Raw genomic sequence first — 60,948 nt, 5'->3', positions numbered from 1 at the left:
AGTAATTAAGTACATTTATTCAAGTACTGTACTGAATAAGTTTGAAGTGAAGGCTGCATTTTATGATACGTAATCCTTCCATTTAGAGTGAAACTTTCTGCACCACATTCTGATACACATGATCTGATAGTTACACTTTGCAGAATCAGATTTTACATACAAAACCTGATCTGCTTAACCAAAATATGATGCTCATTATAATAATCAAATTATGACAATAATATACCATTCTGCATCATAAGTACTTTTATATTTGGTATATTTTGCTTATAATACCTTTAATAATACAAGACTTAATACTGATTTACTGTAATGTGATTTTTACTCAACTGTAGAGGAAGTTTTCTTTTAGTTAGTAGAGGTGGCAATACAACAATGTAAAAACAATCTATTACAAAAAAGTACTGTATTGAAACTCTTACATATGTATGCATGTATGTTGTATTAAAGTATTACGAGCAACAGTTGTTTAAAGCATCAAAATTAAAAGTACTTACATTATGAGGATGTTTTATTATAAATTGATATAATTCAATTTTTATTACTGATGTAGTTGTAATTTAATGTTGTAGCTGGCTGCGGCGGTGCTGTTTGGAACAGTGTTGGAAAGTAAGTACATTTACTCAACTACTGTACTTAGAGAGAAATATAGAACAGTAGTATAGAAGTATAGTACCACAAACATACTTCAAACAGCTGTACCTGAGTAACTTAAATGTACTGAGTTACTTTTGCACCCTTGAAGGATCTGAATATTTCTTCACAACAGCCATCAACTGTTTTAAACACTTGGGGAAAGTTTGCAGGACTTAATTCATTGGATTTGGCTTATTTTCAAATTGTTAAAGTTGATGTCATAAAATTTGAAAATATGATTTGTAGTTAAGTGAATCCTACCTGTACTTGGCACAGTTTGATTCTTTGAAAGTGTAAAAGACCTTGGGCTTATTTCTATGGCTTTATCTCAGAGCAAAAACCGGCTAACAGTCACCCTTCTTGCCAAAAGTTGTGGCAGAGACTAGTGTGCCTCTGATTGGCCAGTACAAGTTGCCTAGGGAAAGGAAGTCGGGGTAAGCCAATCAGAGGCAGAATGGGGCGGGTCATTTTAGGAAAAAAATGTCGCTAGCTTAGCTTATACTGACACCTCTCCATAAACTTGCTAGGTATCTGTCTCAAATTTGTTAAGAGGTGAAAAACCAAAGATAAACCCGACCAAAAAGCAGTTTAAGCGGCGGAAATTATTTTGATAAACAGAAATATCCACTGTGAAAACCACATTTGAGGTCACAGCTGCTCTAGTTAATCGCCTCCTCACCTGACAAAGGTTAGTGTCGGTTTTGTATCGGGAACCCCATTTATCCGAAAGATCTCGCAAGAGTGATCATTTTAAGTTCATTTAAGTTTTTTTGTCCCTATATCAAAGCATATCTTAACCACCCATGCTGTCACGTTATAAATCATAATTAGTTGGTACAACGGGCACGACGAAGAAGTAATGCATACAAACCTCGCGAGAGTTTCCTCTGGACCCGTTGATGACGATTCTCCTGCTAGGGATAATTAATCAGCTGTCTCAAATATGTAAAGAAGTGGGAAAAAACAAAGTTACAAGCGAGCAAAAAGTAGTTTAAGTAGCGGGATAAGTTTTTACAGATACACATACCACGATTAAATACACATTTTAATTCACACCAGCTCAACTTATTTAATTAGAGTCACCTCCTCTCCTTTTTTGCGGTCGATGCCAGAAAGACTTCAATACCCACAATGCCTCACGGCTTTGTATAAGTCATGTGATTTAACTTATGACAGAGGGAGCAAGCTCCGTCAACAAACATCATTTTCTTGTATTGTGGATATCTTTAGGATAAAACAAACCTAATTGCGGCGTTGCTTACCTGTAACATGTATTTTCTAACGACACATTGAGATATTATAACAGTTCTGCTCGGATACAGCTGATAACAATGGCGGAAGTGGAGGAGCAGGTAAGCACTGCATGCTAACGTTAGCAGGCTAATGTTGATGTTTTATACGCATGTACATCAAAATAAATACGACTTATGATCAGTGAACACTGTCAGCTGCCTTTTGATCTGGTTTAGCTTCTTATGTAACCGTTTCTGACACGTGGCAAGCGTACATTTGTGATGTGGTAGCACCTTTACGTTGATTTGATTTGATGTGTTGCTTTTTGTAAATACAAATATCGTTGCTGTACTAATGATCTCCACAGACTGTGTGAGATAAATCGTGTTCTAATGCACACAAGCTTTACATGTGGCACTACTGTGTGCTTTTAATATATTACATTTTAAAGACAGACTGTTGAACTCACTTCAAATTGTCTCCTCATTCAGGGAAGAAAGCCAAGTGAGGAATTCACGGATGAGTCTGAGGTAAGAAACACATTAACATCACTTTGTGCTGCTCTCTCTTTCTCCTACAAAAAAAAAACAACTAACAGAGTGAAAGAGAAATTTATATATACATAAAAGAGTCAGGGAAAAAAATACCTAAAAATGTCATGCAGTTACAACAGTGTGTCGATTTAGAAATGCATCAACTGCAACATATTGTCGATGACAGGGGTTGCATACTTCTGACAAGGATGGGTGATTTTTGAACTCTCATAAATCTTGCTGCCTACTGAAAGGACTATAATACATAGCCAGCCTTTATCAACCCAGCTTGATCCCAGAAGGATCTTTGTCAGGTTTTGAGAGGTGTCAAACACTCATGAATTACAGATAGCTTTCCAGATCCATCAATATCATGACTGAGCTTGGGCATGTTACAGTACACTTGTTCTACTGAGAATCACACGTAGGCTAAATAAAATATAGCTTTACACATCAGCCTGGCAGGGAGGAAGGAAGTTTGACTTTATAGGAAACAGAGAATAGAATGAAATATCAGGGCAAGGCTGCACCTCTCAGAAGAAAACAGTTAAGATTGAGTGAAAGGAAAAGGGGGAATTTTCAGACTTGTAATGAGAAAGTGCTCCTGCATCCTGTTTCTGTCTGTGCACAATGTGTTCGGTACTGTAGGACACAAACACTCACAGGGAAACAAGCACCAGGGACTGTGAGATTGTGTCTCTCCTCCAAGTGGCTGCAAGCAGCTGATTATTTGCTTAGAATGCTGCAATATAATGTAGCCTGCCTTGTGTCTGTTGCTGCTGTTACCTGGTTGACAGCAGCCTCACTGGATAAAGGCAGCGAGGGCCTGTGTGCTCTACTCTCTGCTGTTCACAGAAGAAAGGAGCAGGATAACAATTTGTCTCGAAAGTCAGAAGCATGCTCTTTACTACCTTTGTAATTTGGCCAGACCAGTCTGATTTGACATAATGACACAATGCAGTAATAAGCCTGGTTGTGAGTGTTTTTGCTTGGTCTTGTTCTGATTGTTTTGTTTTGAAGTGAATAGGTTTTATTTTAGTACAGTGGATCAAACCCTTAGCAGCAGATGACACATGATAATATTATTGTGACACACTTATTGTACATCTTCTTTCTCACTTTAGAACTGAAACATGAATGAATGAATCATCGGCCAGTAAGGAAGTACCTGACAGATTTCCAGAATCCTAATCAGAGGATTTTTTACCCAGTCAAATTATTCACAATATTGACAATATGTCAAGTGGTTTCTTCTGTTTTTTTTCATGGCAGTGTTTTAGATTTAAAACTGAAAGGTGTGGGATGCCCCAAGGAAGTTGTCTTGGGCTATCCCTGCACACCATTTTCATGTTTTTGTTGTTTATATTTTTTGCCAGCAATGTGATGAATATACAGGCATAAATCTCATTTTATTTTATTTATTTTAATTTCTAGGTACAGTCTTTCACTCCACCATAGGTCCTCCTACAAGTTTGAAAGGGGAGAATGAGCTGAGGTGTTTTGCGATCTGCAAGCTCACCACTAGATGCCACTAAATCTCCCACACTGGTCCTTTAAGATGAGTAATTAAATCCGTAGTGTTGAAAGAATGTGATTTGACTGATCCTCGCATGACAGATCCTGAGGAATCATTGCAAAGAGTAGTTGCTAAAAGCCTCCACATCACAGGCATACTCATGTCATGTGCACATATTAAGACCAATAATAAGACAATAAGACCGATAAAGAGATTTTATTTTAAAGTCTTTGTCAGCCAGTGATGTGCTGATATGCATCCTTTGGTTTAAGTGTTTGAGTCAGAAAAACATGCTATGGTGGACAGAGGAGTATAGTCATTACTTTCTTAATATTTAGACAAGTATGTCCTCCTGATTAAACTCAGTCAATACAGAATCTTATGGAAAAAAGGAATGGTTCATCCTGCCAAAAGGCTAAAAATATGGGGGGGGGGGGGGGGGGGGGGGGGCAGGTCAGTCATTGACAAAACAAAAAGCAAATTGCAAGACATTTAGTCTCAAAATATGCTTTATCTAATAACTATGATCATGTGTTGAGAAATGGCTTCGGTGAGATCCCTATATAACATATCTCCCCAGATCTCTCATAAGTATGTATGATGGTTAATAAAAAGTGACTATCACATTTTCACTGAAACATTCAGTGTGAAAATACCCACATTTGTTAACTTTCTTCACTCATTTATTCAGATTTTTCCTTTTATTTGTCACCACCAGTCTGTACATTTTGCTTGAGACAGAAATAAGTGGAGGTTTGGGAGGCAGGGTGGTTGAGTTTTTTTAATATTAAAAAGAACATGTCCTCTGTGTGTGTTTGAAAGGAGAATGTTGTCCTTGTGATGGACAGAGGACTTGGTCCAGCTTGTTTGTGTTAACTGTCAATAAGCAGAGTATGGTGAAAATGCTTCTCACACAAAGACAAGCTCAATAGTTGACAAAACAGAAGGGAACTTACAAGAGATGGCAAAAGTTTGAAAATGGGTAGTTTCTCTCTGGGGATGAAGTTTGCCTTTGTTGTTTGATACACCTTTGAAACCCGTGACAAATGCCCTCGCATCAGAAATCTCACAACCAGAATACACAGGAAATAGCCTAGATATGGCGTTGTTGAGTGGGAAAGGATTGTTTTTGAAAATAACATTTTTTCCACGCTATTGTCCCCCACCTCCAACCCAGTAGCACATAATGGCAGACAATGTTTTGAGTTGATGCACCCTCTGGGCAGCCACAGACTGTGCAGCATTGGTTATAAACTGAATTATGAGTAATATTCAGGCTGTGACTGGCCGCAAATGTTGGCTCACGCTGGAAAGTGTAACACAGTAGAATACCTTAAGTTTGCTTTATGAAATGACTAAATTCATGTATGTCACCTGGGATGAACGAGCTCATGAAAAGATAACTTCATGCCGCATTTCATGCAAGGTAATGGAAATTTGTCTTTGTGCATAAATCTCCTGATACATTCCTGCAAGACAGATGGATTTCTTTGAGGAGGACAGAATACATGTAGGATTGGCCATTAGTGTTTTCCTGCTGGGTTCAGGCAGGAATTCTACTGCCAACTATGAAAGATCCCTGTTTATTAGCTTTTTATATGACAGTATTATATCTATATATAGATATAGTTTCAGGTTCTCAGATATGAAGATTTTATGTTTTCCTTTGTCATTTATGATAGTTAACAAAATATATTTGGATTTAGAATATAAGACATTTGACAGTAAAGCTGCAACCATTAATTGATTATTAATCTACTAGTAAATTAATCAGTATCTACTTTGATAATCAAATTGTTTTGAGTCATTTTTTTAATAAAACATTCTCTGATTTCAGCTTCTTAGATGTGAATATTTGCTGGTCTCTTAAGTCCTCTGTGACAGTAAACTCAAAATCTTGGACAAAAAAACAAGACTGACGGTTTTTAACCCTTTTCCGACACTGATGGACCAAACAACTATTAATCAATTAAATGAGGAAATAATTGATTAATCGATGATGGAAATAATAGTTAGTTGCAGCTCTATTCGTCATGTTGGGTTCAGGAAAGTTATGATGGGCACAATAATGGGCTGACACTTTATGGACAAAATGATCAATCAAGAAAATAATGAGTAGATAATCAATAATAAAAATCATTTAGTTGCAGCTTTTGATGAATTTTGTTTTTCTAGTTCCAGTTAAATTGAGATAAATGTGATCCAACATTTGGCTTTCTGATCAGATTTAGCAAAAATTTGAATTTGTAAGATTTCACTTTTCCAAGAATTAATTGAAGAAGGGAAATTCAGAATTCTGAGCAAAATGTAGTGAAATACCAGTAATTTGTATTGTCTTTTTCTTTCTCATGTGAAAAGCTTTGCCTGATGTATAGAAAAATATAATTCATTAAATTGAAGTCAGTTTAAATCATTTAATGTGATTGTGCTTACATTTTGCACAGCATGATTTATTTTTGAATTGGAAAAATTCTTAGTAACGTTCTGATGTTACTTTCTGACTAAGATTTCTGGTTAAGTTCTGATGTGGCGAACATTAACTCACATGACTAATCAGTTGCTTCTGCTGCTCGTTGCTCCCATGACTCTACAAGACATAAATCATGGCACCCGCATCCTCACGTCAAAACGTTGCTCCATGTTTTTTTTGATCCACTAGTGGTCAAAAACTCCACAGGGTGCCTTTAAGTTGAGTTGCAACACCTCATTTGTTTAAAAAAAAGCTCATACTTTAATACAGAGCACACGATTTAAATGATTTTAAGTGGACATTTTTAATATTTCAGTTCACAACATGAAGAGTTTTGTTAATGGCTTTCAGATAACATTGTGGACAGTAACGTTTGTGAGGACACTGTGCTGTTGTAATGAATACCTTTCAGAAAATGTTATAGTGAAGTCTACTTTCTCGAGCAGGAGGAGGACAGCGAGGAGGAGCCCAAGCTGAAGTATGAGAGGCTCTCCAATGGGGTGACAGAAATCCTCCAGAAGGATGCAGCCAGCTGCATGACCGTCCATGACAAGGTAGAGGTTATAATCCACCACCCACAAGGGCATTTCAGTCTGGAGTCCACCCATCTCAAGTACAGATTTCACATTGTTTATGTATTTGAGAGATGTCCTCTTCAAAGTTGGTTTTCATCCCCTCTGTTCAATCTGTAAAGGCAGCCCATCCTTTTCTCACCTTCCCCTGCTTTTCCTCTCAGGGAGGCACATCAAAGACACCAGGCGCCATTGTCTTCTCCTCTTTTTATTCCCACTCTTACATATTTTCTCGCTCCTCTCCTCTGTTTGTCGAATGTTGATATTTTTAAGAGGGCCACTCTCGGCGAGATGGTTAATCGTTGTGGCACCGGCAGCACACATGCACGCCTGAGCAGAGCAAAAGTCACGACCAGTTATGTCTCCTCACCTGATGTTTTATTAACCGCTATTGATTTTCATTTATTTATTTTTACTTTAAGGATTCAGTCTCCCCACGTTTTTTTTTTAACCTCAAAATAGCAACCGTGCCACAGCGAGAGACGTTGCTTTGCTGAAATTCTAAATTTGATCTGACTGTCTTTCTTCCTGGGATTTCTGTGCTCGTGTACCTTCAGCTACCTGTGTGGTCACACCAGCCCCCCACTCCACCGTGGCAAACTCCCACAACCTTAAAGCCACCGACAGCACATATTGCCTTATGTTGCCTCATATTTTAAGTGTCTGAATCGGAATTTCATTTGAACAATTCCATTCTGATAAATCCCTTTAAAAGTCGCTCCGCCTCACAAGGTTGAACCCTTTATTTATTTATTTTTGGTTATTTTATTTGGGGAGATTGCAGGGGCTCTGTCTGACATGCTCAGCTGTGCCTGTAAATATAAGCATTTCATTATAGACTGCACTGAAGCATGGTGGGCTCGCCGCACATCCACATGCTGGTCGAGAAGGGAGGGGGATTAGGAGGAGGGCATGGAGCAGGGGCTGGGGTGGAAGAACACACACTTAATCTAATGCCAAAAGCCCCCAGTTTCTATAATTTTTTTGTCCCAGTGGACTCACATACACACACATTCACACATGCATGTGTTGAAGCACAAAACACAGAAACCAGTTGCTGCTCAGCAGAAATAATGGCTCTGTGCTGGGCAGGGAGGTGATTGGGTTGCATGGGGAGCATGGGAAGAAGTCAGATGTACAGTGCATTTATTATGCTTAAGCATTTTAATTTGAGAAAAAAAAATGCCATTTCACACTGTATGCTTTAATAAATAGGGCTTTTCCACCCCCTGCAATTTCACAGTTTTGCCTCCAAGCCCACCCAATCCCCACTCTGCCCATGTCGCTCCAGCTCCACAAACTATTTTTTTTTTTTATCCTCTTCCACAGCCTTCCTTCATCAGCACAAGATTTTCTCCCAAAATCTTTGAATTTGTTTCAAGTGTCTTCAGGTTTAATTTACATTACATTTGTCCCTCTCCAGTTTCTTGCCCTAGGTACCCATTTTGGAAAGGTCTTCCTGCTGGACATCCAAGGAAATGTAACTCAGAAGTTTGAAATTGTGAGTACATTAACAAGTACATGTGATTGAATGATAACCTCAGCTGCACTTTGTGTTTAATCCTAATTATTGAATGTTAGCATTTTAACACGCTCAACTAAGATGGTGAACATGGTAAACATTATACCTGTTTAATAATGCCAGCACACTGTCAATGCAAGCTTGTTTATTTAGCCTTTTTTGTCTTTTGCAGGGACCGAGCACAATTAAAAGTAATTGTTCCAGAGTTAGCTAGCTAGCTTAATTTACCACTGTTGTCCCTGGGCAGGTAGACAAAAAATAAAAACCTCAGAACAGTAAATACGTTAAACAGCACAATACATAAGCGTCCATCAGTGTGAAACAATAAACAGAATTAATATGATAAATACAATGAATACAAGCCGATCATTATTGGTGGCTGTTTTTTAACACTGCAAAGCTTCCTGAGTCCCTGATATTTTTATGCTATTTATATGTTTATAAGTTAATGTGTCCCTGTAAATTTTCTGGACTCATATAGGCCTTATGTAAGTAAGCAAAGTTTATTTGTATGGCATCAAAATCACAAAGTGTGATAAAAGAAATGGGCAATTAAAAAACAATATAAAAATGGGAAGACAAATAACAGCACAGAGCTGACAGTTAAAATACACAGCAGCAACAAACGACTGGGAACAGAGTCACAGAGATGTAGTATCAGAATTGATCAATGTTCCTGACTCTCTAACAGTAAGCATCAGTATGAAATTAATAGTTTGACATTTTGGGAAATGCACACTCACTGTCTTAGTTAGCTTAGAATTAAAAATTGAAAGTCAATGATATTTATAGAAACAGTGATCTTGCATATCTGATTTAGTCCCACTACATCCTTCATACATGTCTGCTCTCTTGACCTGAAGGGAATGATTTCTGAATAATAATTGAATTTTCAAGTTAAAAAATTCAGTAATCAGAGCTGATTTGGCTGCCAACAGCGCCGGTTTTACGTTAACATACCTGCACAGAGACTTTTAACTGTAGAGTCCCTGCTGAGCACATTGATTCAAGTGCTGCTCACCTTAACCTGCAGCCAGTTATCAGTCATTGCCTGGAAAAAACAAAGACAGAAGGGTTTCTCTGAATAGACGAGACACCGCTGAGTTTCATAATGAACAGATCAGAATTCAGTGAAAAGCATAAAAGGATTTAAATTGATAGTTAGGATTATTCAAAGCGGGGTTATATGAGGTGTTTACTGATAGTGTCTAATCTACACTAGATGGAGGTCAGCATGCCTTCAGTTTGAAGAAGCAGCAGGATTACCGGTGTAGGAAACTGAGATATATGCTGCTGTGGACAGGGTCAGCAGAAAAATATGTTTTAGCCACTTAATACAAGTCTACCTAAAAAAAATCAATATTAGTTTACATCTAGAGCCGTCTAGTCCATCCAAGGACAAGTAGTTATCAACTGTTTTGATAAATGATTAATCATTTCAGTCATTTTTCAGGTGAAACACAACATGGCAGACATTTTCTGGTCCCAGTTTCTTAAATTTAAAGATTTATTACTTTTCTATGCCATTTATGAAAAAGAGTCTTTAGTTTTTTTTATAACTCTTTCTTGGACAAAAGATGCAATTTGAAGACATCACTTTGGGCTCTGGAAAATTGTGATGAGCTTTTTTTTTTTTTTTTTTAACAATTTTGTGACATTTTATAGACTAAACGATTAATCGTGAAAATAATCAGCAGATTAATCGATAGTCAGACATTCAGACCTATTGAAGTGTAAGCTGTATTTAGAATATTTTACCTTGTAATCAGATGATCCTTTCTGATGGGAAACTACTGTCATAAAAGCCAAATATCGCTCTCTCCAAAGCAACCAAAGTCCTTTAGCAAAATCAGTCATTTTACCTCGCAGTAGAATACGGTCATTGCTTGTTTTGATTGGTTAGTTTGTCTGTATTATTGTGTGACTTGTGTGAATCTGAATTATCCTTGTAACACACCAAACACACACAATAATGCAAACAAACTAACAGATCGAGGCAGCGACAGACCAGCATTTTCTTGTGTTCTCTGAGTTAAAATGACTGTTTTTGTCAAGGGAGTGTGGTTTCTGTTTTGCTGCTGACTCCGTCCACAGCAGCTCGCTGCTCAGCTTCCGTGCTGGTGCTCCGCTCTGCTTCTCCAAACTGGGGCCTTTTCAAAGTGTAAATATATGTTAAGCAGAAAACTTTTAGGCACCGTGAACTCTTCAGGGATGGTTTTTAAGTAACATTTTTCTCTAATTTATGCCATTTGGTTGATCCTTTTATCTAAAGAGCCCTGTAGTGTCATGAAAGCCTCAGGAGTGAATTGGCTCCCCGCTAACCTTCACTGTGTTAATGCCACGCTCTGTGCATCGACACATATGGGACTATGCATCCATTACATACTCAAATTTTTTTTTTGCCTCTCGCTTTTTCTGGCATTTCACTTAGTGGGGTAAAATGTCAGCCAGCCAACATTTGGCCGGCCGCGAAGATATTCGCCCGCCTCTAAAAAAAGATGCCTTGATATTGTGTCTCTGCAGAGTTCAGTGAAGATCAACCAGATCAGTCTGGATGAAAGTGGAGAGCATGTGGGCATCTGCTCCGAGGATGGGAAGGTGAGATCTCTCTACTCATCAGCACCGGTTACTGATCCCTGGGCCTGCAGCAGGAAAAAATAACCAATCAGTGTTTTTCATCTTTTCATAATTCATCCTCAGATTCATATAAAACTCATCTTATCAGTGTTCAACTCTATGCTAATGATGTGGAACTTGAGGTGTTTGGTAGTGAATTTTTAGAAGGCAGTTCTTCCACAGTTGGAGCATTAAGCTGAAGTTTTATCATCCCCATATCTACACATAAACCCATATTTTTTTTTATGATGCGGGAATTTATAAAAAGCTTGTACCAATTTTGAAGAGTAGGGGAAAAGGCTTGCACTCAGATCCGTTGAGCTGTCAGTCAGCCATCACCCATCTATGGATACCCTCTCCATGTTCTCCACCTTTCTGTTATCTTGTCTCTTCTCATCATTACCACCATCCTTCATGGATTTCGCAGTCAAGATATGCTCTCTGATATCACCCTCCCCCTGCTTCCAGCACTCTGGTGGCAAAAACAAGATCTTGTCGCACAAAAAGTGGAGCAGACAATTAAAATCAATGCTACAGCAATTGTTTGCCCTCAACCAATTCAGTTGGCTGTTAATCCTTTGAAAATCTAACTTAATCCTTAATCGCTGGTGCGGTTCCCAAAAAGGAGATTGCATCAGAGTTTTATATTATTCCCCTACTTTTAAAAAAATGCTGTCTTTTTCTGGGCCTGAGCGTCGTGGACTCTAATGGTACATTAGGGTTTGTTGTAGCCGACTGAGGCTGTGGTCAGGTCCAGGATGAGGACTCCTGTTTCTAAACCCTGCAGGGTTCAAAGAATCAACCTGTCCACTAATTGGTGACCCAGCGGAGAAATAGGGAGCCAATCAAAGTCTTTTCTCGCCACAATTCCCCCCGCTGGCCTTGGATAGTTGCAGAGGCAGCAATTAAAGAAGAAATTTTGAGTTATTCACCTTTGCTTGTCGCTCCTGCCGTCTCGTCTCTGTTTCAGGTTCAAGTGTTCGGTCTCTATACAAGAGAGGGCTTCCACGAGAACTTTGACTGTCCCATCAAAGTAAGTTGACATCAAATTTTCTGGAAACTTCAAGTGATAGTTCAGATTATTTGAAGTGGTTTTATATGAGGTTTGTATTGATAGTCAGTGTGTTACCTACAGTAGATGATGAAGCAGGAGGAGTAGTGGTGCCAAAAGCTAAGCAATGTACTGCTGTGGACAGGTTCAGCATCAAAGCTTATCTTAGCCATGCCAGCATAAAATAAAGCGAATAAAAAAGATTCAAAAGAATATTTCACTGCAGTACCTTGCCATCAGACAGCCTTTACTAATGAGAAACTGCTGTTATATAAGCCAAATATTTCTCTCGCCAAAGCAGCCATACTCCTTCGGCAAAAACGGTAATTTTATCTCACAGAACACAGAAGTCGCTGGTCTACCACTGCCAAGGCCGCTTATTTTGTTTGTGTTGACTTTCGTGACTCTGAACTAGCTCTTTAAAACACTGAAAGTCACACAGTAGCACAAACAAACTAACCCATCAAGGCAGCAATAGACCAGCAACGTCCGTGCTCTGCAAAGTAAAATGACTGATTTTGCCAATGGAGTTTGGTTGGTTGGGCGAGAACGATATTTGGCTTATGTAACAGTGGTTTTCCTTTGGAAAAGGCTGTCTGACATCAAGGTAAGGCGGTGAAAATATTCTAAACATAGCATTCACTTAAACTGGTATTAATGTTTTATGTGGGCCTTTTTTCCAAGTGGCTAAAATATCTGAAATTGCTGCTTCTCCAAACTGGGGGCCTATGGATAAGTACCTCATACAGTCCTACTTCAAATAATCTGAACTATCCCTTTAAGTGGCTGGCATGCTATTGCCATACTATTATAATGTCTATAACATAATACAAATTCTGATTTTGATCCTCCAAAATAACTAGACCAGACTCTAATCTGCCCGTCATGTGTTGTTTTGCAGGTGGTGGCATTACACCCTCAGTTCACCAGATCAAACTACAAACAGTTTGTCACTGGGGGCAACAAGGTAGGTTTGAGTCGTACTTTTTTTTACCTGTGCAGTCATTATGTACAGTTTTAGACATTTCCTGCCACAATAATTCATCCTGATTGTGTCCGGGTGAAACCTGATTCTGCAAACCTCCTCACTTTGGCTCGGCTGAAGGCGATGCACAGGCCTTTGTCTGGTGTGAAAGGCTCTTACTTTCCTGTCTCTTTGCTGGAGTGCTCTCGGGAGAGCTGCCCATTTTCACAAAGTGCTGTTCGCTCAACAGTGTTTGAAAGGCAATGCTTCACAAGCACAGCAAGTAGATGTCATTATCAAGAGGGTACATAGTCTTAGGATTTCCGGGCGCATACAGTGATCTCTATCCTGAAAGTTGAAGGTATGTCACTGCGGAAAGTGAAAAGTTAGACATTAGATTTGTCATTTTCTGTTTTTGGAAGTAAAACCACCTACCTATTACCACATGCCAATTACTCTACACATCTATAAACTGCTCGGAAGTAGAATCATTGCAAAAGCTTCCATAAATAAAGTATACTGACATTTATACAACAGGGGTGAGGAAAAACAACTTTTTTATGAAACCCCATTGTTAGTGTTACTTTGCCATTTTCTTTCAATTGCCGCTGATTCCTCTCAGTTCCAAGTTGTGAAGGCCTCCACAATGTGCCTGTGATGAAAATCAATAAGCCTCAACGGGAGCCACATCCTGTCAAAGGAAATTCAATTTTGTCTCCACAGTTCTTTTGTCATATCATCTCTTTGTAGAGCAAACTGTTTATTAACATAGCCCAACTGCTGAATTAAAGAGCCTATACAACCTTCCCTCGGCATCCTTGGTAATATTATGCATTTTTTTGTATCAGTTATATAGTAAGGACAGCAACAATACAGGGAATGCGAACGACTGGCTTTGTCCTCTGCGGCATGGACAATACATGGCCTGAACAACAATTTATTACATGGTTCTGCAGCCGTCTTGATTGCTAACACTCACTGGGCTTTTACACAGTACAAACAGTAAATATACAACACATCAACTTATATTTAGAGACTTACCCTCTTGTGGTAATACTATAATAACTATCATAAATAAATGGTAAATTTATTTATAAGTATCGGTTACAACTTTGTAACGGTCATCCAGATACGTTTATAGATGTACTTCACAGTATTTATTAACAATTTACAAAATATTGTAAACATCAGTTGCTGCTGAACAATAGCCATCCAAATACTGTTTATAGATGCACTACACCAGTGGTTCCCAAACTTTTTTTATAGGAACCTGCTTTTTAAAAATGACAAACTACTGCAGCCCAGTTCACAAAAGGCCTTATCAATAAATCTCGGGAAGAGGTAATTTGTGCATAAATGAACATGCCTGAGTATTTCACTGCAATTTCCACATCACTTAATATCAGCTTGACACATATTACACATATGACAGATGTTATTGAAAACATACACGTTTAACACTTAATAGATGAGCAATAAATGCATTTAGGCTGAATTAAAGGCCATCTCGTTGTTTTTACTTCCTTTCATCAGGAAATTTCAGCCTAGTTCATAAATAAGACAAAATAAGTGGTGGAATTAACAGGCTGCCATTTTTCCTTTCATCAATTAAACAATATACATATTTTAAATGCTATTTAAAAGGTGTACCTCAGATTGGGAGAATTTCTTACATAGTCTTCTATTTATTTGGTGACCCAATTAAAATCTGTCGTGACCCACTTGTGGTTCACAGCCCTGTCTGCACTACACAGTATGTATTAACCATTTAGAAAGTATTAGAGTTGCAACAGTAACCATCCAGGTAATGTTTGTTGACAACATGCTCTGACTCCCAACTTAAGTAATTATTAAGTGTTACAAACATCTGGTCCATGTCTTTACGTAATGATTTCTTAAAGGTTTACACATTTTTCGGTAATCATTAAGTTATTTCACTTGTAAACAAACAATATCAAGTATCTGTTAATTAACTATCCATTTACCATTTATTAATGATGGTTGTCATAAAGTAGTACCCTTCTTATTTCTATACTTCACATCACCCACGGTGACTTCAATAAATGGTGTGTATCCGGTATGATGAGAGTGAGAAGGATGTATGAAATCAAGCTTGTAATGCATCAAGTTTTCAGTCCCTTTTTTTATGGCTTTCACACCATCTTCTACTTGCAAATGACGTCGACCGTGTGAAACTGTAAAATTACTTCTCCCACCACTGAATGTGGAGCTAATGTGAAGCTTTCTCACTTAAATGGAGTCTAATGAACAATCTGTCTTCATTGTCTTTGTGCCTAAATGCTCTGAAGTGGAATTAAGATCTTCAAATAAGGACTGAAATCAGGTTTTACTTCATCATTTGCAGTATGAATGAGAAAGTTCCCCACAGTTTAAGTTAAATACATGAGGCTGTTTTACTCCTTTTTGACAGACTCAGCTCCTGACCGCCTCTGCAATGTGATGTTCATCTACTGCCCTCTGTAGGCAAAGATGCACACCTGCACTCCTGAGTTGATGTTCATTTCTGATGCAAACTCTGTAGTTTCAAATGTTTTCCTGTTTTCTTTCCTAAAGCTGCTTCTGTATGAAAAGAACTGGTTGAACCGCTGGAAGACGTCTGTTCTTCACGAAGGCGAGGGCTCAATCACTAATATCCAGTGGAGAGCTAACCTCATTGCCTGGGCCAACAATGTGGTGAGTGATGAGTCACAGATAACGTGTAAATTAAAAGTACAATATTTAATGTGAAAATGCTAAGAGTTTGGTTTCTTTTAGGGAGTTAAAATCTATGATATCAGTACAAAACAGCGGATCACAAATGTGCTGCGGGACAATGCCAGCCTGAGGCCTGACATGTACCCCTGCAGCCTGTGTTGGAAAGACAACACCACTCTCATTGTTGGCTGGGGGACGTCCATTAAGGTTTGCCACTTTTCTTTTTCAACTCAATATAGACATTTGCCTTTACAGTTTTTCAGACTTTTTTTTAATATTCCCTCAGATTTGTGATGTGAAAGAGCGAAATCCTACTGAAATGAGAGATCTGCCCAGCCGCTACGTGGAAATAGGTATAAAATACACTGCACATTATCATTAACAATAATATACTTTATTTATTAACAAAGGTCACAAGGTACTGTATAAAAAAAATAATAATATTATAATGTTACCATAATTTCCTCTCTGATACAGATGACCTGAACTTTGTAATAAACCGATACCAGTAACTTTAAAAAAAAAAATAGATATACATGATTATTATTTCCTAACAGCTGTAAACTACTGACCACAACATGAAGCCAGGCAACTACAATAGTGAAATGATATACAAAATAATGCAAGAATAAAAACACAAATAAAATGAGACAGGCTTAAAAAAATAAAGTTAGAGGGAGCCAGATGAACTTAAATCAAGGTAAGTTATATGTTATAATGCTCATTAATCTGTGTGAGTGATACTAATGCAGGAACATTTTAACAACGAGTAGCAGAAGTAAATACAAAAGATACTTGCTTGGAACAATAATGTACCTCTAATATATTTTTTGGCCCACACCTTAAAATCTGATTTTCAGTGAGTTCTGAGAAACTTTCCACTTTCAGCAGATGGATGTGAAAACTTTCTTCTAGTGTCAAACTCATCATTCTGCACAGTGAAGCTCAAACATCCAACTGTAGGAACAAGAAGAAAAACATGTTTTTTTTGAGTTTGAAGGTTTGAATAACTTTAAAGGGACAGTTCACACAAAAATGAAAAGATGGTCATGATCTACTCACCCTCATGCCGACTGAAGTTTGGGTTTAGTTTTTTTCAGTCCACAAGACACTGCTGGAGTTTCACAGGAAAACAGAGAGTCTCCCAAACAATTCAAGTCAACGGTGACCAGTTTTCACACTGAAAAAGGACCCAGAAAAAACAGTAAAATGCCTCTGTACTGTTCGTATGATCAAGTCTCCTAAAGCCCTGGCATGCCGTTCATTTGCACGTACACGCCATCATACCACACACACCCAGTTCAGATGGTGTGCACGTGCACATGAACGTGGCTCCAAACTAAGGATCTACAGTGAAGATTTAAGCTAAAACATGGTTTAAATTATGTCTTTCAAATCAGGCATCTCATCTCTGGCATGTCAGGGATTTAGGAACTTGGATTACACCAGATTAGCAGTAGTTTTTTTTTTTTTTTTGGTTGTATTTTTCTGGTCACCATTCACTTAAATTGTTTGGAGACTCTTCAGTGTTGTTTTCCTGTGAAACTTAAGCAGTGTTTTGTGAGCTAAAAAACTAAACCAGACCTTCAGTCAGCATGAGGGTGAGTAGATAATGACTGAATTATCATTTTTGGGTGAACTATCCCTTTAAGTCTAAATGGCAGCCATGGCAGTGCAGACTTAAAAATGGCTCATATTTTGAAGATGCAACAACAAATAAATATTGTGAAATTACTATTTTGTTACTTTACATATCTTTGATGTTTCTTTGATTCTTTTTTGTCTTTTTCAAACAGTTTCTGCATTTGAGACTGAGTTTTTCATCAGTGGTCTGGCACCGCTGGCAGATCAGCTCGTCACCCTGTATTTTGTGAAGGAGAACTCTGATCACATGGTAATGATGACTTCTTTCACATCCACATAAAAGAGGTAACATCTTTTACTCACTGTGTCTGTATTTGTGCACGCAGGATGAGGAGTTCCGTGCGCGGCCTCGTCTTGACATCATCCAGCCTCTCCCCGAGAGCTGTGAGGAAATCTCTTCAGACGCGCTGACTGTGCGTAACTTCCAAGACAACGAGTGCAGAGACTACCGGCTCGGTGAGACTATAAAAACAGCCCTCTGAGAAATGTCACGCAGCCTTTTACTGCGCTCTGATTTCATTATGCATCGACTATCAAATGTCAGCTGTAATGTGCAATACGCTGAGGCATAAATGTATTTTCATTAACAGAGCACTCTGAGGGAGAGTCGCTCTTCTACATCATCAGTCCCAAAGACATCGTTGTGGCCAAGGAGCGAGACCAAGATGACCACATCGATTGGCTGCTGGAAAAGAAGAAATATGAGGTTTGTGTTGCTGAGTTTTATGAATGTTTTTAAAGGTTACAGTCTGCAGTTACATAGTCTTATATTTTCTGTAGTATTATACTTATGGTGTGTGTGCTGGTACTGTGTTTTGACTGTGACAGGAAGCACTGATGGCTGCAGAGATCAGTTTCAAAAACATCAAGAGGCACGACGTTCAGAAGATTGGGATGGCTTACATCAATCACTTAGTGGAGAAAGGAGACTACGACAGTGCTGCGAGGTGGGTCACATGTTCCTCAGATGTACAGTGAATTCATCCTTTTGAAAAGCCGTGCAGTGAGTTGATGTATGCGAGATATTTAAAAAACGTTTTTGCATCTTCAGGGTCAATATTACAGAAACGTTCTGTTTTAAAGGAGCAGTGCGCAGGATTTAGTGGCATCCAGCAGTGAGCTTGCAGACTGCAAATCCTCCCTTTTCAAGCGTTTTTCTTGGTTACTGCAGAAACATGGCTGTGCAACCTGCAGACCGTAGACATATGGATGTAGACTCTGCAGCCAGTGATACATCAAGATTCTCCACAGGCTTGGAAGGGGAGGGTGAGGGGAGGCGTACTGGATTTAATCTCCAAGCTCACAGCTAGATGCCGCTAAATCCTACACACTAGTCCTTTAAATTAGTTTTTTGTCAAATTACTATTTCCAAGGTAAAGAATGAACATTTAAGGATAAAGACAATAGTTTATATACTTTTTTTTTTTTAATTAATTGACGTGACGCCAGCCACAAGCATATCCACTGCTAACAAAGTCAAAAAGCAGGATCTTTTTGTTTCACTTTAAAGATTTGAATGTTTTTTCTAAACTCAGGAAGTGTCAGAAGGTTCTTGGAAAAAACATGGAACTGTGGGAAAATGAAGTTTACAGGTTCAAGACCATCGGACAGTTGAAGGTAGGTCAACGGCTTTGGTTTAGGTGGTTTTTTCAGAAGTCTCTTTTTTAATTTAGTGTCAGTCTCTTATCAATAATGCTTCACCTCTCTCTGGTTTCAGGCCATCAGTCAGTATCTGCCCAGAGGAGATCTGCGTCTCAGACCGTCCATCTACGAAATGATCTTGCATGAATTTCTCAAAACTGATTATGAGGTACTTTTGTCTTGACATTGTGTGTAAAAGTCCGGTGTTGATCCATAGGTCAGATATCAGCTCATGGTTCATCCCTGTTCCTTTGCCAGGGTTTTGCCACACTGGTCCGTGAGTGGCCTGGAGAGCTGTATAATAACATGGCGATCGTTCAGGCAGTCACCGACCACCTGAAGAGGGACCAAAATAACAGAACTCTGCTCACTACTTTGGCTGAACTGTGAGTGAGCTTAACAGCTGCATTACTTCAAGGCACAGTCTGGATTATTTGAAGTGGTGTTGTGTGAGGTATTTAACAATAGTCAGCGTATTACCTACAGTAGATGCTGGTCGACATGCTCCCAGCTTGGAGAAACAGCAGCGGTACCGGTGGAGGAAGCAAGACCAGCAAAATGTATTTTAGCCACCTAAAACATCTGTATCAGTTTAAGTGTGCACTATATTTAGAATATTTTCACCATTTTACCGTCAGAGAGCCTTTTCTGACTGGAAATCAATATTAAATAAGCCAACTTACTCTAAAGCAACCAGACAGTAATTGTACCTCACAGATCACAGGAGTTGCTGGTCTCATGCTGCTGATCTGTTCGTTTGTTTGTGTTATTGTGTGACAAACTAACCGATTGAGTCAACGGTAGAATAGAAACGCCCAGGTTCTGTGGCGTACATTTACTGTTTTTTGCAATGAAGTCTGGTCTCTCCTTTAGAAAAGGGCACCTGACAGCAAGGTAAGGCATATATAGTGTACACTTAAACTGATAGATTTCCTTTAAGTAGGCAAAATTTGTACATTGCTTTGTTTCTTACACCACTACTCCTGCCACTTCTCCAAACTGGGGGCATGTCGACCACCATCTACTGTCGGTAGATGGCACTGACTATGGATAAGTACCGTATACAACCCCGTTTCGAGACATCTGAACTATCCCTTTAAACAGCTGAATTAATATTGAGAAAAATTCAAGTTGCCACTTTTTTATTATTCTAAGTTCTGTGTATTTGAACAATTCTTGGTTGCACCTATATAGGGGCCTATAGGGGTGTAGGAGTAATCCTTGAAAATTACTGCTGACAGAAAAATATGACATGATTTTGATGCTGTTGCAGGTACACATACGACCAGCGGTACGACAAAGCCTTGGAGATCTACCTGAAACTGAGGCACAAAGATGTTTACCAGCTGATCCACAAACACAACCTTTTCTCCTCCATAGAGGACAAGATCGTTCTCCTCATGGACTTTGGCAGAGAGGTAAAAGCCTGATCGTAGAATGAAAACGTGGCAGGTTTTAATATTTTATTGTCATGTTTACCTTTTCATGTGTTTTAATCTGCACTACACTACATCAGCCCAATAATTTTCCACAGGTAAAGTTGTAATGAGATGTTTTTTCCTGGTGTCATATGTGTGCAGAGGGACTGATGCATCAATAAAAAATCAAGATTAGGAGTTGATACAGGAGTATCAGTCCCACAGATCTGATCCGTCAACCCCTAATGAAAAGAAACTAACATCAAAATGTCATCAGGAATCGTACCGTAATCATCATCTTTGTCCTTATGACTGATATATTCTTTACATTTCTGTTGTCAGAAAGCTGTTGACATGCTTCTGGACAATGAAGACAAGATATCGGTAAGTGTACCTGGCTTCTCTCAGCTTTTCATTAAGGATCTGATGAAAACCCGCAGACTGCTGATCCTGTTTCTCGTCTCTGTGCTCACAGACAGACCGGGTGGTAGAAGAACTGGCGGACAGGCCCGAGCTTCTGCATGTGGTGAGTTGAGATACATATGACTGTAAATGTAACCACATTAACTCTCAAAATGGAATCGTGAACTGATTCAACTTATCTTTTTTCCTTACAGTATCTCCATAAACTGTTCAAGCGGGACCACCACAAAGGCCAGAAATACCACGAGAGACAGATCAGCCTGTACGCCGAATATGACCGTCCAAATCTCTTACCTTTCCTTAGAGATAGCACGCACTGCCCGCTCGAAAAGGTATGATTCTTACCTGTCATCCTGCTGCACATCCAAGTGCCCAGAAGCTATAAGAAGTGAATTATGATCCTCCTCTTTTTCTCTCAGGCCCTGGAGGTTTGTCAGCAGAGGAACTTTGTAGAGGAGACTGTCTTCCTGCTCAGTAAGTGTTAGTTAAGGTCTGTTTTCCTACTTTAAAGTGTGTTGGAAGTGATTAAAAGGAAACTAATCCAGCTATTGTTGCCCCCAGGCAGGATGGGTAATTGCAGACGAGCGCTGCAGATGATCATGGAGGAGCTGGGGGACGTGGACAAGGCGATAGAGTTCGCCAAAGAGCAGGACGATGCAGAGCTCTGGGAGGATCTCATCTCGTACTCTATTGACAAACCACGTATGATTACAGCCTCCTACTAACTCTGTTATTCTGATCCTCTGTCTGTCTTTCTGTCACTTTCTCACTTTCATAATTACCCTCTCTGTCTGTCTGTCTGTCTGTCTGTTATTGTCCCCCCAGCGTTCATAACTGGCCTCCTTAATAACATCGGTACTCATGTGGATCCCATCCTGCTCATCCATCGCATTAAAGAGGGCATGGAGATCCCAAACCTCAGAGATTCACTAGTAAAAATCCTCCAGGACTACAATCTGCAGGTTAGACGTGTTCCTTTAAGACTAGCTTAAAGTTTTTTCACTTAAAATCTTTATGATATATAAAGTCTTTTTTTTTACAGTTTTTCATTTATGGTTTAAAGGTGATTAAATAGGACCACAGCTGTAAATACTGATCTTAACTTCTAGTCAGAGGATTAGACTTGAGTCACATGACTTGGACTCAAGTCACACATTTGATGACTTTGGACAAAAACACCTGCAGCTCCACTTGGACTTTCAAACCAGTATCTTGGGTCTTCATTTCAACTTGAGCCTTTTGACTTGAAAATGTTTTATATCTTCCCCCAAGCCCAGAGATGAAAAGGTATTTTATTTAAAGGGAGCAATAAGAATCAATTCATTTTCCTTCATTTCCTAAATAAACTGATGGGGCCTGTAATTATCACCCGCCAAGTACCAAATGTGGGTAGATTTTCTGTTTGGCGAGTTGTCTAGTTTATTAAGCATCTTTTTGTTTTCTTGTTTCTCAGATTCTTCTGAGAGAAGGATGTAAGAAGATCCTGGTGGCCGACTCCCTCTCTCTGCTCCAGAAGATGCACCGAACACAGATGAGAGGAGTCCGGGTTGACGGTGGGTGAACTTGTCTTGACCAGCTCATGAAGCAGAATCAGTGCAGATGAAGTCATTTTAACCTGTATTCATATTCATTGTTGGTCTTCTTTTCAGAAGAGAACATCTGTGAATCATGTCACGCTACAATATTACCTTCAGGTGGGTTTTCTGTGAAGTTGTCTTCAAGTGTTTTTGTGTTAAATTACATTTGAATGATATTAATGTGTCACACGTGTGTTTCAGACATGGCCAAACCCTTCAGTGTGGTGGTGTTTCACTGCAGACACATGTTTCATAAGGAATGTCTACCATCTTCAGGAACAGTAAGTAACTTCCTGTCGTCTGTGAGCCTGTTTACACCCGGTATTAACATGTGTTTTAGGTGATCTGATCACAAGTGAACACAATTCACACCTGGCACTACAACGTGTCTCCAGAAACATCTTGAGAGACCTCTTATGATCAGATCTCAAAGATTCGCCTATTTGTCGATTATATCAGCCCTCATGTTTTATCTGCGCTGTCAGAAACGCGACAGGGGAGACACTCCATGGTACACTAAGACTTTATAACTGAATTATGAGCAGGACACACACTTTTACTTTGTCTGAATTTGTCATTAACGCCTTTCTACATCATCTAGAATTGAAAGGGTTTGTCCTGCTCATAGTTCAGGTATAAAATCCCAGTGCGCCACGGAGCGTTTCTCCTGTCGGGCTCCTGACAGCACAGGTAAAAACATGAGGCTCATGTGGGCTGATATAGGGGTTTAGGGGAGTGCTGAAATAAAAAAAAATAACAAAAAGTCAAATCTTTGTATTGAACAGCTGTATTGCAACTCGAGGAAAGAAACAAAATCATTTACAAGAAGACACAAATGATTTAAGTCCACCTCCAGTCATGTTTTAAACAATATAAAATGCTCTGCAATAAGTAATAAATTGTCTCATATTTTTTGTTTTTAGGTTCAAATGCCTTGTTAAAATGGCTTACATATAGCTCTACACCTTGCCTTTTAGTGTTCAAGGATCCATGAATATGAAAATAGACCCCGTCCTCTCCACACACCCCACACCAGAACTCAAGAATTTACCATCACAGTTTTACAAAGTTTATTACATTTCTCCTTGCTCTACAGCTCTGAGAACTGAGTGGTTTTTCAAGGGACTCTGGAAATATTATGGTCACTAGTTTCTGCTGCTTGTCATGGCGGCAGGGGAGCCCAAACACATAATCTTGGCTGCACTCACACCTCTGCTTGGAGCTGTCCACCTGTGATTAAATCTCTCAGGACACATGTTAATATCAGGTGTAAACAGCCTCTAAATCATATCTTCCCAACTCCCGTTTTTCCTGCCACGATCCTATTTAATCTCAAACAAATCTCAAACGTAAATTGATTGTGTTGAGACTCCTGTATGGTTTCCCACGTTCCTGTTTCAGATTCCTGGGCTGCAGTTCTGTAACATCTGCAGTGCGAAGAGGCGCGGGCCAGGAAGTGGTATCCTGGAGATGAAAAAGTAACACGTATTTATGCACTCACAATGTTATTATTGATGCTTTTATCTCCCCCTCCGTGTTGCTTCCCCTTTACTGTCAGTGCATTGATCAATGAATATCACTTTCCCTCAGCCACTGAGCTGTACACCGGCAAAAATGCAAAACATTTATATTGGATTGTCTCTGTATATTTATCTAACAAATGTAAAATGCTGTACGTGTTCTGCTTGCCACTAATGTGATTTGGTGATGAAATGTCTGCAAAAAATAAAATCACATAAAACCTGCTGGTGGTGTGTGTATGATAAGTATGCATGTCTTCTCTATAACCCAATTTAATTCAGTCAATTAAAAATGTATAAGAATAATAGATTTGAAAGTCTGCACAGAGCTTGTGGTATAAAATTACTCAAACATTTATGTAAAATTGATGAATCACTGTATGACTGTTTGGTCATTGAGATTAGACAACCTCACGGTTTCTTAACATGCTTGTTTTAAACTGGTTTTGACTGGATTTTGGTGTTTAGAGAAGAAGACATGACATTGTGCAGCTGGCACTATACTGAATTTGATGTGTTGAGTCTGCTTCCTGGCACCAGTACAGTAATAAACAACAAAGAGACAGAAAAGAGACTGACAAGAGAGGTTTTTTAATTCGTTAGTTTTATCCAATAAACAAAAAGGCTGCTAAGTGTTTAGGAAATGCAAAGACCATCCTCCACATTATCTTGCACTTCTCCTCTTAGTATGGTATATAGTTGAAAACATCTGCAACATAAAATATGCACAAAATATTCCCTGAGAAATGTGTGAAGAAGGCTGTGAATGTAAGTTGAATACAGACCACTTAATTTTGTCAGACTTCTCCCTCAAATTGCTGCAGTTTGAACTGGTGCACACACACACATGCAAAACAGCCCTCAGACCTGTTGAGGTTATACAAATCTGCCAAAAAGGATGACTCATTTGTGGTATTTAACTGTGATCTTTTAAGTTTATGAAATATACAGATAGACAGACGTATATGATAACAGAAGTTAAGAAGAAAATCTAGGTATCTAAGAGATAACTAGATAAATAAAGTGACCTGATGTAATGATGACATTGCTGGAGATAAAAATAAATCTGATTGGATGAACAGGAATGTCATGATTCTTTGTAAAGGGACAGGTCACCCTAAGTTCAACTTTTATTTGTACATCAAGATTGTTACATGTGATTCGCAGATTTTTGGAGATATTGACCACAGAGATGTCTGCATTCTCTTGAATATAATAGAACTAGATGGCATTGTGGTGCTCAATGCTACAAAAAATAAATTTGAAAAACTCAATGTTTGTTTCCAGAAACCATGACCCGGTTACTCACGATCATCCACAGAATTTATTGTGAGCAGTTTCATGGAGGAACTATTTTCACTGTGCAGAAGGAAACATGCATCTACTGATGGGTGACAGGCTCATGCTCATGACAGCATGGGATGTGAACATTTACGGTGTCCTGTCCTGAGATGTAACCTCTCATCCACGAGTAGATGCACACCTCCTTCTGCACGGTGACAGATGGCGTTAGGTGGGAAGAGAGTAGATCCTGCATGAAACTGCTCACAATGAGTGAACAAATATTACATTAGTTATGAAAAGAAGGTCACATAAAATAAACTAAATGTGTGAGAAAGTCCAGACATACAAAAGTTTAGAAGAATTTTACTGTCATTCCCACTTTCCCAGAGTCACACACCTGCAAATGCCTTAGGACAGACCTTTTTTTTATGTATTTTATGTAGTCTGAAGTTATGGCAAACAGCAATAATAGGCTACCTTGACTGAACTGTTAAGCATCTGTGGGATCACAAAGGTCACAAATGTCTAAATATATGTCCAAATTCATCCGTTGCACAAAACAGTTTAGTTCTTGACTATCTTAAGAAGGACTATGACAGAATGAATTCTGGGTAAATTCAGACAAAAATGGCCAACCAACTGACAGCATCCAACCTCTCAGCTCTGTTTATCCCAGCAGATATTATGTGTCGTTTGAAGGAATTCAATAGTTACAAGGACAATTTACTTGCAAAGTTTACTTGCAAAAAAAAATCTGATGTGGAAAAAACCTGCAGTAACTGAGAGGAGCATCAAAGATGTTCCACAAAGATATAAAAATAAAGTACAAGCCCCAAAATGCCGTTCACTTGTACACACACACTGTCACACCACACACACCCTGTTCAGATCTACAGTGATGTAAATGACATCTTTCAAGTCAGCTATGCTGGGGCTTAGATGACTTTTTTTTTTTGTCAGTTGTGTTTTTACGGTTGATAACTGATCAGCATTCACTTAGATTGTTTGGGAGATTTTGCAATGCTATTTTCCTGTGAAACTCCAGCAGTTTTTTGTGGGCTAAAAAAACTAAACTTGACCTTCAATCAGCGTGAGAGTGAGTAGATAATTTATTTTTTTTATTTTTATTTTTTTCATTTTTGAGTGAACTATCCCTTTAAAAGTCCTCTTCTAGATGAATACATAGCACTACAGTTGAGACGAAAAATATGTACCTTTGATTTTGGGACAAAGAGTCCCTTTAAGATCTTTGTCTGTAAGCCTGTAAAAATATATGGATTCTGTATGTTGTAATGTTTTCTTCTAAATATATTTTACATACGTCAAGAGTCTGTCATACTGTTTATTATAAACTTTTAACTTTACTTATATCACCTCACGATGTCCGTTAAACAAAATAAAGTAGCTCTCTCTCTCGGTTTTTAGCGTGCCTGGAGGGCTGCTACGTCACATCCGCCGTTTCCCTCCGGAAGTACAGTTAATTTTTATTCACAGGAAAAAAAAACAGCTGTTGTTGAAAAAGAAAACATCAAAGTGAGTTTCATTGACGCATGTCTTGTCTCTGCGCTTCCTCAGACGTTATTAGCGTGTGAACTCCTGTGTCGCCTCGGCGCCGTGTGCGTGAGGCTGCTGTTTGGACTGACTTCAGCGGCGGAGCCTCGGTCGCTCATTTGTTGCGAGTTGCTGCTGCTAGCTGCCGTTAGCTGCCTGCCTGCCTCCACTGTGCACTTCAGCTAGCCTCTGCTAGCTAGCTAACTGACCATTTCTGTTTCTGTCTGCACTGCTCCTGCTGACAACAGTCTCTGCCGGCTGCTAGACAGACATTGAGATGAGTAATGTAGAAGGATAATACGTGAGTAAACGTAAATCGTACAGTGTGTGACTCGTTAGCCTCCTAGTTTAACTGCGATTTATCTCTTGTTTATGTCCAGCGTTAGCCAGCCTTGTTGCTTGATAGGAAAACCAGCAGGGGTGGAAGTAACTAATAACAAATACTCAGTTTACTGAAATTAAGTAGTTTTTTGGGGGGGTACTTGTACTTAGATGAGTAGATTTTCAAGTCAGTACTTTTTTTCCTGCTTTAGTATGCATTACACCATGTAATCTACTTAGTTACTTTTAAAATCACAATTGATTACTATTTACAATTTGAATTAATATCCAAACCTTTCATCTGCATTTTTGTAGCTAATAAGGTGATCTGATCGCAAACAAAACACTAAACACTGCAGCAGCACAGGTTTGGACTAAGGATGATAATGATCAATCATTAGTTGATCGATTAGAATTGAGAATTCAACCAACTCAAATGTATTCCTGGATGTGTGATCAATAGTCTAGAAATGGCAGTAACTGCATGTCATTTGGCATTGTTTTGTCCAGCAGAGCCTTTTGTTGACTAAGGACACTTCAGTTTTAAATGACAAAACAAAACAGAAGAAAATGAAAATGAGTAAAATAATTGTAGGAATGTGTTTTGTATCTTGTAAATTATTAATGATTGTAAACATTTTCAACTATCGATTTAGGGAAATGCACAAAATTTGCAACTCTAGACGATTATATGATAGTCAGATGATTGAAAAGCTGCTTTTGATAATGCGTTAAGTATCAACTGTTCAAAAGTAACTAATACCCTGAGTAGTTTTTGACATGCATACTTTGTAATTTTACTTAGGTATTTTTCTAACACCAGTACTTGTTATTGAGTGATATTTTAGTAATGTAACAGTGCTTGCATTTAAGTCCAGATTTTCAGTACTCTTTCAGTTGATGCATGATGGATAGATTGAGGTATATAAAGGGGGAAGCTATTCCAATAAGCATGTTATATATCTGTTTTCTTTCATTAGTTTTTGGGCAGGGTAACGTGATTTGACCATCACCTGCTGTTCTAGTGAAATGATTGTGAAAGTTACTGCATTTTATGATTTACTTTATACTATTCGATATTTCCCATTATAAAACAACAACGTGTAGAATCCTATAAAAATAATCCTCCTTGGTCGTCACTAATGCCTCATTTTAAGTGTGTGATGGTGTCTGTATCTGCAGAGACTGCACTCCGCCTGGGTTTTCTAATTTTCTCATTAGTTTGCTGTTCTCTGGATGTTTCTGGGCTACTCTGGAGAAAGATAGTTGATTGCTCTGTCTCATTCCCAGGTTGTCGAATACCAACACTTGTGTTACGCTCCAAAAAATATTGTAATGGTCTTGTAGGATATTCTCTTTAAGGGCAACATTTCAGGCCTGAGAAAGATCTTTATTTGGAGCCTAGCAGTGTGCAGATTTTTCTCTTTTGTAGCGTCCAGTGATATATTTTGTCTTGCACCTTAATATTTTTGGCTGGCTGTGTGCAGACTTGGCCCCTCTTCTGTGGTGAGTCACCACACCACCAAACCACAGCATTTGTATTTCACGACCTGGGAATGAGACTCAACAATCAACTTTCACCAGGATCACTTGCTCCACCTTTAATCCACTTCCTATTAGGGGCCTAAGAAAATATCACTTGAGTGTTGTAATATTATGTCTTATCCTACTGTATCGTTTCTCAGAAACACTGATTCATGAATTTTAATGAAGGACTGTGATAAATACAAATGCAGATCCCACTGTTTTGATTGCATAAAAAAGTAAACTCTTTTTATTTGATTTTATGGTGGTTCTGTGTTGTTTATACTACGATAGTTTTCCTAAAATTTAATTTAAAAAAATCAATCCATTGCTTTGCTTTCAGCATGATACATATATCCTTGCCAATACACAGCCCTACTCTCTGTGTCCCTGCCTCTCTTGTTCATTGAGCTGGGGTGGAAGGGTCAACATTGAATGGTATATTTTCAACCAGCAGCTTACAAATCCTTTAATTCTACTTTTAAGGATGAAGTTGCATCTGCTCTGCTGTCCTGTCCTTACAATGCTTATTGTAATTTCTCAATTTGTGTCCAATATTTTGACAGAATGCCAGCCCCAAAGAGAGGATCGTCTCCTCATGATCCTCAGCCCAAGATGAGGAAGTTGGATGAGGAGGACGGGGAGGCTCTGCCATCCAAAACTGCACCAGCTACAAATAAAAATTCCCTTAAAACAGGAAATGCGCGAGAAAAGACAGCAACACCACGGACTAAGAAAAAACTGTCTGCTTCTTCAGTGGAAGGGGGGAATAAACCAGCCAAGTCACCCAAACAGAGTTCCCCTCCAAAGGATTCCAGCAAAACCATCTCTGAACCACCTGTCAAAAAAGCCAAGCTCCTGAAAGCCACAAGTGCCTCCTGCGGAGAAGCTCCCTCACAGAAAGCTAACTCCAAAGCTTCCCTGAAGCGAACCGCCTCCACAGAGTCTGAGGATGAGTTGAGTAGCGACGGTAGTAAGACTGACCTCTTCAGAGAGAGGGATGATGGTGACAAGGCCCGCTGCATCAGACAATATTCAAATCGAGTCAAAGCTAAGCGCAAGGCTGAAGAGCCGTCTTCTGATCCACAGGAGACGAGCCAAGGGTCACCATCGGCACCTACAGACACTATTCAGATGGACCACAATTATGGTAGATTTTCAGATTCGTCATGTGATGCTAATCAGGACGAGAAAAAGGAATCTGAACAAGAGGCAAAAGAAATATCACTTCATGCAACACAAGCAGAGTCAAAAGAAAGTTTTGTCTCTGTTACAGGGAGAGCAGAAGCTAGTGTCGAATTTGAATGCGCAGCTGAAAGTAAACATGAGGAATTAAAAAGCCAGAAGCTCGTTGATAATGAAGCACTGGCATCATGTAGAGAATCATTAGACTCTGTCACTGCAACAGATACAGGTTTCATCACATCTGAGGCAGGGGAAAATGAAAAGGACGATGCAAAGTCCATCAAAAGCCAAATGGATGCAGAAAAAGAAACACTACCTTCATTAGTGGAAACACTATGTTCTAGTTCCAGAGAGACAAATCCAGGCGGTGAAGGTGAAGCACAGGCAGATGAAAGGACAGACTCAGCTGCTTGTAGAAGTCAGACAGATGTGAGCAGAGAAATTGAAACAAAGGAGGCCACAGAGTCTGTTTCTGAGGAGATAAAGCTGGATAGAAAATGTGAAAGTAAAGAAGGAGAGCATAAAGCGCAGGGAGTGACTGAAGCAGCCAGTATTTCTGCAGGCCATAGTGATGTAGGTGAAGAAGATAAAGCATTGTCAAAAGAAACTATCTCTGCACCAGGAGGGATCCTGGTAGGAGGTAGTCATCCAGAGAGAATGACAACAGAGTCTGTTGGCAATCCAGAGACTCAAACAGACATCAGCTTCAAAATTCAAGTCACATTCAAAGAGGAATCAAAATCTGAACACCTGCAAGATAGAGTGAGACATGAAGTGCCAGATACAATTACCAACTCATGTGACGGCGTGAACAAAATAGTCAGAAAGTCTGAAGAAAAGCTTGGAGAAAGCGAAAGGAAAGGACAGGAGTTGGGTTCCGAGTCTTTAGCTAAGCTACAGCTGAGCCAAGAGGTGAAGGATAAGACGACTGGCAGCTGTACTGAAGTAATAACACCACATTGTGAGGCCGTTCATGTGCAAAATCAAACAGAGGTGTTCTCCGATTGTGTCAGAGTCTCCGAGGCCCAGATAGACGTGACCATGCAGACGAAAATAACATCAGAGCAGAAGTCTGACTCAGCACCTAAAGAGGATATACAAAACCAGGCGAACCACAAAGTTAATGACCACAGTACAGAAATACCTGTTGAAGTCAAAGAAAAGATGACCTTTGAACATGCCACTGCACCAAACAGTCCAGTCAAAATGGATATAAAGGCTTCAGTAACATCTAATCAAGCTGCTACAGTGGAAATACAAAGCCCAGAAGTCAGTGAATGTGCCACAGTTATATCAGCACATAATGAGGATCATGTTGTAAATTCTAACATAATCAAAAATGAAGACAAGGTGAACTTTGAACACACCAGTGCACCTGAGAGTCAAATCAAAATGGAAACGAAAGCTGCGCTGACATCAGAGGTTTCTAATCAAGCAGCTACAGTGGAAGTACAAAGCGAGAAAGGACAGGAAGTCAGTGAACTCACCACAGACATATCTACTGAGGGTTATCGAGATATTGTGACTGAAAATTCTGAAATAATGGAAAAGGAAGGCAAGGTAGATTTTGAATGTACCAGTGGACCCGAGAGGGCAGCAGAGATTTCTCATCCTGCATCTACAGTGGAATTTCAAAGCAGGGAGAGCCCAGAAGCCAGTGAACGCATCACATACTTGTCTGATAAAATACAGAGACATCCAGTTGCAAATTGTCAGAGCCTCAAAGATGAAGGCAGGGATGAATTGGACATGCAGACATCAGAGAAGATTTCTAACATGAAAACACAGGTACAGAAGAGCCAAGAAGTTCCTGAACCTGCAACAGACATATCGGAAAAAGTTCAAGAAGGCCTAATGATTCAGACGTCTGAGAATAATGGAAATAAAAACAAGGTTATCACAGAATGTGTCAATGCAACTGAGAGTCAAAGAGAAATAGGTTTGCAGAGAAAGGCAACACCAGAGGAGCTTTCTGATCCAACAACTACAGTACAGACACAAAACCAGAGAGATCAGGAGGTCAATGAACACACCACAGACATCCAAGTACAAAAAGATTTAATCATCACCAATACTGAGACTGAAGAAAACAAGGACAAGGTTATTGCAGAATGTGTAGACGTTACTGAGAATCAAATAGAAATGGACGTGCAAGCAACAGCTACACCAGTGGAAATTTCAAATCCGCCATCTACAATGGAAATACAAAGCCAGGGGAGCCTGGAGGTCAGCAAACTCAACACAGAAGTTCAGAAAGATGCAGACAAGCTTATTGCTGAATGTGTTGATGTTTCAGAGGCTCAAATAAATATGGAAACTGCAACAACGTCTGAGATTTGTAATGCAGCACCTGCAGCAGTACAGCAAAACCAGGGAGTAAGGGAAGTCGACGAACCTAAACCCCATATGGCCTTGTCAAACGAAATCCACAAACCTCTTCCTTTGACAAACTCTGAAACTAAGGATAATGAAGACATGCAGCCTAGTTCCGAGCATATCCAAGGAGATATTGATGTAATAAGTGGATCAATAGACAGGGTACATTCTGCATTAGAGGAGGAAACTGTGAAGCAAGTGATTCATGAGGTCAAAGAAGAGGCTGCAGTCAATTCCTCTGATAAGGCTGACAAAACGGTCAGTAATATTGAAGAAGAAGGAACTGGGAACAATGAAGTAATAGTTTTTGTTTGTGGCCAACCTGATGACCTTGACATAGTAATTCAGGCATCAGAAGAACAGATTAAGGCAGTCAGTCAGTCAGAGGCGGATATCTGCAAAAACCAGGTAGTGTATGAACCCATTAGTAGTCCAGAGAGTTCTGATGAAAGAGAGATTCCTACAGCATCAGAGAACCACGATGGCATGTCTATACTGGATATACAAAACACTGAGACCCAGCAGATGGAAGGAGATTCATCTACTAATGAAAACAGAGAACTTAGTACCCAACAACTGGAAAACGAGGAATGTGTCAAGCAACAAATTTGCGTCTCAGACAACCACAAAGTTGGAATGGAAGTGCAAGCCGTCGGGGTGCAAGAGGGTTGTATTTCTACACAGTTTGAGCAGAGAAACATGAGTGTGGATGTAAAACAAGTTGCAGTGATCAGCTCTAGCGATGACATCAGCCTGCCAGATGGCCAGTCAGAAGATCCAACAGAAAAAAGTGAAAGTAATGGGTATCCAGACTGTGCCACAGAATTTTCTGAACAGGTGCAGGAGGACACTGGACTTCAGGAGGTCGCAGCTGTCACAGTGACAACAGCTACAGCCAGCACTGAAGTTGAAATACCAGACAGTACATCTGAGGAGTTTGTGATCTTGGAACCAGTACCACAGAGTGAAATTCATTATGATATTGTCACTCAAGCAGCAGCCGAATCAGGGTTGTCCGTCCTTTCTGAGCAGGTGAATCCAGATGGTGTGATGGTGGGTGAATCGGAAAACGAAAGGATTTTAAATGGTTCCCAACAAACCATCTTCCCTGAGGCAGAAACAACTGGCGAGATCAAAGATGCTACAGTGACCAATTCAATTCAAGAAACCAAGCTTTGGACGGAAGTTTCAACCCAGGAAAGTGTTGAAGTTGTTCAAAATTCTGATTATTGCCAGCAACCATCAGCTGACATGATGGATGTTAATGCCTCAAATATCAATTTGACAAACTTTCAAGTCACAAATGAAGACTGTAATTCACTGGTGATCGAGAATGCTGAGGGTAACTTGGATGTACAAGAAGTGCAGATTCTAGAGGATATAGAGATCGGTCGTGAGATTGTAGTAGCAGAGGAAGACAATGAAGAAGATAGTGACATTACCATAATAGAAAAACCCCAGGAAACACCTGAGGCAGTCCCTCCTAAAGCGTCTGAGGAAAAGCTTAATGAGAAGAATAAAGATGACACTTCTGGGACCGACTTGAAGCAAAACAGCACAGCTGAAAAGACTGGAGATGATAAAAAGGGACAGGAAGAAGCGAAACCCAAGAAACAAGAAATGAACACACAGGCCAGAACCAAAGCCCGCCTGGCAGCGCTGGCTGAGCAAAAGGCTGCGGCAGCTAAGAGAACAGCAAACAGACAGCAGCTGAACCTCTTAGCCCTGTGTCAGGAAATTGCAGAGGACATCGCCACAGACAGCATGTTGCTGAAGAGGATAGAGGAAGAAAAACAAGCAGCAGCAGCGGCGGCGGCGGCGGCTGCAGCAGCAGAAGAGGCAGCCAAGAGTGAAGCCAGCAAGAGTGAAGCCAGCAAGAGTGAAGCCAGCAAGACGGAAAGTCCACCTGTTAACATGCAGGAATCAGACACTGTTAATGTTGCGACTCCTGCTGGACCAGATGGGTGCTCTGCTTCAGTGACCCCTCCTGAGGAGGCATCGACAGCTCAGGCCTCTACAGCTGAGGCATCTACAGCCCAGCCCTCCACAGCTCAGTCTGCAGAGGCCAAGCCTGCCACAGAGGCTCCAAAGAGACGTTTCTTCATCACGCAAGTTTCGGTGCCACTGAAAGCCCATGAGAAAAAGAAGCTAACGAGATATCAAAGACTAAGACAAGTTGAACTGCAGAGAGAGAAAATGTCCTGGGCACGTGTCAAGAAACTTAAATCTGACCAAGCAAATCAGATGTTTTCAGATATCGATTGGCAAGCACCTCTGGCTGCATTTTCTTTGAGTCCTGTGACCTCGACTCCTCCACCTGCAGCCAGTCCATCTAAAACACCTCTCCCAAGTCCTCCCTCAACTAGCAAGCCTGCAACACCGAAAGCAGAGGTTCCCAAGGTTGACACTCCGCCGGCTGAAACCTCCAAAACGGAACACGCTAAACCAGAAACCTCCAAAACTGAACCTGCCAAAACTGAACCCACTAAAACTGAATCTGCTAAAAGTGAAGAACCCAAAACTGCATCTCCTGCTGTTGAAACCCGCAAATCTACGAGGCTAACAAAGGCTCAGACTCCTAAAGCAACTCCTTCTCCAGGGCCTGCTCCAAAAGTGACCAGATCAGCCACCAAGAAGGTCCTCCCAGCAGTACCCCCTCCCATGCCCAACGGTCTTAATGCCCAAAAACAGAAGCCTGTTGAGTACAAGCCATACAAGCCTAGGCCCAAGTATTCCTTTGAGGACTTTGAACTAGATGATGACCCCTTACCAGTAGCACCAGCAAAGCCTAGCCCTCAGTCGAGGTCTGCGCAGCCGGCACGACCCAACGTTCAGTCAAACCCCACAGCTCAACCGAAGCCCACGGTTCAGTCAAAACCCACAGTTCCATCGCAGCTTTCCAGCCAGGCGAGACTCAAAGCTCAGACCACACCTGCTGGACAGACTTCAGGCCCATCGAAGCCCGCCACCGCAACGACACTGCAGTCGAAGGCCACAACTGCTGCCACCTCCGCAGCCTCTTCAAAAGCTGTTCCTTCAGTTAAAGCTCCATTAAAGCCTCCTGTTTTGACAACACCTCAGTCAAAAGCTGCTTCAGCTCCGGGGCAGCCCAAGCCTGCTGTTTCTGCTTCACCTCAGTTAAAGCCCACGGTTAGCGGGGGCACAGCTCAGCTCAAGCAGTCAACAGCATCTCATCCTGCTGGGTCGACCACGTCTGCCGCTCCTGTTGGTTCCACACCTCAGAAAGCCCCAAATCCACCTTCATCAGAAGACAGCAAGAGCAAGGTAAATCAAAAATAGATGATGTTATAATGTCACAGTAACACCATTGTTGTTGGATAAAGATATTACTTATCTCCTCTCACTTTCTTACACAGCATATAGCTGATGCAGTTTCATCAGCTCCCACCTCTTCCGCTCCCTCTGAAGAGGGCCCGAAAGTGTCTGATGAAACTCAGCAGTGTGAACGAAAGCCTGCAGGTATGCATTTATTTGCATATGATTTATTTAAATTTCTGTCATTTTGTTGTCACATTACTAAATAAATGAGTGTTTCTGTTTTCAGGATATTTTAGTGAGCAGTTATTCTTATTTGTACCCTTAGGCATTTGATATTATATGAGCTGTTACCACTGGAGTATGAGATGTGAAAATATCCTGCTGTGTCTGACAGACAGTTTTGTTATATAAATGTTGATATTAATTATCAAGAAGACTGTGGAAGTGATATGGTGTCAACGTTGCTACATATTACATGGTAACAAAGAGCTGAAAGAATTGAGTTTGAGCTGTCGTATTAAAGGGACAGTTCAGATTTTTTTTTTAAAGTGTGGTACGGCAGGAAATCTTGTGGACTGACAAGCAAAAGCTTCAACCTTAACAACCCAATGGGAACATTTAAGCATCGTTGATGTTGCTTAAAGGGATGGTTAGGATTATTTAAAGTGGGATTGTGTGAGATATTTAACTATAGTCAAACCCGTTTCACACATGTACTGCAACACTGCAAATATCAAGATATAACCAGAGGCTCTGTATGCATGAACACAAATGTCGGCATTAGCTGGCCCAGACTTAACCCAGGTGAGCCACATGGGTTAATAGAGCAGGTCGTTGTGTGAAAGGCACAACTGGGCGTGTTGACGATGCTGCGTGGTGTGCAGCTGCTTTGTCTCTTTTCTGCTTGCCTGCATATTCAGATGTCCACATCTATCACCATTACTCGCTTCCATCACAGTCAATTTTTGAGAATCAGTCTGTATTGATATCAAAGCAAAAACAGTCCTCATTATGGATGAGTCCTCCTCCTCTTCCTTGTGTGCCACATACGTGAAAGAGCATTGCTTAGCTCCCTACACTGGTACTCGTGTTTGCTTCTCCAAACTGGGGGTGTGTTGCTCGCCATCTGCTATATGTAATTCTCTGACTAGCACATTTTAAAAAAAAAGCGAGCTTTGCTTTCGGGTGTTTGTGTTTTGTCAGAAACACCTCCAACTGCTTGTGCAAAATTGTACCGGTATATAAGAATCTTATCTTTTCTTACAGTCACTGTTGTTCCGTCTCCAGAGAATAAGACAGAAGCAGCGAAGACAGCCGAGAAGACATCTGAAAAACCTTGTCAGGAGTAAGAACTTTCTCTTAAGTCTAAATTTGATGTTTTTTCCCTCGTGGCAATACAAACCTGAACTAATGTAATGTGTGTTTGTATCACAGCAGAGCAGCGAAGCCACAAGATGGCGGGACTCCCCTGTCTGAAGCATGTCTGCAGAGAGAAGTCAAGAAACTAAAGGAGTCCGACAAAGACGGCACACAGACCATTATTGTGAGTGAATGTCTTTGTCTACCTTTTTAAATCACAGGACTCCTGTGCATTCTGTGACTTTGATCAATATTTTAGAGCATCTGTCCGTTATTGTGCAGTCTCCAGCATGTAAACTTCAAACTACAGGACAGAATTTACTTACCTTGCTTTTGCTGTAATCAGTCAGAAAGTGCAGTTTGTGGCCTTGTGGGTTATTCGATATCACTGAGGATAGTTCAGGAAATTTTGTATGCATTTTCAAGATAATTATGAAGATGGATTAATCTGTTGTTTTCTTTGTCTCACAGGATGCAGGACAGAAGCATTTTGGAGCTGTGGCCTGCAGTGTGTGTGGGATGCTCTACTCTGCTGCCAACCCTGAAGATGAGTCTCAGCATTTACTCTTCCACAACCAGTTCATCAGCGCTGTCAAATATGTGGTGAGAGGAAGTTTCCTTAAATGACATGTCTATTATTTGTCCTGCCTACAAACTGTCTCACAATATTGACTCATCAGGGCGATACACAGATGCATCCATGCACACACAAGGCTTCTGCTAAAAATACACAGAGGGAGAATTCACACCAAGCGTGTGTTGAGTGCTTTATTTGAACTGTCTAGTGTTTGGTATTTGTTAAGTTTAGTTAATTTTGACACAGGAGAACATGAGGTTTTTTTATGCATACCAAATAAATGAATGTGCCTCTGACTTGCAGAGGGGTACATTAAGAGTGAGAGGATAATCTGAACCTGGTGTGTGGCATTTACTGCAGGGTGATTTTGGCTATGGAGCACATTTCCTTATATATGTGTTCTGACTCTCAACCAACACAATTAAACAAACAAAACCTTTGTCTAATCAAATTATTCATAAGGGTGATCGCTGACTTTTGTGATGACAAACAGGGTTACTCAGTATTCTGATATTCTTACAGTTCAGTTAGGGCTGTACTGCCTGGCTCTAAGCTTCAAAGCTTCAGTTATAACATTAATATTCAAATTCTGAATCAACTTTTGAATGCTGCAGTGTGTGTGTGAGTGTGTGTGTGTGTGTGTGTGTGTGTGTGTGTGTGTGTGTGTGTGTGTGTGTGTGTGTGTGTGTGTGTGTGTTTTGCATGTTTATTCATTCTGTTCAATCCTGGTATTTCTGCACATGCAGGTTTGCAGGTTATGCTACACTAATATTACTAGTATTAGTATGAATACTAGAAATAGTAATACTATTTGTACAATTACATTCCAGATGTGGCTACATAGGTTTGGTAAGCCTTTCCAGTAACTCCAGAGTGTTGTAAAGTCAAAACTTATTCATGTTCATGGATAAGTATTCTGTTATAATCCATATCTTTTGGTGTGTAGCCTTTCAAAAACATTTTCACTGTGGTAAAATGAAAAGAACCTGCTGTCCCCCTAAGGGCACCAGAAATTATAAACACTACCAAAAACAAAGAAAAGAAAAGAAATTGTTTTCTGATTTCTTTTATTGCCATTTCCGTCGTAGCATAATGTTGCTGCAAGCCTAAAGGCGAGATTATTATTCAGACGATATTTTATGCCCTTATTGCATTAAGTTGCTGTCTGTATACATTTATTCTGACAAACAGGTGAGCGATATTCATAAAAAAAAAAGGTTGATTTGATTAAATAAAACACTAACTTATTTACAACACAATCTGAACTGAATCTGATAAATCACTTAAGTTAAATTCAGGATCTTGCTTGAAGTCAAAAAAAAAAAAAAAGAAACTCAGTAGAGGCTTAAGACACTTGCAAGACTCTGCCATTGTATTTAGATAAATTTAATTATTCTGTTAATAAAACAGCATCGTTGCAGCAGCATGCAGCAGGATATACTATAGCTATGTCTATGAAATGATGAAGCAAAACAAGTGTGAAATGTAGCTGACAGTAACAACACTTAACTAGAATGGAATGAATAGATTCTGTTGCAGTGTTAAATATATGGTTTTATGCATATTTGCAACGTTTGGAGCACAGGAAGTTACTGCGTGTAGCAAATTAACACCATGAGAAATGCTTAGGATTGTCTCACATACATCTCTCTTTTTTGTTAGGGGTGGAAAAAAGAAAGGATTCTGCAAGAGTATCCTGACGGCAAGATCATTCTTGTCCTGCCAGATGATCCCAAATATGCTCTGAAGAAGGTACAGTATGTTTACACTCACTGGCCAGAAATCGTATTTGCTGTCTTCCTTCAGAGGAATTAGAATGACAAAAGAATCAAGGTTATTGTTGATTTTCCAGCCGTCTTAGGATAGAGGGTGTTGTATGCTGTCAGATTGTAAATCGGTGACCTCTGTATAAATAAAACTGACTTGAGTTAACTAAAGTTACACAGCACAACACTGTCAGTATCCAAGTTGAAGGCAATGTGATAAAGACAAATGTCTTATATTCTATTTCAGTGCAGGAAAAAATCTGTGATATGCTTGGGATGGGAACTGATAAGATTTTATTGGTTGCAGTTTCTTTGTCGATTCTGGTTATCGGTCAGATTTTCTGTGTGGGGGGAAAAAAGTAGGCCTACACATATTTTTAGCATTAATGCAACGGTTTTGTTATCTGAACAGTCTGAACACAGTGTAGTGGCTGTAGCCTGAGAACTGGCTGCAGCAACAGCTAATCCTGCATGCATGGTGCCAATGTTATTATAACAGGATATTTACCATTGGTGACGGACGTGCTGCTCGGCTGAGAAGAAGTGGCACTTGTGCATCAAATACGAGGCGTTCCTGGAATTTGAGCCTCATGTTATGTAGAAAGATGCCTCATTACTACAACTAGCATTGTTGCCACCTTTCTCCAGGAAATGAAACCATGCTTTTGAGTATTTCTTTCTCTCTGCCTGCTTTCACTCCTTCTTGTTACAAGTGTCCAACAGCACAGGTGCACGAGTTTGACAAGAGGTGCATTTTGAAGCTGTAGAAATCTGATGGCTGAAAGAAAAAATGTCTGAATACGTGTTCAGCATATTATTTCTTCACCACACGCTAACAATTTGTTTCTCAGGTTGAGGAGATCAGGGAGATGGTGGACAATGACCTCGGCTTCCAGCAGGTGGAGACCAAGTGTCCCTCTCAGACCAAGACCTTCCTCTTCATCTCCAACGACAAGAAAGTGGGTGGATGCCTCATAGCAGAGCACATACAAGAGGTAAGACTGCCATCTCGTATCAGCTGCACGTTTGTCCTCACAGATGTATTTTTATGTACAAACAAACCTAAGAATAACACACTGCAGCAGCGTACTGATCCTCGTACTGATGCTCGCAGGGCTACAGAGTGATCGAGGATCCTGTGCCGGAAGGTTCAGAGGGAGAGAAGGTGATGTTTGAACGTCAGAGAGCTTGGTGCTGCTCCACAACGCCGGAGCCGGCCATCTGTGGTATCAGCCGCATCTGGGTTGTCAGCATGATGAGACGCCAGGGCATCGCCTCACGTATGCTCGACTGCCTCAGGTCAGTGTGTCTACAAAGTGCCAGAATTTGATGTTAAATCGCCTGGAAACAAATTAAACATAACTGACACTTGATTTTTATTTTATTTTGTTGCACAGGAACAACTTTGTTTATGGTTCATACCTGAGCAAAGACGAGATCGCCTTCTCCGACCCGACACCCGATGGAAAACTCTTCGCCACACAATATTTTGGCACTTCTCAGTTTTTGGTTTATAACTTTGTGAGTGGAACTCATTTGTCCCAGCCCAAAACTGACGCAGTATGACAGTCTTCAGGAAAGGTAACAAAGACGCTCGCTGACCAACGGGATGCACCATCACTGAACAGTGTCTGATGCAGAATCTGTATTTACGTAACAATTTTAAAAAACTGTAAAATTACTCCTTGGAGAGGACACACATTGGTTTAAATCTCAGGATGAAAACAACAAGGTGTTGTTGAAAAATGTTATTAATTCACCCTTTAATCCCTCCCCCGAATAGTATTTTGAAACAAAAAAAAAAGAGTATTTTCTTTATACATTTTTAAGTAAACAATTGGTTTTATTAGCAGTATAGAGTTTACATGCATGACCTGACAGCAATAGAAAACAAAGAGCATTTCATTGTTTTTCTTTTAATCCCTGAGAAGCATAAGATCGACCAACTGCATCCAATAAAACGGTTATTTTAGAGTTTGGTCCTCGTTCTGTTTTAAGGTTTTTTACATACATGAAGAAGTAAACCATGTGTACATTATTTTTTTTTCATGTTCATCCTTTTTACAGTTAACAATGATGCTGCCATGGTCTCAAATAGTGTTTAAGAAACGTTGGTGATGCATAAAGGGATAGTTCAGTTTATTTGGAGTGGGATTGTTTGAGGTATGCATTGATAATCAGTCTATTAACTACAGTACATAATTTAGCCAGCTATAAAAACAGTATGTTTAAGTGTACACTGTTTTTAGAATATTTTCACCATTATCCTTGCCATCAAACAGCCTTTTCAAGCAGGAAATTATAGTTATATAAGACAAATATTGTTCTCTTCAAAGCCACCAGACTGCTTAAGGAAAATCAGTAATTATACCTCGTAGAACACCAGAGTTGTTGGACTACATGTGCCTCAGTCTGTTAGTTTGTTTGTGTTATTGTGTGAATCCAAACTAACATTATAAAACACAAAAAACACAACAAACCTAAATGATTGAGGCAGCAGTAGACCAGCAACTCACGTGTCCTCTGAGGTAAAAAGACTAATCTCACCTAGAGAGTTTGTTTGGTTCGGAGAGAGTGATATTTGGCTTGTATGCGGTGAAAATACTCTAAATATAGCGTACATTTATTGATTACATGCACAAAGCTGCTTAGCTTCTCTGCTGGTGCTCCTGCTGCTTCTCCAAACTGGGGAGCTGGTAGCCAATACCCTGACTATGGATAAGTACCTCATACGACCCCACTTCAAATAATCAGAACTGCCCCTTTAAAGGTCCCCAGTGGGCGGTTGAGGTTGACATATTTCCACATCAGCTCCCTTGATTTTGCTGTCATGTGTTACTGTAACATTTCAAACTAATCAGAGGGACTTGTTTCAACAATCTTACTGGCGAGATGTGGGTTAGAAGAACTGTAGCTTGGGCATTAATTGCGTGCTCTAATTTTCTTAGATCACCCTGCCTGAAATGTTTAGTTTTCCAAGCTGAGCCATATACTGTACACCATTTAGCAGGGCATTGTAGCCTTTACTGTATGAGTGATGTCTTTTAATTTCACCGGGGCTGTCTATTGCTTTGTTTGTGCCTGAATGAATCATGTGTGACTTAAAATTTATTTTTCTTTCTTTTCCTTTTTTTTTTTTCCTCAGCCATACGTTATGGCTTTTTTATGAGTTAGTGTAGATTATCATCCTCCTATTCCTTAGTAACAACAAATTAAAATGTATATCAAATTATCATGTAGATTTATGCATACTATAACAAAATGTATAACGAAAGATGAGCAAGGTTTTAAGGCTCAGGTGTTCGATGGTGTTTGAGTGAAGGTAAACGTCATCCAGGTTGCGAACAGAGTATTTGCTCAGTGATCAACATGAGGTGGGGGGGGTCGCCTCTCTCGACAAACACAGATTTACAGATCATTGTTCTCCATCCCTTATTTTCTTCCTCCTCCTTCTTGTTAAACGGTTGCTTTTAGAAAGATGTGTCGTGTAAGAAAAAGAACTTTGATTTATACGAAGCTGTTATGTAAATATTTATTTAAATAATAAACAGTTTAAAACATTTTTTGCTTGCTTGGTTTTCTTCTTGGTAGAAGCAGGAGTGTGTGATTGTAAAAGTACCACTGACGCCTTAACTGCCACCGTCCCTCTTCAGTACTATATTGTTGTATTGGTCACTGATGCCATCTAGTGGACATTGTTGTTGTAAATGTTTGTGTGTCAGTGATATTTCAGATATTTTGCCATGTTTTATTTTGATGGAAAATTATTCATTATGTCCAGAATGATACATTTTAATACATATATTGCACTCATTAAAGGGACAGTTCACCTCAAAATCAAAAAACTCCAAAGGGACTCTCTTTTTAAACAACTACAGTGCCTTTGTTGTTGGAAGGCTTGATGCTGAAACACCTCCGAGCTGGTTTGTTTTAAAGTCTAACAGTATGCCTTGGAGTTTCTTGTGATGTTTGAGAACACATGTATCCCAAAGAGCACCTTAAAATCAGTTTGCGTCCAGGGAGCGATCCCACCCAAACATTTTTTGATCAAAAATACACATTTTTCCTCTTACTTGTTGAGCTATTTATCTGTGTAGATAGTTTTGGTGTCAGTTGCAGAAGTTTAGAGATAACGGCTGTAGAGATGTCTGCCATCTTTCCAAAGTAATAGAACTAGATGGCACTCGGCTTGTGGTGCTCAAAGCACTAAAAAAATATGTCGCTTACCAGAAATCATCATCCGGTTATTCAAGATAATCCACAGACCTTGTTGTGAGCAGTTTTAAGTAGAGACTATTTTCTTTCTACTGAATTAAACCTACCAACCCTGACACGGCACAGAAGAAAGCGTGCATCTGATTTCTGGAAAGAGATGCTGATGTTGAGTTTTTCAGATGAATTTTTGGGCCCTTGGAGCTCCACAAGCTGATCGCCATCTAGTTCCATTATATTTGAGAGAAGGCAGACATCTCTATGGCTGATATTTCTAAAACTCAGCAGCTCACACCACAACTATCTACATGGATAAACAGCACATATATAAATACATAAACATGTTTGAGATAAGTGTCAAATGTGGGAATTGTCTGGCTGTCATGTTTTCTCTTTGTAGTTGCAGATGTAAACACTCCCCTCTTAGTGCATTCCTCGACACTCCTGTCACAACACGGGCCAAGTCGATGGCAACTTCTGAGAAACAAAACAACCTTAGAACAACATGGATACTTCCTCAGGCTGAGAGTGAGAAAACAAGAGGCCTCCGCTCCTCCTCAGAGATCTGATACTGACCAGTGGGAGAAAACAACTCGGCTGAGCTTCCTAAGGTATCTTTGACACAGCGAAGGGTCACCTTGGCCTTTTGGCTCTTGCAGACACACTAGGATCATCTCCATCACCTGTTTTTCCCAGTGGGATCAAATGTAAAATCCAGGATCCATGTGGTGCTGCAACAATTGTTTTCATTATCTAGCAATGGTTTAGTCTATAAAATATCAGAAAATTGTTCATTGCAATTTCCCAGAGCCCAAACTGACACCTTCAAATTATTTATTTTGTCTGTCCCAACAGTCTAAAACCCAAATAGTCTTAATTTACCATCATAAATGGCAAAGAAAAGCAGAAAAACTGTAAATTTAAGAAGCTGCAAACAGTCAATGTTTGACATTTTTGCTTGAGAAATGACTGACATAATTAATTGTTGCAGCTCTTGATCAGCGAAGATGATTTGGAATAAATTTATTCCGTAAAAATGTCATTACAAAGTAGAGGACACAACCAACATTTGTAAATACACTTTTATTCATACACGTAAGTTTAAAGAGACAAAATTGTCACAGCTGCCACATTGAAAACCATTTATCCTAATCATAAAGGTCAGGTTATAGTAAATATATGTTAAGCTAGTGAAAATCAATAAATGTTATATTTACACTTTACACAGCCAATATACAAAACACACATTAAATCAAGCACCACACTGAGTATTTACTGAAAATTTCTACAATCTGCACACAACCTGTAAAACCACATTCAGTTGCTTTTTTTTTTAGTCTGTAAGAAAAGAAACGGCACGATTTTGGCCTGAACCTGAGCTGTGACCACAAACTGACCCGTTCACTCAGTGCAGTGGGGGATTGGCCCTGTTGCCTGACATCTGCGGGGACTTGATCGGTGTTAAGAGTTTTAAAACAAGATTACAGTAATTCTCTGGGTACTTGTTCTGTTGACAGGCAACCTATAAGAAGAAATGAGCTGCTCTGGAGTGTTACATGGCAAATACACCATCAAGATGTTACGAAAAACACGTTGACTAATTTTACATTAAACAAGGAGCATAACCTGACACACTGATCACAAGCTCTTAAAATACATGGTAAAACTGAAGGTAATCCATTGGCTTGTGCATCTGTGACACACTGTTACACATTCAGCAGTTAGCTCAAATTAGTTGACACATGATAGTGTATTATGCCAAGGTTATGGCAACGTCAAAATTGAGGCACCGAAGACATCATATTATACTGTAGCCCAGGAATGTACAGTTATTTAGACAAAAAAAAGTCCTTAGTCCTTGTTTTGTGTTTGTGTTAAAAAGCTTAAAGAAATGTCCTCACAGGATGGGACAATTCTGACCACAGAAATTGTAGAGTAAGTCCAGCATGTCAGGCTCCTGAAGCCGTCTGTTCATGACACCCTGACCTCTCCCAGGCTGCACAAGAACAACCTCACCATCAGGTGGAAGCTCTACCAGCGGGTGCACTTTGTTATCCTTCATCTTAAAGTCCGTAACGCCGACACCGGGCAGCGTGCCGTTCCTCTCTGCCCATGTTTTGGTGTCCTCTGAATTGTCCTTTATATCTACGACACTGTCACCGTTCAGGCTACCCTTGCTAACCGTGCTTATGTCGTCCTGGCATGCATCTGAGTCGCTAGCGTGGGGCAAAGAAAAGTAGGTGCACTTCCTTGAGTATGACTTCTTCTTGTCCTCCAGTTCAGACTTTGTGCTGGAGAGCGAATATGGCTCTTCTGTGTCCGCATTTCTCATTCCCTGGCCTTGAGGAGAGTTTGAGCAGGCTTTGTTTATTCCAACTGGGTCCGAGACAGACTTCCTAATCAGTGTGTTCTCTTTAAGGAGCCATCGTCCATTATCAATAGGGACACTGTCTCCAGGCCCAACTTGAGCATTAAAAGCAACGCATCGTGTCGCTTCACTCAAGGTGTCAAGTGCATTAGTGGAGTTGAAGTAAGACAACTCAGACATTGCTTTGGACTTGGCCGTGTGGAAGGGAGAAAAAATATTTGAATGCTCTTTCTTTTTCTGTTTTGGCGCAGATGGCGGCCTTTCACTTGCTTCCTCATCAGGAGAAGCATCTTTCTTGCCATAAAGTCTTTCAATCGTTCTTCTCACGAAGCCTTTTGTGATGGATTTCCGTGGTGAGCCTTCCTCACCGCTGGACAGCTCACTTGAGGTCTGAGACTGATACCCACCACTAGCTGAGGTCTCTGCCCTAAACTCGGACCGCTCTGCTTTGTTTGGGCTCGGGAAACGTTTATGTCCGTGTTGGATGTCTGTGGCACTCTTTGCCAGGAACATTTCCCTGATGGACCTGACCCTGTTGCTTTCAGGCTCGGTGGTAATAACACCACTGGAGTCATAGCTGAAAGATAATGATGACTGAGGAGCTGATCGGGTGCCAAGAGCCGATTCAGGGAGAGAATCCTCAGCATCCGACTCAAGAGGGGCATTTCTCTGTGAGAAACGTCTCATGGGAGAACACTCTGTTGAAGTTTTTCTCCTCTGGGATTCAGCTACTTGCTTTTCCAGGAGACTCACTCTCTCTGCGATAGACTGAGATATTATTTCTGCACATGGAGGCTTGAGTTTTCCCACAGCTCTTTCACATTTTTCAACTTCAGACTGTATTGCCAATGAAGAAACTTCCTCATATTCTGTACAACTCTCCTCTATGTATCTGTCCACATTGGCACGTTCCTCCTCTGAGCTGGTGTCTTTGTCATAGTAGCTTAATTCTTCAATTGAGCTGCTGATCCGTTCATCTGCGACCTTTGGTTGCTCGGCCTCCACATGTTCTTCACAGCTGCTGTGGTCATTCCCACTGTCCTCATCTGCACTGAATCTATAACGCTTTGCTAAACTGTCAGATTTGATCAAACTGCTACTGTCTTTTTTGGTATATGAATCTTGATTTTCTATCACATTGTTTAGATCTCCTTCTGTAATATCCTGACTTTGTGATTTATCAGCACGGTCGTCTTCATAGTCTGAGCTAACCTTGTCTTCCTCTGTCTCATCTATCAAAACCTTTAGTTCTTCACATTTTTTTGTTTGAGCTGGAAGATCATCCAGGTGTTCTTCCTCCTCCATGCTCTCCTGCTCTTCAGGAAGATCATCCAGATGTTCTTCCTCTTCCATGCTTTCCTGCTCTTCAGGAAGATCATCCAGATGTTCTTCCTCTTCCATGCTCTCCTGTTCTTCCTCACTGATAACATTTGGTTCTTGACATTCAACCTCAGGCTGCTCTCCATCTGAAGTACAAGCGCTTTCATTAACACTGACATTCAGTCCTAAACAGTCTGCTTTACTCTGCTGTTCTTCTGAGTTAGACGGACTTGCTGAGTTAGACACAGCATCTTTGTAGCTCTGCTCCGTACATTCAGCCTCCGGGTGCTCTTCTTCTGACAAATACTCATTTTGATAATCGGGGCTGGATATTCTTCCCTTCCCACCCATATTAAGTTCTACATAGTAATTGGAGGTGGGTTGCTTGTCCTCTTCTTCTTCGGAGTGACTTTCAGGGTTGGACAAGTCGTCACTTTCCCTGGCCTCCTGTTGTCTCCCCTCACATTCAACTTCAGGTTCCTCTTCTGAACTTTGTTGCTCACCTGCTTCTGAGCTCGATACTGTCTGCTCTAAATCTTTGCTGGCACTTGGCATGTTCCACCCTTCCTGTTCTGAACCTGACTCGTCATCATGAATATGCTCGTTTTCAGGGATACTCATGATATCCTCACTGTGCTTCTGCAGCTGATTACCTTCCATTTCTTTCTCCTCTACCTCAGACGTACAACTGTCTTCTTCAAGATCTTCCTTACTGCTGATTTCTCTCTTTATGTTCGACTTCTCTTGGTTTGATTCGTCTTCATTGTGGCCTTGCTCCTGTTCTTTCTCTCCCTGAATTTCTTGATTTTCTACATCCCTACATGACTGCATGCCCTCCTCGTTCTCTGTACTGTAAAGCTGCTCTTCATCATGTGTCTGATCATCATTTGGTTCAGCTGGTGGCCATCTAACCTCACCACTCCTTCCACATTCACTGTCCTTGTCTTTAGTTGCCTGGTCAGTTGGTTTGTGCATCACTGTCTCTGTTATGCTGCATTGTTTGGGCTGGTTAACGTCAGTGATTTTTTTAATGATGGCACTCACATCAACATGAGCTTTCTCAACAACATCCTCTGTGGTGTAATGAAATATCTTGGCATGACTGTCATCCTTTGGCGACACTTTTTCAGTAATCCTGCCAGTCATCTTTTCCTCATCATTGCTGTCACTTTCAACATCCACTGAAAGGGAGGCCAGTTCCCTCTTGAGCTTCTCAGGTATGTCAAGATTACCCATGATCTCATCAATGACATTTTCATCGATGCCAGGACTAGCCATGGCTACGAGCTCTTGCTCTGAATCGACTGGTGTGGAGTTTCGGCTCTTGCATTTCTCACTGAGTTCCTGAAATCCCCTCCAACTTTGCAGGAGCTGCTTCGAAGCTGACTGCTGTAAATTTGACAAACTTGCTTTTAACTTTTGGGAATCCTCAATGCTGGCAATTTCTCTCAGAGAATCGATCATTTTCAAAGCCTCGGCACAGCTGACATTGTTTGCATTCAGCTCATCCATATTTAGGTTGGTTATGCCTTCTTTTAGGGTCATGACGGACAAGAAAGCAAGGAGAGCTTTTGATGATGAGCCAAACGTAGAGGCCACATGAGAGGAGAAGTCAGGCAGGCTGTTGGACTTTTCCAGACAAGATGGACGTTTGTTCTGTGTGATTTGTCTAATTGACTTTATTGAGTAGCAAATCTCCTCAAGCACAGGTTTAATGTTTGGCTGATTAGCGATGTTTAGTGGAGGTGGTATTATTTGTGTTTCTGCCTTGGATCTTTCTTGATCTGTTGCTATAAGGTCATCTGTCTCGTCATCACTCTGATCAGCCTTCAACAGATCAGCTGTTGATTTTTTTGACTGTGGTGTTTGGCGACGCTTTCTTTCCAATGATGCTTTCCTTTGTGTCTTATTTGTTGGCTCTGATGTGTTGTCTGAAGAGAGGTTTCTGGAGAGCGACTTTCTGCTTGACTTGTGTTTAACAGGTGGGGACACCATGTCCAGAGACTGAGAATATGGAGACTGTCTCTTTTGCAACTTTGTGTGTTTATGAAACTTTCCCTCAGTGGAAGGGCTAGCATTTGGTGTTACATGTTTTCGTGTTCCAATATTTATAATTTTATCTGGAGGGTGGTTATGTGTCAATGATAATTTTGGAGAGTTATGTGGAAGTTCAGAGGAGATTTTCTTGGTTTGGAATTTTCTCTCTGGGGAGGGACTGCTCATAAGTTTTACTTTTTTCACCAAGGGTTTAGGTGATGGTGCCTCCTTCTGAGTTAAATGCTGTGCTTTATTCATTTTTGTCTCTTTAAATGGAAGATCTCCTGGTGGAGGAGCTTCACTTGATGAAATACTGACTGATGACATTCTCTCTTCAGATGTTAAACTAGCAGGAGATGCAGAAGTACCACATGACAGACTATTTCTGAAATCTAAGATGCCATTTGATAGCTGTGTCTCTTCTGCTGGTTGTTGCATCCCTGTTGGACAGATGCCGTTTGGCTGAACATTATCACCCGCTATGTTGACGGGAGATGAGGATGTGGTTGTCTCCGATGTGGCATCACCGCATAAAGTATATTTATCCACACAAGCCTTTCTGAGAGACATTTTCCTGTCAAGTGACAGATTACTGACCAAAGGGGCCCTTTTAATAGATGGTGTTCTTGGTAATGGTGCTTCTCCCTGCGTGGAAGGAATGTCGGGCTGAACTGATGTTGTCATTTCCATTGTGGTATTGTCGGTAGGTGATACGGCCTTGTCAGATGTAGGACTGATGGATAATGGATGATTATCTGACATCTGACTGCTCAGTGATGAGAGCCTGTATAATGGGCTGCTGGCCACTGAGGATACATCCATCAGACCATCTTCTGCGTTTGAAAGCTCTATGTTTTCATCAGGTGGTGGGGGAGGTGGTAGGTCCATTGAAAGCGTATTGAAAGGTGTCGCTTTTTGAAGTGAAATTTTGATTGAATTTGATTTATTTTCCATTTCACTGCCTGAGATCGAGTGCGGCTTTATTTCATCTGTATTTTTCTGAGCTAAACTATTGTCATTTTCTGTGTTTGTGGTGGTTGTATGACTCTGTGTGATTTGCTGATTGACTGTGGTTCTCCTCGTTGATGGACTTGATATTTTGTTTTCAAAGGACTGGATTCTTAGTTTAACTGAAGCTTTTTGCACTTTCTCAGGCGGTAGGTCAATTTCGAGGGTTGGACACTTTATCTCCTCTGCCACAGTCATCAAACCATTGTTATTTTCAGACTCCCCATGCCTGCCATTTTCTGTTTCTGCCTCTAATTTTTTACTTTCCTCCTCTGAGTAGGCTGCGGGGTTGGGATGGGCCTTCTCCAGCCAGTTTTCCACATATTTATTAGTAACAGAGCTGGAGGAGTTCACAGCAGGCAGTGTCATGCGTTCGCTCACATCATAGGACTCGTTTTCATTCTTTTTCTCCTGATGCACTGATGTCTGCCGTGTCAGTATTCCCCTTGGCTGGCTTACTTCATTGGAAGCAACATCCAGCTTGCTTTTTTCACTTGTATTTTCTTTCAATTCTGATGATATATTTGGGTCTTTGGGAGTACATTTTATTGTGTCATCAGACTTTTGTGAGCTCTGTGTTGTAATACCCCCGTCTCCATTTTGTGTTGGTCCCTTTTTAAGCTTCATCATACTTCTTGCTGATCTTGATTTATTCCCATAAATTTTCTTAATGAATCCAGCACTGGAGAAAGTTTTCACTTTCTTTTGTTTCTCAGATGCCTCTGCAGAGTTTTCTTTTGGTCTTTTCCCTGGCGACACAAGCCTACGAACACGTCTGTTGATCACTTTGGGCTTTGAGGATACCCTCTTATCTTTATTGACCTCTCTTTGTTGGGGCTTGTCTTTGCGTCGTTGCTGAGCATTTGTTGCTTCAGTTGTACCAGTCTTGACTGAAGGCAATGTTAAATCAGATGTTAATGACATGCTCTCAGCTCTCCAAATGCTAATTGACTCAGACGCCGTTGATGGTCTCCAGAGCTCGACTTCAAACTCATTATTGGAGGAGAGCTGTCCAGTTCCTGAGGTAGCTGGCCTGCAAAAAGGAGCAGACTGTGCACAAAGGTTTGCAAAGAAATTATCCTGGCAGGTCTGCTGTTCATATATGTGTAAGACAGTTTCAGTGAGCTCCTCTCCACTGGATTCAACTTGTAGGATTTCAGTCATCCCTGATTTGAATGTGGATACATTTCTGCTGTTTATATTGCTGGTATCGATAGAGCCAAATCTTCTAGGTTTGGGAACTGGTTTGGTGCTACTCTGTTTGACCATGCAGTATTTCTCTGTCATAGCTCCATTTTCAGTCTGCTCTCTGTAGGAGTAAGAACCTACCACACCTTCCTGAATCCCCTCTGCTGTCACTGATTTTATGCTCTCCATAGAGGCTTCCTTTTTTCTAATTTGCTTGTGCCCGGGTGTAGGAGCTCTCTTTGGGGACACCATGTCCATCTGTGCTTTGATATTATCCTCCTCATTACAGCTTTCACTGTAAGCTGTACTGCCCATCGAAGGTGGATCCTCATCACTGTTATCCTCAGTTTTGTTCTTGTTGAAGGAGGCAGCAGGACTTTGTAAATCCAGTGAGTTAGATTTCAGTGAGCTGATCTCCTGTTCTGCCTCAGGCTCCGGTAAACAGGTTGCATTAAGCTGACCGGCTACACTTGAGCGTGACAGAGTGGTCGTCCAATGGATCGTCTCTTCTTCCTTAAGTGTCAGCCGCACCCTCATCTCCACTGTCATGCTACCATCTTGGTTCACTCGAAAGGACTTCTCGATGTCGTCCTCTGTGGGCAGCAAGCAGTCCTGCCCTCCGGCTCCATCGCCGACACAGATATCTCCCTCCGTTTCTGCTACTGACTCCAACATTCGACATGACTCCAGCTCGACAGAGTTTGTGAGGTTACTGGGTAGGTCGAATGAACTCTCTGCGATGGAGTCATGGATCCTATTCACGATGTACCTCTCAGAGGAGGGGGAGAATTTCCTTGACTTTGAAGAATATGATAGAGCCTTCTTTTTGCCTTTTCAGTCAGTCAGTAAGGTAGAAAAAAAAGGTTTGTGTTGAGGTTCAAGGAAAAATGTCCAAAGATTTCAGGCAAACATTGAAGAAAAAATCCAGGAAGCATGAAAGAAGAAGAGAGAGACACGTTAGAAAGATAATACAACTATTCACAGCACATGAAGAACAATAGCCGACAGCCAAGTAGGCGGCGTATGTAGGTCATCTACAGTATTATGCGTAATATCATTGCTTCAGCACTTTCCCGTCTTCATCCCATGAGAGCAGCTAGATTACTGCAGACACTATGTGTGTCATATAAGTAAGGGTCTACCAGTGAGGATAAATGTTCTCGTGAACTAAATAAAACAAAATGATGGCACAGAGACCCGTAAAAGACTGATTCTTGGCAGACTTACGGTTTAAAGCCTTTAGTCTTCTGAGACTCATTCGATTGGTAGGCAGCAATGTTGGAACTGGTGATTTCTCTGCGCTGTAGTTCGCAGGCCTGAATGGTTCCCTGCCTGCTGCCACTACAGTACCAGAGCACAATATCAAGGCTGGAAGACCATCCACCTGCAAAGACAGAAAGTAGACAGAAAAATGAAAAGATTTGTCACTCTAATGGCATTTGACTGTGTTACTAGTACTAGACAGAAAAATCCCTTGAATATTATAGAGAGATGTAATTACAGAGTAAATGCTTATATATTTATGACATATCTAAATAACTGTTTGTTAAAATGGCAACTTACAAGACCAGCAGGCTCTGAATTTACAATAGCTCCTTGACCCAGAGCCTCCCAGTGAGGTATCCCAGAATGCCTTTCTGCGTATTAGGGTGAGTTGGTAAAGGAGCTTACCACTTTCTCTCCTCATGTGACGGTTATTTACGGGCAAGGTTTAAACCAGTCCATTACATGTCAATTCTGGCGCTACCAAAATCTAAAACTTGTACATTAGCGTTGTATTTGATCATACTCGTTTTAGGGATCCATGTCCCTGTAAGGTTTTAAAATTGAAAATTCTATTCTACTCTATTTATTTGATCAAATCTATTCCTAAGTTATAAAACCATTATGTAATATTGTCATGGTTTTGCAAGATGAGGAAAATGCTTTTAAATTATCTTTGTTATTCGGTTTCCCTCTCTACAAGAGGCTGTCAGTTTTCTTTGATTTCTTGTCATTAGACAGGAAGGTTTAGTGGATGTATTATAGATTTTTTTTTAGTAAGATTTGAATCTATGATGCTTTCAAAATGCTTTTTTCCCTTAGAAATGAAATGTGTTGTATGTGTTGTATTGACAGAAGAGAACACTCACCCTTCTGCCATCAGGTGTGTGTAATTTCAACACATGGAACTGGATCAGCTCTGAAATATATTCCAGGATTGATTCAAAAGTGGGTGTAGTCCTCTTGTTAAGCACCACAACGTGTCTTATAGTGGGGATACCATTGCGAAAAACATGTAGCCTCTTTGGCGTGCGCACAACCACCGGCTCCTTCTTGTGGAGGTTCTGGCCAGGGAAAAATCGGGCCTGCTGTACAGTCCGACGGCGAGAGCTGACAGGCCTGGCATGGTACCAGGGTGGCAGCTTCTTTCTAGCCATTGCCAGGTTGATAGGTTTCACCTTACGGCTGTCAGAGCAGATGTAGGATTTGCCATCCTCCAGTTCATCCAAGGTATAGATTGCATGAACCCCATGAGGGGTGGTGATATTCCTCACCCCGAACGGCAGGGGAACCTTTTTAGAGAGACTGTCCAGGAGTGCATCAAATGTTTTGAAGGTGCGGTTGTTGATGACCATGCGCAGGCCATTGAACTGAGGATCTCCACTTTTGTAGAAGCAGACCCGCTTTGATAAGATAGGGTCGATGATGCTTGGGTGGCGTGGGGTGCCAAAGGAGCGCCCACTCCCTGATGATTGGTAAGGGAGGGTCCTCCCCCGCCCCATCTCATTCATCATTGCTGATTCACTGAAAAGAGAGCAAAACAGAACTATGTCAAACTTTTAAGGGCTCTTAGACAGGAAGCATAAAGAAAGGTAAGTTAACTAAGTGTAAGTGTCTAGCAAAGCTTGCATCCCTTACCCTTAGTTAGTTAGCCTCTCTACCAAACTCCTCAGAAATTCCTTCACTCCTCACCCCTCAAGAGGCTTAGCAAATATTAGCTATACATAACAGCTACCTATACTGCCTTGGTTTTGGTCTTGACTTGGTCTCAACCCTTCAAAGTCTTGGTTTTGCCTTGGTCTCAATACACTCGGACTTTAATCATTAATTAGTCTCAACTCCACTCTGGTTTTGTTCATGACTACATCACAACCCCTCACAGTCTTGGCCTCTTTTTGGTCTTGACACACTTGGGTTTTGGTCATGTCTTGGTCTCAACACCTTAAAGTCTTGGTCTTGTCTTGGTCTCAAAACACTTTGGTCTTGGTCATGTCTTGGTCTCAACTCCTTAAAGTCTTGGTCTCGTCTTGGTCTCAAAACACTTTGGTTTTGGTCATGACATGGTCTCAACTCCACTTTTAGGTCTTGGTTTAGTCTTGGTCTTGATATACTCTGGTGTTGGTCATGATTTGGTCTTGTTTTAGGTAAAATTTAGGAAAAAGGCATTACTTTGCCAATATAATTACTGTCTGTGATGCAGCAATGAATAATCATGAGAAGATTAAACACGACTTGTTCATGATTCATCAAAATAGACAGTTGCACTCATAGGACAACTGGGTCAACACACAAACATAACACCATGTCCAAGACAACTTAAATAATTTATGATGTATAAACAGCTGAATGACGTCTTGCAGACATATGTTGTTTACATCTTATGACTGTGGCCATCAGGTAAGATGACCTCCCTTCTGTGAAACCTGCCACGTGAATGGCATCTTTTAATTATTTGATTACCTGGGTTTAACAGCACAGTGGCAAACAAGTGATACACAGATATTACCCTCTTTTACCAGTATTTACAACACCCAGTATTTCTTTTTGCAGAGTTGTTTAGCTGAGTATGTGAATAATTTGATACCACATTTCAGTATTATGCCTTTAATATAGAAAATTTATTTAAAATGATTAATTTTAATTCAAAAATTGCTCAACGAAAATAGAAACCCTGTGTCGTTTCACATTACAGACTGATGTCTCACAACACTTAAAATGTATTAAAACATTGAATTATTAAATTATGGCACATTTCACATGAAAAATTAAGCACCACATTACAGAATATTATTCATTAAAATTATTTTTTTTAAAGATATTTAATGTTAAAAGTTGATTGTAGATATATTATTAGTGATTTTCCCCGGTGTGGTATCAGTAAAATGTTATCTTATTATTTGGTGTTAGTAGTAGTAGTAGTAGTAGTCGAAGTAGTACTGGTATTATTGGTTAATAGATCAACTTTAGATTTCTTTCCCATTCTCAGGATGAAATATTTGTAATTGTTCTTCACAATAACAGAATAAATCAAGATCTGATTAAAATGTATGGTCATGACATCTCTAACGCTGCACGTGTAACACAGAACCACAGATTAGAACTGGACGCAGTAAACAGGTGAAACTCAGTGACCAAAAATTGTAGGATTTCAAAGTGAACTCACCTACGTCAACATCGTGAAATTCCCAGCCGTTTTGAAAGGATCCATGAAATGTTATTCCGTGCTCTACATGATCACTGCTGTTCAACTAACTGCACAGCAACTGTTTATTTCGGGAGACACCATCACGGTTAATTTGCTTAATCTTTGCTTAAAGTTAATCTCCACTGCAAGTGCAGTGCTTGGAAATCCTCTTCAGAAAGGTGTGTCACACAGATGCATGTAGAGCTGTCATAGCAGGGTGAAGATGCGGACCAAGGACCTGAGATTTCTTTTCTTTTTGTTTTATAGAGTATATTAAATAAGCCTGAATGACAGTTGTATAGAAGTTTACCTCTGTGAATATATTGTCAGAGGGATCTTCTTTACTAAATTAAATGATTAAAAATTTGAAAATTTACCAGAAAAAAAAAACAAAAAAAAAAACACTCTTACAATGGAAAATAAAATACAAATAAAAAATACAAGAAAATAAAGAAACTAAACTGACACACGTTTTGGTAGTGATCTTGACCAGTTACATTACAATAAAATAAGGAATCTTTTCATGTTTCTGTGCTTGTTTTTCTTTTATTTGAGACCTAAATAAGATAACAACACTGCACCTGCAGAAGGTAACACGAATTAAAATGAGAGCAGCAGATGGTAATCTGCGGTCCAGTTGTAGCTAATATTCGTGTGGGGCTGTAATCTCATTGAGGATGTCTTTAGATAATAAGGATTACAGGGCTCTTCATTAGCAGGACCCTTAGAGAAGAGCACTAGCTTTCAATGAAAGGAGTGAACAGTCACCTTAAAACCCACAAATAATAGGAAATCAGACTAATTACTAAAAAAAATAATAATTTATATCAGAGTTAATTTTGTCTTTGGAGATTAAGACTGTGATGTGAATACATGCGGCGCACTGAAAGTATGTACAGCACAAGAAAATGATGTGTGTTAATGGATTACATTAACATGATCCTTGTCTTTGGATTACTATCTTGCACATTTCAAATATTCTTTCTTTATATTCCTCTACTTACTAGGCTTATTGATATTCCGTGTACTTACTTGGTAATAAACCTGATTCTGATGTACAAAATGATTCTTTTAAAATTTGCATTAGTTTTGCATGATATGGTAAAATTCTGACAGATATTACAATGATAAATAAATAGAGAGAATGATCATTTTTTTACATCACAATTTTAATTTTCACTGAAAAACCATGATGCTGTGACACATGTTGGGATCTGTTCCAGACAAGCATGTTTCCTTTCATGTGGAGAACAAAATTTGTAGACTAGAGGCCTCATTACAGAAAGATTTCCTTAACTTCATTAAGGGAAAATCCTGTCCTCCTCTTACAGAAGCACTTCCTAAAATCATGGCTGTGTCCTATCCTATCTCAGACCTCATATCTCAACCTTTTTGGGAGGTTTTCTTGCCAAATATCGACCCGGGATAAAGATTTAAATGGTTGTAGCACAATGATCAAATTCAAAATCAGCCGATCCAGTTAATAACATGGTAAAGGAAATTTAAAGTGTCATTAATAGTATAAGCAGCATTTCACTCATAACTGGCAGTTATTTTGAAATTGTGCCATCCAAACTTTGGATTCTTAACTTAGGAAATTCTTTCATTTAGGATGGTTCTTTAATAGCTAAATTCCTCTCTGAAGATAAGAGTGTTTTTTTCCTAAAGGAAACATCTTTCTGTATTACCAAAAATCCCACATGTCATCGCAAATTGAGAAAAGAGAAGTTTCTATAATGAGCTCCAGGACTTTTCTGCAGCCCTACAGCACTTCATTAGAAAGCTGTTTTATCACACATTGTTTCTTTATCAAAAAACTGCCCGCTCTAATATTTTTATATTGCGTTTGGCTATGTTGCAGTTTCAATAATATTTGATTAATCATGCAACCCAGATTAACATAGACATTCCTTTAATAGCAACCACTTTTTAGGCACTTGTATAGTCCCTACAAAAATACACATGCTTGCTCCAGAAAGCAGTTAAGTTTAGAAGGGTAGTGGAGTCCAGTAGATTAGGTTGAACCGTATTACTGGGGGTATTAGCCGGTCATGTATATCCTTAACCATGAACTATCACGAGTTGCGTAACAGTTACTAAAACTGAGTCTATTTCTGGAGTGAAAGGGATTAGTCGACGAGGGATAGCTTCATTCCACAGTAAACCTGGGGCTGAAGTCAAGGAATCAAAGGAATACACAAAAGTTATCATGTTTCAGCTCAGTATAAAAGGATAAAGTGATGACACTCAGTCATACTGTTTAGTTTACTGCCATAAAAATATCTCAGGTGTGTACGAAAGAGACGATATGTGCGGTAGGAAAGAATTCCTGCTGAGCCCGACCAGACAGAGATTCAGGAATGCCACAGGAGGCTCCCATGTGCCGAGCCCATGACCTGTTCCCAAAACAACAACGAGCACAAAAATGTGAAAAATCCTTCAAAGGAAGCTGGGAGGGGGGGGGGGGACAATGGAGGAAGCCCTCAGAGTAAACAGGTAGGCCCGAAGCCTGCATGCCCCTCATTCCAAACCCTCCACTGCAGAGATAAGAGACAAGCAAATGTTGAAGCCGAGCGGGTAAAAGTGGCTGGTCGCACTGATACAGCAGCACGGATCCTGCCAAACATACCGAAATCAGACTGAAAATAGGCCTGAGCTGCAGCTCCGCACTCAAAGTAGCGTGACAGGTAATAGCAACAAATGTCTGAAGCTCCATTTGTCACATAACCGTCCACGTCACAGAGTTATAACGAACCAGCTGGTGATATGAATACTGTTATTTTCCCTTCACATGATTACACGTGAAATCACACGCCGCCATGGAAGAGATATCTGTCTCTGCGTTCCGAGTGTATTGTCACCCCTGCCATGCTCTATTTTTAAGTCCTTGCGCCTATACTGCAACTAATTGGCGCCAAGTTAGATTCAAACCTATGCTGTTAATGGGAAAAAATGTGTGATATGTTTTGGCCCTTGTCCCCTTTCTATATTTGGCCCAGCGTCCTCTATGCAGCTGCTCCTCCAGATCTGTCTGCCTGTGTTCCCATCAAACACCTCTCTTCAGTCTGCATATATTACCTCAATTCAAGAGCCCCAGTCTGCTCCTGCTTAAAAAGGTAGATGCACATTGGTGGCTATAGAAAATAACCTTATGTTGCTGCATTTGCACCACATTTAGCTTCTGCAGCGTCGTTTAAAATAAAATGCCCTGCTCATTTCACAGCCCTTGTAAGAACTGGTTAAAATTCCAAGCATTGCAGCTGTCAGGAATTCAATTATAAGTGATACAGCTGCACCGTGACCAACAGCAGTCTTAAACATGTACTTTAATTAAAAGCAAGGCAGCTGATCCTGCAAATATGATCTCTTTTGAACTTTTCTTGCACCCAAAATCACTGTGTATTCTTCCAGGCTTCTTAAATATATACAATAATGATGATAAATTCCACTTTTCCTTTGAGGGCAGTTGAATGTAAGATCAAAAAAACCTGGCTTGGCCGACACTGAGCCAAAAATATGCTTACAATTCAAAATTCCATTCAAGTTACATGATGATACATCTTTTTTTCCGTCTTGACTTCCAGTGGAATTCCCAGGTTTTGAATGAATCCCTGCCAAACAGGACTCATAAGGTCACACCACCGCCTGTCCCCTCCCCGCCAAAACCCCTCGCACAGCAGTCAGAGGTCCCCACCCCATCCATTTTGAGCGCTGCGTATCAGCTGTGCCAAGCTTTTAATCTGCCTGGTGACATCCCAGTGTTTCCTGCATGGGACAGAGGGAGAGATAAGCACGCTTCTCTGTGCGGTAAATCACTCCACACCCCCACTCGTTCACTGATATGACCATTATTCAATTAGGCTGCACTCAAACTGACCACAGTTCTTGGTAATTACAATCACAGGCTATAGGCGATTGTTTTCACATTATTTTCATTTTCTTTATCTCTTTCTTCTCTTAACAGCATCTGCTTTTATTGTTCAATGGCAAACATTTAAAAAATGTTTGTTATTGCCAATGGTGAAAAGTAAATGAGCAACAAAGAGTACACCTAAAGTTCCTTACAAAGTATAATTCATTTGCAATGTAAGAAATAAGAAAAACACTGAGACACTGATACAAATAAAATGCATTTAATCATGGCTTAAACTGAGCTTACCTTCACTTATTAGCTCAAGAGTTTACTTTGAGCAGCATTGCACACACTATATTCATACATATTAAGATTAACTACGAAAATGAGGGATAAACCACATTGCATTGGCTAACCATGGCTAATATTAGCTAATGTTAGCATTAACCCAAGCCCAGCTAAGCCAACATTCTTGAAAAATATATTTTATAAATTAATCCTGAACTTGTGAATCTGTTTTTACATTACTATCCTTACCTTCTGCTGCTTGGTGATACACATTCGCCAGCTTGAAATCTTCTGTTCACTGTTAACATTAGTCATAAGGTTTACTAGCATTAATTAGCTTGCTAACAGTTTGCCTTAACTGACATAGCCGGCACATAGAGCATAATTAGATAGATGCACATATGGCTAAAATAGTTTCCCTAAAAAGCAAAATAAAAGAGAATAATTTTATAAATTGAATGTTTTTAAGCAGCGTTAGCCTATACACTGATTTTGCAGTAATTATGACTGAGTTAGATTAACTAACATGGTACCTAGCTTCACTGGTTTACCAGTATGGCAAAGGATAGCTAATGTTAGCATTAACCGTAGTCAATCAAGCCAAGCCTACATTCTTGAAAAAAAAGAGGGTCAGCAATCAAAGAACAATAGAAAAAAAATTATTTCTATAGGTAATTTTGATAGTTTCCGTAGGTCTACATATATCTGTTAATGCTTTCTTTACACGTGTGTGAGTATATTGCGATATTGCAACTAAACTGGACAGTCCTACATCTTTCTTCTCTTTTCTTTTAACCTTTATTTTTCCAGAATAGTCTCAAAATGACACAATTTAAATCAATAAACATTTTCAACATGGTTACAAGAGCAAGACAATATGGACTAGACAAATATATGAAGGAAACAAAGGACAAAATACAATGGTATCCAAAAACTGGTGTTGCAAGTCTGTGT

At 40.1% G+C, this 60,948-nt stretch overlaps 3 protein-coding genes across 5 annotated transcripts; 2 read left to right on the top strand and 1 right to left on the bottom strand.

The window, feature by feature from the left end:
- Window positions 1-1,830: 1,830 nt before the first annotated feature.
- vps41 (VPS41 subunit of HOPS complex) lies at window positions 1,831-24,276 on the top strand. 2 transcript variants are annotated; one of them, XM_084747200.1, is made up of 28 exons: window positions 1,831-1,988; window positions 2,361-2,399; window positions 6,835-6,942; window positions 8,384-8,461; window positions 11,006-11,080; window positions 12,069-12,131; window positions 13,051-13,116; window positions 15,688-15,807; window positions 15,889-16,035; window positions 16,115-16,181; window positions 17,625-17,722; window positions 17,799-17,928; window positions 18,063-18,178; window positions 18,301-18,419; window positions 19,008-19,089; window positions 19,190-19,282; window positions 19,372-19,499; window positions 20,387-20,531; window positions 20,874-20,915; window positions 21,007-21,057; window positions 21,149-21,286; window positions 21,374-21,428; window positions 21,516-21,656; window positions 21,780-21,916; window positions 22,408-22,507; window positions 22,604-22,648; window positions 22,733-22,812; window positions 23,933-24,276. In XM_084747200.1, the coding sequence occupies exons 1-28, from the start codon at window positions 1,968-1,970 to the stop codon at window positions 24,011-24,013; spliced, it is 2,565 nt and encodes an 854-aa protein (XP_084603326.1). In that variant the 5' UTR covers window positions 1,831-1,967; the 3' UTR covers window positions 24,014-24,276. The 2 variants fall into 2 exon arrangements, 1 of the variants encoding a protein (XP_084603326.1); XR_014772701.1 differs by lacking the exon at window positions 23,933-24,276 and having other exon boundaries at window positions 1,832-1,988; window positions 6,832-6,942; window positions 22,408-22,648.
- Window positions 24,277-26,786: 2,510 nt separating this feature from the next.
- Window positions 26,787-41,598, top strand: LOC146307684 (uncharacterized). Of its 2 annotated transcripts, XM_084747186.1 has the most exons (10): window positions 26,787-26,868; window positions 29,298-35,577; window positions 35,670-35,772; window positions 36,838-36,916; window positions 37,006-37,114; window positions 37,402-37,533; window positions 39,170-39,259; window positions 40,125-40,268; window positions 40,388-40,572; window positions 40,671-41,598. In XM_084747186.1, the coding sequence occupies exons 2-10, from the start codon at window positions 29,299-29,301 to the stop codon at window positions 40,837-40,839; spliced, it is 7,290 nt and encodes a 2,429-aa protein (XP_084603312.1). In that variant the 5' UTR covers window positions 26,787-26,868; window position 29,298; the 3' UTR covers window positions 40,840-41,598. The 2 variants fall into 2 exon arrangements, with proteins under 2 accessions (XP_084603312.1, XP_084603311.1); XM_084747185.1 differs by lacking the exons at window positions 26,787-26,868; window positions 35,670-35,772; window positions 36,838-36,916; ... (4 more) ...; window positions 40,388-40,572; window positions 40,671-41,598 and adding an exon at window positions 26,921-27,187 and having other exon boundaries at window positions 29,298-35,607.
- Window positions 41,599-44,552: 2,954 nt separating this feature from the next.
- LOC146307683 (uncharacterized) lies at window positions 44,553-55,945 on the bottom strand. Its single transcript, XM_084747627.1, has 4 exons — window positions 55,833-55,945; window positions 53,539-54,193; window positions 52,634-52,790; window positions 44,553-52,236 (listed from the first exon to the last, which is right to left on the bottom strand). The coding sequence occupies exons 2-4, from the start codon at window positions 54,181-54,183 to the stop codon at window positions 45,383-45,385; spliced, it is 7,656 nt and encodes a 2,551-aa protein (XP_084603753.1). The 5' UTR covers window positions 54,184-54,193; window positions 55,833-55,945; the 3' UTR covers window positions 44,553-45,382.
- Window positions 55,946-60,948: the final 5,003 nt, after the last annotated feature.

Source organism: Lutjanus erythropterus, chromosome 21 (genome assembly GCF_056507025.1).
Source record: "Lutjanus erythropterus isolate fLutEry1 chromosome 21, fLutEry1.hap2, whole genome shotgun sequence".
In the NCBI taxonomy this organism is placed as follows: domain Eukaryota; kingdom Metazoa; phylum Chordata; class Actinopteri; order Lutjaniformes; family Lutjanidae; genus Lutjanus; species Lutjanus erythropterus.
The sequence above is the reverse complement of the archived record's forward strand: the minus strand, read 5'-3'. Positions and strand labels throughout refer to the sequence as shown.

Excerpts from the sequence above, each read along its gene's own strand:
- vps41 (XM_084747200.1), top strand. The coding sequence starts at position 1,968 with ATGGCGGAAGTGGAGGAGCAG. Across the intron at positions 2,400-6,834 it reads AATTCACGGATGAGTCTGAG|GAGGAGGACAGCGAGGAGGA; the intron begins GTAAGAAACACA and ends TTTCTCGAGCAG. Across the intron at positions 21,058-21,148 it reads GGCCCGAGCTTCTGCATGTG|TATCTCCATAAACTGTTCAA; the intron begins GTGAGTTGAGAT and ends TTTTCCTTACAG.
- LOC146307684 (XM_084747186.1), top strand. The coding sequence starts at position 29,299 with ATGCCAGCCCCAAAGAGAGGATCGTCTCCTCATGATCCTCAGCCCAAG. Across the intron at positions 37,115-37,401 it reads ACGGCACACAGACCATTATT|GATGCAGGACAGAAGCATTT; the intron begins GTGAGTGAATGT and ends TTTGTCTCACAG. Across the intron at positions 39,260-40,124 it reads CCAAATATGCTCTGAAGAAG|GTTGAGGAGATCAGGGAGAT; the intron begins GTACAGTATGTT and ends TTTGTTTCTCAG.
- LOC146307683 (XM_084747627.1), bottom strand. The coding sequence starts at position 54,183 with ATGATGAATGAGATGGGGCGGGGGAGGACCCTCCCTTACCAATCATCA. Across the intron at positions 52,791-53,538 it reads ACACACCTGATGGCAGAAGG|GTGGATGGTCTTCCAGCCTT; the intron begins GTGAGTGTTCTC and ends CTGTCTTTGCAG. Across the intron at positions 52,237-52,633 it reads AAGACTAAAGGCTTTAAACC|GCAAAAAGAAGGCTCTATCA; the intron begins GTAAGTCTGCCA and ends CTGACTGAAAAG.